We start from the raw sequence: 71,812 nt of genomic DNA, 5'->3' as shown, positions 1-71,812 counted from the left end.
CTGCAGCCCATGGGATGTTATAATTGGCTGAGCTGCAGCCCATGAATGCGCAGGCTCAATAAACTTCAGGTTGGCTCCTGTAATCTGATTGGTTGCAACTGTTAGTATGGGAAGCCAGCACTATAGAGCCAGGGAGGCAAGTCTGTGCCCACAGCACAGCAATTAGCAGTATGATAGTCACAAGTAGGCAACAAAACAGCAACACATATATTTTCTGGGATTTTTCCTTTCTCATGTCAAACTGGAGGTGTCCCAGACAGGTAGCACTGCTGCCCTGGGGTCAGAACACTCAGAATTGCCTGCATTGAGGTGTAGGGAAATTGCCTGCAGCTGTCACTCCATTGTCACATACCTTGCTGCATTTCCCAGTGACAGTCGGCAGATAGTGCCCCATGTATGCAGAGCGCTTCCATGGTAGCAAACTCACTCTCCTGCCCTCACAGCAACTAACTGCGGCAGAAAGAGAGCTTGAAGTAGCCCCATGTATGCCATTTTGCTGTATAATTGGAATTGATATATATCCTGCTATAGCTGCAAGTATATCTAGAGCAGGTCCAGACTGAAATTCAGAATAGGCCTGAATAGAATAGTTCTGCGCGGGTCCAACTTTTTAAAGCCATGACCCAAATTTGCTACCTGACTTGCAACTGCCTTACCAGCACCCTGACCTGCTACCTGCTGACCACCATGTAAAAATAGAAGCGTTATGGCAAACTGGAGGTGACATAACTATAAGCTATATATCAGACCTGCAGCCTGACCTGTTCCCATAGCCACATCCACAATCCCACCCACAACATGTTGGTTACTCTCTTTTTATTTTTTTTTCTTTGTGTCTGACCCACTGCTGGACTCTACACAGGCCCATGCGTCCCCCATAGACAATAGACAATAAATAGTGACAGTCTATGGCATGTTACAGCAGACCCTATGGCTGCAAAATTTCTGCAAATAAACATTTCCACCAAGATCTCTAACTACCCCTACTTGACATTCAGACTGAGCTACAAGGGGTATCATGGAGAACAAATAAACCCCCAAGGGGTGGAAACAATTCAGGGAGCAGTGTGGGGGGTCTTGTGTGTATGTGCATAGTAAATTTCACAATCTGGAGGATTATAATTATTTTTTGTTTTTTAATATCTCCATTAGATGCATTAAATTGGAGAATAAAAAAGGTGTTCAGTTGCTCTTTAGACACTGTGTTCTACTATTCCTTTTATTCCTGTCGCTAAAATAATCCTGTTGGGTTTCCTTGTTGAAATGTGTCCCTTTTATCTCCGCAGGACCATGAGGTATGTACAAGACAGCCGCTGTGACAAACTGATTCCAGATACAGAAGTGCACGCTGCCCTGGAGAAGCTGTTCCGGGCCATCTTCCTACAAGATCTACAGAGTCAGAATGAACTGCTTTGTATGCTGCCAGAAGCAACTAAATCCACTTACAGGCATTTCCATGCCCCTGAGCATCAGTCTAAAACCAGCAGTGAAAGTGACGTGCCACTGGAGGCCAGGGAAATCTTACACAGTACTCTAGGATTCTGCATTGCTCGTGCCCCAAGTTCAATAGATTCTGCTGGAACTGGAGTATTTGTTTCCAAAGGCCACGTGCAGAAAGGAGCAGTCGTATCCATGTACCCTGGTGCTTGCATTTTTCTTCATTAAACTCAAAAGTGGTGATAGATTTGTCGGATTTTCCACAAATCTCTATCTCCACTTTTGTGAATTCTCCCTATTGAGTATGGATAAATTGTAAGAATTTGTGAACAGCGGCCCCATTTGGTGCAGTTTGGGAACAAACAAGTTTTCTAACTTCCCAGTTCAAGTTCTCCCCTTGAAGGTCCATCCTTTGGCCAGGGCCCCTTTTGCATCTCCAACCTCTGGTCAGCCCCCCTAAATGACTTGTGACCTGCACTGTCAGGTGTATGTAGGAGAGCGAATGCCCATTCTCCCCAGTTCGCCATCAAGAGGTGCATACATATATATATATATATATTTATACATATGTATGTGCAGGTCCAGGGTGGGATTCAAAATAGTCCCTGGCATTTCAAGTAAACAGAGACCCAAACACCCACCAGCCCACTAAACAGTGAGTGTCTATGGCATCTTACAGCAGCCCCTCTGGCATTCAGGCATTGTCAGTCTGGACTTGTTTATGTGGGAACAGCCATGGGGGCTTTAATGGGTTAACCTCATCGGAAAGCCTGCAGTGGCCTTATTGGCACAGAGTTTAGTGGAAAGCTTGCTCGTTTTCTTTTTCATTTAAAACATGAACTTCACTTCACACTTCCACATAATGTTGAATCCTTTTTATCCCTTTCCTTCCAACAGGCACAGTCTATCAGCAGTATGAACCCATCTTTTTCCAGTCAATAAGGAACCCATTCATTTTCAGGTGCATTGACGGTATCCTTATTGATGGCAATGATAAAGGAATCTCACAGTATTTGTACAGGTAGGAGCACCAGCTTTAAGGCCTTTAGTTGCCACAGCATTTACTGAGCTTGAACGAGTAAAGGTGGCCATACACGTTAAAATCTACTTGTTTGGCAAGGTTGCTCACCTATGGTGGTCAATAGGGCCAAATGATCGAATTACATTGATGGGTATAAAAGCTGTTGGAGCAAGAACCGCATAAATGAGGGGATGTGGTCCCCAATCTGATGGATAAAATCCAACCTGCCTGATCAACACCTGGCCAATTTTCAGCCAGATAATGGTCAGGGAGGCCAGGGGTACTGCCAAATCAGTCTAAGGCTGATGCCACACGTGGCGTTTTTACGCTGCGTTTTTTCTCAGCCTAAAAATGCAGCACAAGCCACACAGCCCCTGACTATGGCGTTTTTCAGCCTAGAACTGGTGACGTAGCAAATCCCGTTTCCATGGTGCTAATAGTGCAAAATAGTAAAAAACGCAGCGTATTTCAGCTAGGTCTGGCAGCTACCTTTGTGTATACATAGGAATAGCTTGCTTTGCAAATACTGGCGTATTTCAGCCAACGCTTGAAAAATCCGTGCTAAGGTGTTTTCTAGCGTATTTACGCATTGTGTGGTTTGCCTCGAGTCTTTTCAAGTTATTTCTATGGATGATGATATCGGGCGTTTTTCAGCTGCTGAGAGAATTACAAAAAACGCAGCGTAAAAACGCCACGTGTGGCATCAGCCTAAGGGACTCCAATTGGCAGCTTAAATCTGGCCATGTATGGCCACCTTAAAACCACAGATTCAGAAACTCTGGGCTAAGAATCCTACATCCAGGTGAGAATGAGGTTGACTTTAGGCTGCTATGCCATTCAATCTGCAGGCCAAACGGACAGATACTGTATGAGGTGCCATGCACAGTAAGCAGGAGGGTGAGGAGGAGCTGCAGCTTTACTTCCATGCCAATGTGCCCAGCACTGACACACATGATGCATCAGCAAGTTACTTTTTCAAACCTGCTTAATCAGTGTACCAATGTAGCACATGGATATGGGTTGCTATTGTCAGGCCACCGTACACATATGAAACACGTATCAGTAGATGTGTGAATGGCTTGTGTGGATTGGTATCCTGCAGGCCAGTCCCACACTGGGTACTCTTAAAAAGAGGCAGAGTCATTGTTACAATCTTTACCGAATTCTGCACTGCATTATTTTTCTCTTCATTTAGATTGTATTTCTGTTAGATGTGTTGTTCTATATGAGAGCAGTAGGGGTCAAGCAATTCCTGCTGTTCTGCTGCCCTCTAGTGGTCCATATGGAAATCCATAGAAAAGTGCTCTGATATCACTGTAGTGTCTATGTGGTTCACCTTCAGGTTAATTTTTAGTATGTTATAAAAATGGCCTTGGTTCTTAGAAACTTTTCAATTGGTCTTCATTTTTTATAGTTTTTATTTACCTTTTTCTTCTAACTTCAACTTTCAAATGTAAGGCTACATTTTTATTGTTACCATTGCTTTGCATTACTTATTTTATTTGTATTTTACTTATCCAGATATCTGATAAATCCCAACTGACGTTTTTTTCAACCTTGAAAAAGGTCCCAAAAGGGACCGAAACATCGGCTGTACATACAATTATAATACACTAATATTTATTTGAACCACAAGTGCTTGGTGCTGGTTGTGTTTGATTTGGTATATATATATATATATATATATATTAGGTGGGGGTGCAATGAGGTTGTGACCACAAAATACATAGAAACAACAACAAGAGCCCCTCTGCACTCACCCATTATTAATATATATAGGACATAAAGACATTCTGTGCATTAAGCTACTAAGAAATGCCCTTCCCTTTTATATATATAATACTTAGAGTTTCCTATTACCAGTAACTGCATGCTGTTTCCCCTACTAGGTTCTTGTATGAGCATTATAACACATCAGTAGAATATTACAAGTTAAAGGGACACTAAACCCTGCTGCACTGCACTGCTCAACCAAACTTTTCTCAGTTGTTGCTGGACTACAAATCCCAGAATAATGTAACATAGAATGAAGGCTGTGGCATGTGGGAGCTGTAGTCCAGCAACATCAGGGTTGTATTCTTAAAGCAATATTACACAATAAAACTTTTCCTAAACTTCCCTCCAAATCTCCAGGGCCAGCGGCTGCATTAAAATGCAAGAAATCCTCCAGTAAGAATCCCAGCTGATGTGTGTAAATCTGTCTCCCTGTTCTCTGTTCCTGCAATTGGAGTTGGGAGCATTAAGCACAGTTTCCTATCACTGAACAAGTCTCTCCTTTATCCCCAGGTCTGATTCCTGTGTCATATAATGAAGGGAAAATGACATAATTATCTCTATATGTAAGGTACCAGCAAGATGCCTGAAACTGCTGGGAATCAGCGTTCTCATTGGTCACTTCTCTTGCACTTATAAAGAGATTTTTGATCAGTTGAAGTCTCATTGGTGAATTTTCTTGCATCTATAATTACATTTTTCAGCAATTTCTATAGCAAATGCAGGGGGCGCAGTGGGACAGTGTTATGGTTGAGTTGCTATTCAATGGACTCTTCTGTAAATCTGCTAAAAAAATCTTCTACATTTCAGCGATTTCTCCCTACAGTGCAAGAGTTGCAGGTGCCTTGTACTTTTCATGTGGGCAGAGAAATGGGGTTATAGGAGGGCAGAGCCTCTGTAACTGTGTGGAACATGGTATAACCCCTCCCTACCCATCCCTATCTCCATTCCTACTCTTTTCTTTAATACATTCCATGTGTTTCAGGTCTTGCAGTAGAAGAGATCAACTTGGACCTTTGAAACTGTGTGATGCCACATGGCTAAGCGCTTTCCCACAGAACCCATGGGCTGTTGGGCAGTACGTCAATAACTGTTCCAATGGTAATTACAATTGAAAGGAAGTCATAGGTTTGTGACATAAATATGTGCCTGTTGGCACAGACTGCACAGGGTCTGCTTTATAGGGCCTCGCAGTGGGAACTGGGCCACATTTTATTAGTACGTTTAATAGCCAGCAGCAGTACAAAGTCAGTTTAAGCAATGTCCCACACCTCAAAAACAATTTAAAATGACTGAATTCTTACCTTACGGTACTTATCTATAGGCAGTAAGGAACCCCACTGCTTCCAGTGGTTAAGATCACTATAAACCCCTCCCTCCAATTAATTACAACCAATTAGTTTATAACCAGTTAAAGTTATAAGCAACATATTATATAGAAAATCTATTTCACAGAGCTGAAAGTATGCATGTATTCTGCACAGCGTAATATATATCATTTGCCAAAAGGTGTAAATTGCATTACTGTTGGCTAAAATGCCACGTGCAGTTGTATCACTGGTTAAATGTTCCCTATAAATATACATTACAAACATTTATAAGGTTACATCACGATTTAGTAAAATAAGTCACGTAAAATATGAATTTAACTAAGTGGTAGTTATAATAAATATGGCCTATTCAGAACACTTCTCTTTGTAACAAAAGATTGAATAGATCCTCTCATGCCCAACTCCACTTTTTCTGTAGCCAGAACAGAGAAACACCGGATCCCACTCCCTTGTACAATGTACACAGTGTCTTGTTATGATACTTTTCTACTCATTTGGGACTTTTAATTTGACTTAAAGGAGAACTAAAGTTTAACTAAAGAAGTAGGGCAGAAATGCTTTGGGTTTCTGTACCAGCCCAGGCCAACCCCAGCCCTTTAGCAGGGAAGGTCTGTGCCCTCAAAGATGCCCCAGTGGCCCCCCATCTTCTTTTCTGCTGATTCCCTGCCCTGTGCTGCTGTCACTTACCTGAGCTTAGGGGCCCACTCACATTATACTGTATATATAGAATATAAATGTCACATTATACTGTATATATAGAATATAAATGGCACACTATACTGTATATATAGAATATAAATGGCACACTATACTGTATATATAGAATATAAATGGCACATTATACTGTATATATAGAATATAAATGGCACATTATACTGTATATATAGAATATAAATGTCACACTATACTGTATATATAGAATATAAATGTCACATTATACTGTATATATAGAATATAAATGGCGCAATATACTGTATATATAGAATATAAATGGCGCAATATACTGTATATATAGAATATAAATGGCACATTATACTGTATATATAGAATATAAATGGCACATTATACTGTATATATAGAATATAAATGGCACATTATACTGTATATATAGAATATAAATGGCACATTATACTGTATATATAGAATATAAATGGCACAATATACTGTATATATAGAATATAAATGGCACATTATACTGTATATATAGAATATAAATGGCACATTATACTGTATATATAGAATATAAATGGCACAATATACTGTATATATAGAATATAAATGGCACAATATACTGTATATATAGAATATAAATGGCACAATATTAGTAAGTAATACAGATAATTAGAACATGGCAGCTCAAAAACCAGGGCAATTAGCATCAGAATGTAATAATCAGCCTTGTAGCATCAGCTTTTTAGGGTTTATTTCTCTTTTAAATGTTTTCTATTTCTTTCTTTTAGGGACCTTATGGTACAACCTACATATTTTTTACCACATATCAGGCAGGCTGTCAGATATATGACTCATGTAGTATTGCAGTTCACCTCTACATTAACTTTTAGTATGTTATAGAATGGACAATTCCTAGCAACTTTGCAGTTGGTCTTCATTATTTATTTTTTATCATTTTCAAATTATTTGCCTTCCACTTCTACATCTTTATAGTTTTTAAATGACTGACCCTGAATGGCTGACCCTAGCAGCCAAAAACTATTGCTCTGTGATCTTACAATTTTATTATTATTGTTACTTAAAAAAGGTTAAATTAGATGGCGGTGTCATTCTCAACCCCATATACTGTATATCTATATACAAGAGAGTGGGCTGCGGCACTCTTGGGGAGGCGCATGGAGATCCTTCTGTGGTGGCCCCTGCACAGTTGTGCACAGGGCCGCCATCAGGGGGGACAGTTGTCCCGGGCCCGGGCGTTTAAAGGGGGCCCGGACGGGCTCTGTTACTGTTATCGCTGGTGTCCGCAGCTCTCCGCTACATGTGCACTTTTATAATGCAAAACGTGTTGGGCACAAATGTTTTAGGGGGGCCCTGGCTACCAATATTTTAGGGGGCCCTCGCTACCAATGCCTGTGTGTCCCTTGTATTGATGGGAGGGGCCATTGGGGGTGTGGGAGGGTGGGGCCCAGAAAATTTTGTTGTGAGGGGCCCCGTGATTTCTGTTGGCGGCCCAGGTTGTGCATATTGTGCCTATGCGGTTGAAGAGTCGGGGACTATGGAAAACGTTTTTTTTTTATAATTGACTAGAACTTTGCATTATCTGGATTTTTCAGGATTTATTTAATGTAATACACACCGGCTACCTTGTATTTGAAGCCATTCAATTTTCTTTTCTTTTTCCAGAACGGGAAGCTAATGTATGCTATCAGGAATTTGATGTGCCGGAATATTTCCCCATTGAGCTAAGGCAGTATCTTCCAAATATCAATTACTCCCCTGACTCCCAAGGGTGGGTATTGGTTTTATATGCTGTGGTACCTTAGGATATTCCGTTGATCTGCTTTGCTGTAAAACTAAAAAAGGACAAAATGGTACTTCAGGCCATTTATTTGACTTTTTATTTACATTATTCTGAAATTTGTAGTCCACCAAAAGCAGAGTAAGGTTTGACAGTTGAGCAGCAGTAGGGTTAAGTTCCCCAAGACATGTCTCTTCCATCCTAGAACTCCAAGCATTAGATTAGATTTTCCTGGTTCCCTTAGGTTTACCATATGTTTAATATCATGAGCATCCACCCCACCCATCTGGTACCCCCCCCCCCCCCCCCCCCCCCCAATATGATGCTGATGTTGAAGTCTCACTGTTATTTACAGAGCATCTTCCAGCACTAAGTAGGCAGCTGATTCCCTTCATGTTGGTTAAAAAATTCCTATTCTTTGTTACAGGCCGCTACGCTGCGTCGTTCTTGTTGCACTCAGAGACATTGATTGTGGAGAGGAGCTTTTCTCAAACTATTTCACAATTGTTCAGTAGGAAATTTCTGCCCTGGGAGGAGCTGCAGTGAATGAATGAGACGCTGGGCTGTATTTTCATTGCAGTGCAATGTAAGCTATTTCTTTTGGCTGCTTTGTATTAAATATTATTGAATATTTTCATGGGCATTTGATACCTTGTGTAGCCATGAAGCAATATTATAACCAGGTGGTGCTGGTCCTGTTATTAGAGGAGTAACATTTGTTCTTAAAAGTTTATCGTCATGGTTTCAGACAGGAATCCCCAACCTTTTTAACCATGAGCAACATTTAAATATAAAAAAAATTGAGGAGTAACACTCCTGCATGAAAAACATTTCTAGGGGTTGACTGATAAGGGCTGTGATTGGTTATTTGGTAGCCCCTATGTGAAGTGACAGCCTACAGGAGGCTCTGTTTGGCAGTATGTATGTATGTATATCTTTATTTATAAAGCGCTACTTATGTACGCAGTGCTGTACAGTAGAATACATTAATACAAATGGGGTTATTAAGATAATAATAGATAAATACAAAGTATAACAATAAATACAGATAAATACAGCAGCAATAAGTTAAGAGTCGAGGACACAAGAGGAAGGAGGTCCCTGCCCCGTAGAGCTTACAATCTATATGGGAGGGGTAACTAACAGACACAAATAGGCAAATATAAGTGCTAGGCAAATATAAGTGCTAGGCAAATATAAGTACAACTGGTTTTTATGCAACAAAACTTGCCACCAAGTCAGAAACTCAAAAATAAGCAGCTGCTTTGAGGCCCCTGGGAGCAACATCCAAGGGGTTGGGGAGCAATATGTTGCTTGTTGGCCACTAATTACATAATTAATAAAAACTAAATGGTAGAAGAGACCAATAGACACTGTATATGCAAAACATACAGTCGGTGCTTCCCACCCCATAGCACAGTATTTCATTAAAACATAGAATGTAAGTAAAGAATATGGCTAGAAATGCTGTCGTTTATATAGTGTACAAACAGGAGCGTACGCATACAATTCTCATAGCACCGGCTTTGCCCAACAAAACCTGGTACTCAGACCTGGTCAGTATGTCAACCTGCAAACTGTGAACTCTGCCACTTCATCCGGATTAATTCACCCGGGTACCTCTAAAATACCAAATTACTCAGGAACCTGACAGGTATCTTCTTTTTCAACCACCACTGGAACATGATGCCAGCCTTAATGGGTGAGGTGCAGTGTCCAGCACAAGCACAATACAGGGTCAAGCAACCCCAAAGGAACACTCCGTTATGATTCATGTCTTAAAGGAACAGTAACACCAAAAAATGAAAGAGCTTTAAAGTAATAAAAATGTAATGCATTGTTGCCCTGCCCTGGTAAAACTGGTGTGTTTGCTACAGTAACACTACTATAATTTATATGATAAGCTGCTGTGTGGCCCCGGGGCAGCCATTCAAGCTGGAAAAAAGGAGAAAAGGCACAGGTTACATAGCAGATAACAGACAAGTTCTGTAGAATACAATAGTGTTTTATCTGTTATCTGCTATGTGCCTGTGCCTTTTCTCCTTAGAATGGCTGCCTCCATGGCTACATAGCAGCTTATTTATTTAAACTATAGTAGACTTTCTGAAGTAAACACACAACTTTTATCAGTGCAGGGCAGCAGCACATTATGTTTTAGTTACTTTTATACATTTTCATTTTTTGGTGTTACTGTTCCTTTAAAGGTCCGAGCGATATTCAAATCACTTTCTCGCTAGACAGAGATCAGTGGGTAACCCAGTTTAGATACAATCCAAAAAATTGACGACAGCAAAGTGTATCAGCCATCAAGGAGTCATGCACAGGCATGCTGACATCAATGAACCGAGGCTAATCCTGGAACAGACAGAAAAGAACACACTAGCTAATAGAAAGGGTCAAGTCTGTATTGCCAAGTGAGTCTAGTGGACAAATAATGCTGCCCCCAGGTGGATCTCATTGCTTTGAGATACAATCAAAAAGTCCATCAGAGGGATCCTCTTGCCATCCTTCCATACCCTTCTATCCTAATTTATATTTATACTCCTCTCACTTTCCTGCCAAGAATCTTTAAGTGAAGTAATGGAAAGAACAATCTTGCCAGCCTCCATACTGTTTCTGACTTGTTGTGCATGACTGGGACAAGAAAGCCATTCTGGCTAAGGGGTTGCCTACAATGACATCAAGGAAGTCTGACTTCATAAAGATTTATCCATCAGGTCTAGAGGACATTCATTACATGGTGTGAAGGCCATCTCTCAAGGTTTGATGAAGTTAATGTGCAATGTTTTCTCTATGAAGGACAAGAATTCTTGCCCAACATTGATTCCGAATTCCACCTGTGCCCTTTTTGTGCATAATTTTGACCCACGTAAGTTGAATGTAATTAGAATGCTCAGGGGTCCTACACCAAGACCAACTGAAACATCTACAAGACTGACTCATTTGTCCTGTCGTTCCAGATGGCTCCTAGAAGAAGTGTTTAAGGCAATAATTGCCAGGTTGATAAGTATTATCATTCTAAGGGCACTTGTGCAATATTCTTACTTCTGACAAACACATTTTCAAGGTGGCCAAGGTGACCAGCTGAAATATTTTGACCGGACTGTGTGGAGAGTGCCGACTCTCTAGGCTGTGCACCAAGTAATAATTCTCTGGAGGAGGTAAGGGTGTGCTAGTGTAAATATTTTTCGAACTGGTCAAGGATACCTGCTTCAAGCAGCTGTAAGGGGTCCTCACCATCCTTGTGGTCCCCAATCTAGACAAAAAAATGGGAATTTTCTTTTTCATTGGTGTACACAGCTTCCCTCCCAGAATGCTCGAGTCCACTTAACATAATTATTTAATTCTTGTTGCCACTGCAGTGCTTGCAGCCTTCAGAAGTAGTGTTCTTCTTAGGGGCTCTCCATGAGTTATGTACCAGTGCAAGGGATTCTGTATTTCTGGGTTTCTGCTTAACGTGTCACACGTTTACTAGCAACGGCCAATGAGGCTAAATCAGTCAGCATATAGGGGGCTAAGCAAGATTAAGGTGAAGGTGAAAAAGTCTCCAGTGAGTGACTAAAGACATACATTTCTTTTGGAGATGAATTCAGTTTAGTCAGGCCATTTTTTTTTTTTTTTTTTTTTTATTCCCATGGCTCTCGTTCAGTATGGTAGGAATAGGAGGAAACAAAGATTTGCACTCAAGCTCAGAATTATAGGCCTTTGTGTCATCAGTGGTTGTTTGAAGGTCTCTAATAAAGACAATTCATAATAACTTCCAGGAAAATAAGTCTCAATGAGCCTGGTTTTACGAAGGACAGAACATTCCAAACACATTTTCTTGTGTTATATGTGATCTACTGAAGGTTTTGCCAAAGCTTTTGATACAGTGACAGAAATGTTTGCTTCTTGGTGGTACCAATTGTACATGGATAAAGTTGAATAAACTAGACTCTTAAGTGGTTCTTTTTTGGGTCCACTTTATTTCACCCGTTCATTAGTAACTTTGAGAAGAGCGTTCACAGCAATATTCTTGCGTTGGCCATTCAGCAGCACAATTAAATCTATCCAGGACACCAGGGCAGTATACAATAAGACAAGATACTCAGGAGTCTAATTTACTCACAGGAGGAAATGTTTTCCAGACTTTTATTGCTGGAACTGTACACCAGATATTAAAATACAACAAAAATACAAAATAATGTTAAAGAAAAATAATCGGTGCTTATGTACAAATATTAAAACCAATGAACTGTGACATCGAGCCTTTAATCTTAAAGGTCCTAGCGATTGCCACCAATATTCCTCAGGGTCGTAAAGGTTTTATTCTGAATCTGGAAAAAAAGGACTGGTGATATACAAGAGGAATATTCAGACTGTTTATCAAACAATACACAGTAATATTTCCCCCCCCCCCCTCCCCACTTTTAAAAAGTTAACTTTCAATAAATCAAAACCAGTCTAAACGCAGTTTCATTTATAGGTCTTAGAAAAAATAGAATATTCAGATTTCTTGTACATATGCTTGGTCAATATATAGCAGGCCCTCTAGAATTAAAGGGGCAATACATTCCCATGAACTCTAGGCTTACAATGGATTGGTTTACTAGAAACATGAAATGGTTCAGGTTCACTGCCATGTGACACAGAGAGAGACGCGGACAAACACAGAAAAATATTAAGAAGACATTGCACAAGTGTTCACCTAGTTGTACAAACTTTAGCATTTCTTCAGTAACGTTATGTATATCCTTCAAGTAAATTTAGCACTTAAGATCAAATCATACTTAAAGTGGGAGTGGCTTAAAGACGGCTACATCCACTGGGATGTCCAACCAGCATTCTATTAGCTGCTGTACAAAAAATACCCTCCTCTCCCCAAAAGTGTTAATCCAATAGCAGCCTTAAGGTCCCAATATCGGTCCCCTTGGCAGCAAATCGGGCCGTGTATGGGCACTACCGACCGACATCTGGCCTGAAAATCGGCCAGATATCGATCGTGCAGGTTAAAAAAATCTAGTCGGATCGGGGACCGCATCAGCTCGTTGATGTGGTCCCTGGACCGACTTTGCCTATACCCACCATAATAATTTGATCGTTTGGCCCCAGGGCCAAACAACTGAAATAGCCTGGATTCTACCGATATTGCCCACCCGTAGGTGGATATCGGGAGAAGATTCGCTCGCTTGGCGACATCGTATGGTAAGGTGTATGGGCACCTTTAGGCACGTTGGTTGGACACCCAGGCGAAGCGACGGTCTTTGCTTACTAAAGACGACTGCCGGATACTCTCTGAACAAGATGTCACCGTTTTAATTTGGATACGACATATTTGCAACAATGACTTTCCATCTGAAGAGACATGAAAACCAAATGTCGTTTCCTCTTTCACCATTAAAAAGTATAGCGCTTCCCAACATGACATTAACACAGGAAGCGAACACACAGGAATTACACGTTTTAAAACTAATTACGAATAGCGGAATTCCATAATACTAAGACTCTCCAACTAGGAAATGTAGTCGCTTTAACCCATTTACTGTGTCTCCACCATTGCGCCAAGGCCAGAAGTCGTGTCTGTCGTTCTTGGAACTAAGGTACTGACGGTTACATCACAATCATCGTTAAATATTACACTCAAACACAGCAAGCATTCCCATTCAGCCTTAATTATTGGGAACAAGGCTCGTTCTGAATAGATCTCGTTGGCCTATAATCAGTGCTCTTTGACGCACAATATTGCTCTAGGCACAGCACCGAAAGAAACAAGATCCCCGGCAGACTCCTTGGAAACAAACAGCTCTATGGAAAAAATATATTTATATAAAAATCTAGCTTTTTTTTTATTTTTTTGGTTTGTCCGCATGAAAAATACTGAAGAAAAAGAATTGTTTCCCAGAGGAATTGTGCTTTTATATATATATTAAAGAGTTCAAAGGCAAGAGATTCTTCACGTTTGCAGGACTTTTCATGCCGACTCTAAAAAAAAAAAAACCCTATTTTTTTTTTGTTTTTAAACTCCTTTGCTTGCCAAATAGGACCACAATACTGATTAACATAAAAGAAGCGGAATTTACTACGTATTGGCTTAACAGTTAATGCAGTCGCTAGCTGCGCAAGTCCCACGTGACAGCACGGAGGCCAATCCCAAAACCACATCTTTTAAACAGAAAGCCCAGCTTTTTTCGAAGGTTTCAAACAAAAAGAAACCCAGAGAAACAATAAATAGCTATTTTACATGGGTACAGTTAATAGTGGTACACGTTTGTGTCACGGTCGGCATGCACAAAAATGTAACTATACACGGCAGAAAATCTGAAAACAATTTTACAGAAATAGATATCTAAGAGAAAGTAGAATTTACACATATTTACACAATTTCTTGCAAATTATTGCCTCAAAAGTATTGGAGGTAAATATTCTATGCTAGAGCACTCGGAACCTTCACTAAAAACAGTGCTTTGTAAGTAGGCGCTAGACTGTCCAGTAGCAAGATGACTATGATGGATCTAGGCGGGATCTTCGACAGGTTATCTGCTAAAGATCCTAAAATGATCCAACAACTCAAAGTGGTATCAACGCTGACTGCTGTTTGAGTAAGACTACATGAAACGCAACATTGGCAAGGTCTTACCACCTCTCTGGATCAACTTCCACTACGTTCTGGCCTAGAACCCATTCCAAAGCCTTGCTAGACTGGCAGGAGGGATTGATATAGAAATAAAATAAATGACGGGTAACTTGGGACATTATTTTAAAGCACAGCCTGCTAGCGCGACTCCGTTAGCTAACCTGAAGAACCATTTCCTAACATTTGGTTAAAAAGACACAACAAAAACACCACCGCTGCAAATTTTTCTGTACAATGGATGACAGATGGGAAACGTGAGGCAGTTTCTTTGTGTGTTACTGAAAGTCTAGCAATGCATAGATAAACTGATCAGCTGAATATTACTGCGTTAGCCTTAGCAAATGATCACACTGGAATTGGTATACAGGTATGGGACCGTTATCTGGAAACCAGTTATCCAGAAAGCTCCAAATTACGGGAAGGATCTACCAATAGACTCCATTTTAATCAAATGATTCAAGTTTTTAAAAATGATTTCCTTTTTCTCCGTAATAATAAAAATGGTACCTTGTACTTGATCCCAATTAAGACATAATTAAACCCAATAGGATTGTTTTGCCACCAATAAGGATTAACGTTGAAATAATTTTTTTAGTACACTTAAAAAGGTATGGAGTTACAAAGATCACTGGAAACCCCCAAGCCCTGAGCATTCTGGATTACAGGTCCCATACCTGTACAAGCAGTTAGTCATTATCATCTTTATACACAGTCACCCTAAACCCAGAATTCAATAGCGAGTGCAGCAAAGCTAGGAACAAAACCCAACGCATGCTGGATTAGCCAGAAAGAAAAGCAAGTTTGGTTATCTAGGAAAAAAAAAACAACTTGGGGTGAAAGAGAAGTTATCTTGGGAGCTCAATGGGGTGGGAAACTATACAGGCATTCAGTCTTCTCTAGAATCTGCTGCTGTGTAAACGTAAAAAAAAAATTCTTCAATGCTCTAAGAACCCAAAGCAACAGTCACACAGGACTGATGTTAATGCATTTCACAGTAAACTTAATAAATACCCTCCCCTTTCAAATCTACACGTTCTACACAAAGGGGTTATGTGCCGCACGTAGCCCTACAGCTCGCCAAGCGCCGGCCTTCAGGATCCCGCCATGCTGTTGATAGCCAGGGCCACTTGTGTGACATCCCTCTTCTACACACTCCTAGCACAAACCCGACGCACAAACCTTTGCAACAAATGAAACATGGATGTACACTGATGTAGTATCACTTCTACACATCTATATATTCTTTTGTATCAGTGCTGAAGCTTATGTTAACGAAAAGTAAACATAAGCCACTAAAATAAACCTATTCTGAGATGGAAAACCGCTACCAACAGCATCGAAGGGGTTAACCATTTACTGGCAAAAGGGACCGCAAAAAAATGGTTTGAAAGGCAAAGTGACAAGCAATGTGAGACTCTTTGGCAGAGGTAGCACAACAGATATGTGCCTAGTTTTAAGGTCACGTATGCACTAAACCTAAGATGTGCACACACACACGCACCGGCGCTAAAGCCTCATGGAGAGGCCTGCAATGTATTGGAGAGCAATGACCAAGTATAAGATGTTCAAGGTCATACGTTCTTAATCATTATTATATATAATGCTGCATCAGTATGGAATATGTTAGATCGTACTAAAGGGGGAAGGAGCGACGCCAACCTTTCCATGTCTGCAGAAAAACCTGTTTCTGCTCATTCCTGGGAGCTATCTGTCCTGCTACACAACGTAAAACCATTCAAATGATAGGTAATGTATATTTGTTATGTAAACTTAGTGGTAAATCCTTAAAAGGCAGCCGGCTGAGCTCTCGGACGCTGTCGGCCGCCTCAGGGAAAGGTTAAGATACACAGATTAGTGTGTAATTTATTTTACAATCGTCCAAGTTTTACCAAATCTCATAACTGAAAATACAATAAAATATTACAAAAAAAGAAAAACTCTCTGCCCATTTTACTCAAGTGCACAACATATGCATCCCGGCAGCAAGAAAATCCGACAGAGAGCCCTGCCCTGTAAACTGCAAAGCAATCCGAGCTCAGGCTTTCCTTTATATGATGCAGATAGCGCCCACGCTGGCTTTGATATGACCAGCTCCCCCAATGGCTCTGGTTAAGTACCACTACCAAGGCCAAACTGTAAAGAAATCTACATGTATGCACAGTTGAGACTGTAAAATCCTGGCCCTGGATTCAAGGAAAGGGAAATAAAATAAACACACGGTTGAAATTGGAAAATGCCAGTCCCGCATTAAAAAAAAAAAAGAAAAAGAAATGCTACATTTAGCAGAGATCGGAATTGGTACCTGTAAACATTGATTTTTTTTTTTTTCCACAGAACCCATTGCTGTAAAAAGGTAGCTTGGAGCAGAAGAAGCCAATACATTTGATACAGAACCTCTGTGCTGGTTTTTCAAATGGGGACCCAATATCTACAGAATTTAACAAAAATAGAAGCATTAAGCTGCACCCCCTCCCCCCATTCCCCTCAATAGTAATCTATATTCCCGACTCTGCTGAGCATAGTCTGTTGCCACATAAATGGACCGAAAATGAAGTTCTTGACAAAAATCAAGATTATAGTTCTTTACATACAAAGACATCACTGATGTCATAGGAAAAAAAGAAAAAAAAATAAAGTTCAAACTTCCAGTGAAAGACTAGGCAAACCCGAAGTTTTGATCAGATTTACTGCAACTCCATAGTCAGTGTTTATATATATATTTTTTGGAGACGGTCGCTGAAATTATTCCGACTGAAGGGCCGTGTGGTGTAGTGTGTGTGAATTTAGAAAACTATTTGTCTCATTTGTGGATAAACTGCTTAAGTCTGCCATGGATACAGCCATTTTGGCACTGGTGATGTGGTGTGTATGGTTTTCAAAGTCTACACCAAGGTTATTTACAGAAACATCACTGATGTAGGATTCTGGAACAGAGATTCCCATTTTTATTCTTTTCGCTGGCCTCTCTGGTTCCTCGCTGCATAAGCTCAAGGTGTTGACCTCAGAGGGATAAAATCCAGTCTCGAAAATATTAAAACAATCACTTTCCCCGTTGCCGGGCAAGGTGAGCAAGTCTTCTGTTCCAACTGGCACGTGATTGACCGGGACTCGGGGTAAAGCATCCAAAACAGGGAAGCCTTCGTTTAAGCAGTTCACTTCTCCAGAATTGCATACTGTCGCTACGCTGTTGGTCAGTGCTGCAAGACATAAGAAAGCATTAAATGTATAAAGAAGCCACACTGGAAAGATCATACGTTCGTCCCCCCAGCTCACATCTACCATGGAAAATATGGATTGGATATGATAGTTTTGAGATTTAGACAACTGTCGGACGGCTTAGAGCTTTTGAGTATAATTTCAACATTAAATAGAGCAAAATTTAAGGACAATTATGACTAGTTTATAAGTCGACACAATGGAGGTTACGTGAGACTATAAGGGATAATTAAACAAACATGATTTTTGATATTTGTGCCCCTAAATGTATATATAATTCCAAGAAAGCTTTTGTTGGATGGAGTCTGGCTGCCAGAATGCATCCCTCAAGTCAGATTTAGTCATGGTTTGAAAAAATAATGGAACATGATAAACATGACATTTGCCAACTGAGAACACACGGCTGTCATAAGGGAATGCTGCTTCTTCCATCTGACGACATAAAAACTGATGGCATCTGAAAGACATCATTCTCATTGAAATACACTGACTGTCGGAAGGAGATGCAGGAACAAAACCACACAATCTGATCTGGCTTCTACAAAAAAAGTCTTGTGCTGTTGCATAAGATAAGATAAAATCAGACAAAATTTGATCAAAATCTCCTGTGGAATTTAGCAAGGGGTTGTGTATTTCTCATCTCACCTGTCAGGTCATTAGCAGTAATCGAGTTCAGTATATTAAGCTGCGAGTCAGGAAGTGGATCTGTTCGACTGTGGCAGGTTAAGGCTGACGAGTTCCCTACGGCTCCAAGAACCTCTGCTTCATCCACCAAACGATCCATATAATCACTAAAATAATAAAAAAAAAAAAAAAAAATAAAAAAAAAAATGTAGCAGGTCAAAGTTCATAAAAACAAATCTTTTTGGTTACTTGAGTTTTGTTTTATTCCAACCAATAACATTTCTTTTCTTATTTGTGCAGTTTTGAATCAAATGTTGTATGATGCAGTTATGTGTCGTGTTATGCCATTTTTTTGTGGCTCAATAAAGTCCATGCCCTGATACAATAATCAGAACCTCTGGATAATAATTTATAATGGCATTTTGTATATCAAATGGATGGAGCGGGAATAAAACCAGTGGTACTTACGTCACTCCAGGGTGATGATTGTATCTCTTCTTCCCAAATTTAGTTCGCTGAGCAAAATAGTCATATCTTTCTGATTTTTTCCACATGTAATAAAAGGCCACACATTCAGCAACCGTCCGAGACTTAACCTGAAATTCAGAAAACCATAAAAATAAAGTCCATCTGAGCACGGGCAATAATTTAGCTAGTAAGTGGTTGGTTGCAGATGCTAGCTAAATCATTGTCAGTTCTATACCCCTATAACCCTCGGTATAGTACTGCACTTAACAGACTGGCCACACAGGTGGATTCAGCACAATGAATGAGTTAGTATCTTATCAGCCTACATATAGGGGGCCTAAAAAGGGCCTTTGCAAATTACTTCTGAATAGGAATTGTTGGAGATTCTGTCTCTCCACAGAAGCAGCTGTCTGCTGAAGGGACTGTATAAGAACCCTATATAATTCATGGGTGGGTAGAATGGCTCGATCGGCCCAATTTGACCCACCACTTGGGCAACCAATTATGCAGAAAGGAGCAGGAAACAGGATCATTGTTAAACTGGTATTTCAGTACCTGCTATGCTGTTCTATGTAACCGCCCAGGATACAAGTACCGCTTTCTTTAAAAAGTAATGAATGGTGTAAGGACAATAGGGTGCCATGTGCTACCATCCACAAAGCTGGCTGGCAAAGCTGGAAGCCAAAATTTGCAGCACAGAAATCTTGGAATCTGGAAATATTGCAATAATAAGAGGTTTACCTCATTTTTTTGTATCAGGTGAAAGTCCTTTCCATGTGTCATGAGTGCATGCTCGAAATTACTACATTCCTCTTCAGTCCAAAGTGTGGTCTCATCTATAAATTTAAAGACTCGTTATTAAAAGTAAATAACTGTGTTAAGGGGATCGTTTTACTTAAAGGTTGGAAACCACTTCAGCACTTAAACATATTTTCACAGTACCAAGTATACAAAGCTAGATAGACAAAATAAGCTATTGGGGGGACACCGATTTTTACAGCAGGTAATAACACTTAACGTACCTTGTGCTGCTTTTCTACTGCTGTTGTATCGCTCCAACGCCTCCTTTATATTGTACTGACATTTGAAGAGTTCATGCAATGCCTACAAAGAAAAAGGTGAGTGAAGATTCATGTGATACGTTAATATCGACTAAATCTTTACTGCCCAGTAACAATCATTATTGTGACAGGTAACAGGCGGCCTTTGTAGGTATGGCAAGGAATTATGGATAACAGCTATCCCAAGGTGACACATAAGCAACTGCACTTATAATTTGTAATTTATATTTGTAATTGTATTTATAATTATTGTGCCCTTGCACAACTGGGGGGCAATTTAGTGCAATGTGCAAGTTAAGACAAAGCAGTATTATCTACAACGGACTGACTAGCATGAGTACTGTTACCTATATGAATAAAGTTAACGCACCTGTTCATTGTCTCTCAGCAGAACCCCGCCAGCCTCTTTCTCATTAGCAGCTCTTGATATATCACTTAGATACTCCTTCACTTTGTTTTCCGGAAGAACATCTGGCCTCCAGAGCAGATGATCCTCATGTTCATAGTCTAATGTTATCAGAAAAACAAACATTTATACAATACCTGTGTGTGTAGACTTGCCCAATGCCGGGCCAGGTTCTCCAAGAGAAGGTTATATAGGCAAACCCGACATGAGAGAATTCAGTCATAACAAATGCACTAAATACAGTATAAAAAAAAGCCCATGGATATAGTTCCAAGAAGCACATTATTTTTAAATTGGAGATCATGGGCACAGCAGGTCACAGACTTACCAGTGCAGTCCGGCAAGCATTTTCCCTGAAACGGTGGAATTTCTGCTTGATGAAGTGGCCCAAGCATGATCTCCTGAGGACGAAAGAAAAAGAATATTATAGGAAATGCTTATTCATTTAGGATTTGAACATAAAATTAAATAACTATAAACAAGCACACTTGCCTTTCTGAGGTCCTCTGATGAATTCCCAAAGTCTGTTTCCAAATCCTCACTCTCTGATTCTTTATCACCATCATAGGTAGTGTTAGCTTTAATGAGAGAGAAGCATGCTTAGCAGGATAAAAAGCTGCTGCAACAGGAGCGTCTGAGGCAGGGTAATATTCAAATTACTATTACATTAAGGTATGGGATCTATTATATGGAATGCTTTGGGATCTGGGATTTTCCTGATAAAATATTTCTGTATTTTGGATCACCTTACCTTAAGTCTGTTAAAACTATTTAAGCATTAAATAAACCTAATAGGATGGTATTGCCGCCAATATGGGTTCATGCAGCTTAGTTACCAGCAAGTACAAGGTACTGTATTATCATTACTGAGAAAAACTGTCATTTTGGGAACAAACCAAGGAACTACTGGCAAGAAGCTGATGCACTTACCCTACTGGCCACCCAAGCCTGTCACTGCCAACACGAATAAGGATACTATTCAAGTCTGGGCCTAAATCTATAACTAAGCCTTTGTCATTGCGGCTTTTCATTTTATTTATTAAAGAAACTACAAACATTCCATAAACCTAAAGTTTAAACAAAATGCAAAAAATGTAAATATTAAGGTTATATTAGCTCAACCGGACTTTGAGTGGAACTACGCTCTGGGCTTTATTCTTACAGGAGTTAAGTACTTTATTTACAATTATCTGTGAAACAGGACATTGTAACATTGTATTTGTGGGCTACTTACATCTTAAAGGACGTGGAAAGAAGTCTCTTGCTTCGTGTGATGTAACGGATGGTGTTAAGTCATCAGCAGAAGACTGCGTTTCTTCATCATCGCCTGACAAAAGGTCTTTTGCTATTTCCTCCTACACAAAGTGGATTATTGCAATTTTAGAGAGGGAAAAAAAGCAGCAGGGGATTGCCCTTTACTTACAGATAGGCTTCAACAGCAAAGTGTTGGGGGTGTTGCTTATATCATATACACAGTCAGATCTTTATTAGGTATATAATGGCAAGGGATAAAGCATGGCTTAATGGAACACAAAATGGTACATGTAGTTTAGGGTACTTACTTTGTCTAAAGTCATATCTGGCAGATCATCAGCAAGTTCACTTGGGGAACTGCCTGCACTTGAAACAGCAGTTACTGGATCTGGATCTTCATATACATAAATTGCTAGCAAGTCTTCCAGGGGCATGTTTCCTTCCTGTGAAAATACAGTTTCCAATTGTTTTAAAGCACTATTGTGTAAGATGGAAAAGAACAAAGTTAAACCTACAAATACCCATTACTATGTTAAAGGAGCATGACTGTAAACTCTAAGGGGCACATTTACTAAGCAATTTTCTAGATAAGTTAGAGATTTATGAATGGGTTTTTGCCAGAACTCGATTTTTTCATTATTGTTCCCTGAAAAATTTGAAAATAACTCCCATAATTCATTAGTGTTTAGTTAACTTTTTTTTTTTGTAAAAGAAAATTCAGCAGGTTTGATCAGTCGAGTACCATTGAGTCCTATGGAGGCTTAGAATAGTCAGTGACAGCCTGTCCTTGACACATTTTCATGGATAAATTAATGCCCTCATTGTTTTCAGTTTCACCCAGGTTCAAGGGAAACGTAATTCCCTCATTGTTTTCAGTTTCACCCAGTTTCAAGGGGAACATAATCCCCTTATTGTTTTCAGTTTCACACTTTTCAAGGGGAAGTTAAACCAATCACTTTTCAGTTTCACCCAGTTTCAAGTGAAATATAAATCTGCACCAATACCAGAGTTACAATCAATTAAAATAAACCCCATCCATAAGACCTAGCATATGCTAATCAGGATTTGGTTCAGCCAGGACGGCAGAACCCTGTAGAAAACGGCAGAATCCTGGCTGAATACCAAACCGAAGACTAGATTTGTGCATCCCTACTAAACAGACCCTTCTGTTAGAGCAGAAACCTCCTCTTGAACAAGTTTCTAATAATAAATGAGTTGCTAAGACTGTACAGAGCTCCAGACAATATGAATGATGTTTGTTTTTGAGTGCTTTCGTTTGATACACAAAGTAGGAAAGGATAGACAGGCTAACAGGTTAGATATTCTGGACAAGCACCTTTTCTAAGTCTTCAATTTCAGATGCAAAATGTTTGCCACCTTCCTTCATTTCTTCCTCTTCGAGAGTTCTTTCATCATCATAGTCATGTACCAACATTTCAGCAGTAGGGTCAAAGTCATGATCCTCAGAAGACAACGAGCCGACTGCAAAATAAAACAGCAACATCTTACAAAACCCATCATGATCCTTACGATAGAGATTTACTAATGTGCTAGAAATGTACCATGCAAATATCCACCAATGCAATATTTGGCTCCAGAAAGCAGCCGATTCAGGAAAGCAATGAATACACATAAAATGGACAAGTTACTTTAGAATAGAAGGAGGGCTCACAGAGCACAGACATAGGTATCATTTGTAGGTGTTGGGCAAGTAAAGCAGTTGGGTATAATAAGTTTTCATTATGCTCTGGCCAACCCATGAAATTGCCATTGGAACTATGGATTGATCCTGAGGCCAAAATAAAATGAAGTTTGCCTTTCCTTGCAGTGGAGGAGTTAGTTTTGCCTGGCTGAAGTCACACAACTGAAGTATTAAACAAAAACCGTCAGAACATTGCTGAAATCTAATGGAAGCATCACGGCCTTCAGTTCCTTACAGCACCAGCCTCACTTAAGCACTCGTAAAACAAGAGGGAAAAAAAACAAAAAAACAAGTGTGTCACAAATTACCTTTACTTTCTCTTTGTCATTCTGATTGCATATTTCATTGTGAAATGCTTCAGTAGTTATCTATTTCAGAAAAAAATTGAAATAAAACAGTATTTTCGAGACTCAGATGATGTTTCTAACAACTGGATATGACTGCACCCTACTCTGCCTTCCACTGGAAACTCCATTCTTCCATGCACACAAACCCTCATACGACAGGGCAGGGGAGATAAGGGGAAACATCCTATGCTAGCAAGTGCCAGAATGTACAGCATGCAGGGGTTCTCATGTACATGCAAAACCATGTCAGCATTTATTGTATGTCTATTGCAGATTTGGTGTAACTATAAGGACACACATACACTGTGTGTGGGGGGGGTACTGAAATTGGATTCTATACATGCCAAAGCTCAGCCATAATATTTAAAGACAATTACTCAGTTTGGACTCTGTCTTTACAACATTCTGACAAATTTTTAATTCCCATGAAATTATTATTTAAAAAAAATAAAAAAAACAGCCAAAACATATTCCTTGTTCTTATATAAACAGACACCTAGCTGAGTAGGACTGGTGCTATTCAATGCCTACATTGCATTCAAACCTAGATACATTAGCAGCAAGGCACAGAAGTCTAGCCTAGGGTGGCAGAAATCAAAGGACTCTCCTTTTATCGTCAAAGGGTAGTTCACCTTTAATTAACATTTAGTATGACGTAGGCAATGCTTGAGAATTTTCAAAAAACTATTGTATTACTTATAGAACAGCCCTGATTCAATAACATACACAATAGGCTCCCTCCTGTTTCTGATTACATATGGCCAAAAATAACGATCTCCATATCTGACTTTGACCATGATACTGTGCAGCTGATCTAGCTCCATACATATGATAATGAAAGTACACAAGAACATTTTAAAATAAAAAATACCTTCTATTGTTGTATTAAAAGCTGTAGATACACATTTTTTTGCAGAAAATGAACTTTCCATGGTATAGTGGCTTTATAAATTCCTTCTGTATATAGCAGTCTTGTAACTTTTGATAGTGTGAGCCAGAGTTGCACTAACTTGCCCAGCTTTCTGAAAATGACAGCATGAATAATGTATTCCAAGTTGTAATGTAACATGGAGAGGCGTATGAATAAATGTATCTATGTTAGTAATACTAGTTAACAAGAGCTTTGAACCATATTAAGCTATACAAATACTGGTCCAGTACTAGATGGAAATATAGGTAAGGGCTCGGGGGGCTCCTGCGTCACAGCCCCAAATGGCCTACTAAGCCCTTTAAACACATTGCTATACCCTTATAATATATTAAATGGATAGACCTAAGTAGATAAAAGGAGTACACCAATAATTCTAAACCAATCCACAGTACTGATATCTGGACTTGAACAAGTCTAAGGTTGCTTATCTCTGTCTTTACAAAGCCAATAACTATAGCAGATCATTATTCACAAAGCTTGTGCTGAACATTAAGAAACATTAATAACCAGTCTGTCTTATTAATATCTGAATACTAAATAATGTTGCAATGTGCTACTTCTGGTTCCTTATATTGATCATTACAGTATATAAATACTGATGCCTGGCTCTTCAGAATGAATATTTGATGAAATGGGAAGTTCTAGATCTTTATCTTTCTGAATTAAATTCTGGCATGCATCTTAACCATCTTACCATTAAGGCTGGTTACATTGACAAATTAAAAATCTTAGAGAAGACATGTAACTAGCGACTGGCATGATAAGTCTCTCTAATGGCCAAGAATAAAAGGACAAGAAAAGCCTGAGTCACCAGGGGAGGGGTGTGTTGCAGTTTGTTAAGACACCCCACCTAGTGACTGCTTATCTCTTACCCTTCTTTAAAAAGTGTACCAGTCCAAGGTGGCTTAGTGGAGGGTGGGCCACCACCAGCTGCCTAGGCATCCCTTGCACCATAATCAGACCTTGAGGCATGGCACAAGCACAGTATATTACGTAAGAGTTCTGTACTGTCCATACCACAAGTCTGAAAAGGCCTATGAAGCTGAGGAAATGAAGGCCTGACGTGCAGCAAACCTCCATAGGTTGATGCACTGTCAAAAGAAGAGCAGGTTGTCGCAGAGATAAGCAATAATTTCTGGGAAATGCCTAACAAATTGTCAGCCAGTGTGGCTTTCCTTGTCCCATAAAGGTCAACAAGTACTCACCACCTTAAAAAATACTAAGTGCCCAAACCTGTTGCCAATGAGGGCTGGTAAATGCACTTGTATGCTTTTAGGGTTTCAGGACAATGGAAAATTCCCTACCATCAAATTCACCTAGCAGAAAAGTAGCCAAAGACGCACCCTATACAATGAGCCATATAAACAGTGATCAGTATAGGGTACAATTTAGAGTGAGATTTAGCATGATCACCTCTAAAATAAAACAAGCAGGCGTTGCAAATATATTTGGTTAACATAGTATGTTCCCCACCACTATCATTAAATGAACTCCAAAAACAGCTTTGACAATGTAGAGTTCTAATTGGTCGATTTTCCAGGCTGGATCTAAGGTCTCAGAAAGTGTAGCACACAGCAGACGGCAAGAAACAGGACAAACCTGGGCTCGAACTTCCAAAGGACGCCTGGACGAAAGAAAAAACAGAAGAAAAAAAACATTAATGACAGGGCTGAAAAACAAAATCCTAATTAAGCAATCAGTATCAGCAGTTATAGGGGTACCTCACCAGCAGATTTGTTAGGGAAAGGCATCCCACTAGCAACGAGAAGATGCAATGATACACCCATGCTATGTGTACAGCGACTGGCCTTTCTACTCCACTATAGGCAAGGGCCCATCTACAGGCACAACATTTAAATCAAGGTTCATTGATAATTGGCTTTGGAATGTGTAATCCAGGGCAGTCTGACAGGCAACCCACAGGGTGCACCTTCCCAGGCCCTGCCAATCACTTCCCTATTCACCATGTTTACAATACACAAGAACTAAATTTATCCTGGAAAAGATTTCCTTATAAACATTGCTTATGCCATCAGTCACTTAACTTATTGACACTTGGGCTACTAAATAATAACAAACCCCTATTGTAACTATATTAGGTGTCACTTTGGAGTTCCACCACCTGCATAAAAAACACTGCAAGAGTAACATATAAAGCAATCAATAACAGATACAAGAGGTGAAGAGAGCCCTGCCCAAAAGAGAACTTATGACACAGGTACGGGACCCATTATCCAGAATGCTCGGGACATGGTGTTTTCCCGATAAGGGGTCTTTACGTAATTCGGATCTCCTACCTAAAGTCTGCTAAAAACATTATTTAAACAGTAATTAAACCCCATAGGATTGTTTTGCCTCCAATAAGGATTAATTATATCTTAGTTGGGATGAAGTACAGGTACTGTTTTATTATTACAGAGAAAAGGGAATCATTTAACCATTAAATAAACCCAATAGGGCTGTTCTGCCCCCAATAAGGGGTAATTATATCTTAGTTGGGATCAAGTACAGGTACTGTTTTATTATTACAGAGAAAAGGGAATCATTTAACCATTAAATAAACCAAATAGGACTGTTCTGCCCCCAGTAAGGGGTAATTATATCTTAGTTGGGATCAAGTACAGGTACTGTTTTATTATTACAGAGAAAAGGGAATCATTTAACCATTAAATAAACCCAACAGGGCTGTTCTGCCCCCAATAAGGGGTAATTATATCTTAGTTGGGATCAAGTACAGGTACTGTTTAATTATTACAGAGAAAAGGGAAATCAATTTTAAAAATGTGAATTATTTGATTAAAATTGAGTCTATGGGAGATGGGTTTTCCGTAATTTGGAGCTTTCTGGATAATGGGTTTTCAGATAAAGGGTCCGATACCTGTATCCTAGTCTATGTATCTTGCTTCAAGGGATAATAGCACTAGTGTGACCAACATCACTTCACAGGGGTAACATGAACAGAATACCACTACTGAGCATATTTTAAATATATATTTACAGGTTTTCCTCTACTGCTAAACAACAATTGCCAGTCAATATCTGGAGCCCAACAAGAACTGTTTGCAGATTGGACCCATGAAAGGATTTGGCTAATGTAGGTTACACAGCGATCCGGCTGCTTGTCATCGAATGATAACGTATAATGAAGTATTGTCTATAAAGCACCAACGTATTTAGCAGCGCTATACAGTAGAACATGGCTGGTTCTGTACTGATCCCACATATAATGCCTAAGCCAGGAATGTACAAGCTCAGGGGCAGCAGGCTGATGCTGAACTGCACATCCCAGCAGGGGGACAGTGACAGGTTAAAGTAGAAGGGGCCAGGGGGCATCTCAGTGGGACTAGTGTCCTGAGGGGGATGAGTTATGAGAAAGGGAGCTTCGGGATATCCAAAGTGCGACCCTCCAGCTGTTGTTGAAGTGGGCTGCCGGAGGGCTGCTGAGAGCAGCACTTTATATTCAGGCCTCAGTATGGACTTGCCTGAGCAGTACAACTACCATACATAAAAATAACCCAACACCAAACGGGGCCATAAGATGCCCATAAGATGCTGGAGCCCAAGGCAAGTGCTTTCTCTGCCCTGTGCGCTTTGACCAGTCCCCCCTCCCGTCAGTCGCTGCAATTTGAAAGTTATAGTCGGGCGATAAGCGGAGGGCCGCAGGCTGGACACTGCTATTCCAGTATATACGGCACAGTGGAACAGCTGTGGGGGAAGCAGCAGGGCGCTACTAACACCAAGCCGAGCCTCGGACTCCAGCAGCACCGGAAGCCCCCACAGCCAGCCGCCGCCTCTCGCACTTCCCCGCCCCGCTGCCCAGTCTTTGCGCCTACACTCACTCTTCCCGGCCTTCGTTTAGCCATTTCGCCCCCCAGCTATACATATCGGCAAAGTTCCAGACCAAATTCAAAATAAGCTAAGCACTCGAAAGGTTTCGGAGCCGGGATTTCCCGTACAAATCAGCCCATCTCCCAACCCCCCTAGCTCGGCCCGGTTTTACTTCTTACCTCCGCCATATTGGTACCTCTTGACGAGCGAGTTGCAACTGCGCCAAGTCCCCGGATGGAGAAATTCAGCCAATCAGAGAACGCCTAGACAGAGGGGGACCTATGACCAGAAGGAAGAAAGGGGCGGAGTTTACAAGCGAAGAGCAGAATGGGGGGAGGAGAGAGCGGAGCTACGCAGGCGCCTGAGCGATCTAGAAACCTGTACGTCTTGCTTAGCTACAGGTTCCGAATGAACGTAGCGTCCAATTAGTGTTAGTGATGAGGGGATGGGGCAGATTTTAAGGTAGGGGGTAAGGGTATTTGCTGGGGGGCTCCTTGCTCATAAAAGGCAGCCCTCTAGCAGTTAAAATGCAACTTGCTGGGGTAAAAATGCAGTGCCTCACAAGTCATGTATAAAGCGCTGTGCCTATGCTATGCTGTCAGTATGGCGCATTGAGAGCTGTAGGCAGTGTAAAGATTTGTGCTTTGTGTTATGGCTGGAAGTTTGGCTGCAAAGCTCTGTCCTGGTCTGATATTGTAACTTTGTCACAGTGCAAGTGGATCGCTACTGAGCTGCTGGAATAGTTATGAGAAATGGCAAGTAGGGTGATTGCAAGCCTTGCGTCTCAGTGAGTGGGGACTGCACTTTCATAGGCCGATCTGCACACAACCTGAACATGGTCACCCAAATGTTACCCCAAACCCATTCAACCAGGGAAAGCAGCAGGTCCCGCAGGTTTGGGCTCAGCCCACCCATCACTACTAGCCGGCACCACCAAGCATGCCTTATGCCTTGCAGCCAATCCCTAGCCAGTACAAACCACCCCCACCTCCCACTCCCCAATTACAGAGGGGTAAGGCAGGGGCCACAGGTCCGGTGAAGCCTGTTTGCAAACAGAAAGCTGCTGCCTTTTGACAGCCCAACTTTGTGGTTCCCTTTAGGGGAACTGTGGGCCTCACTGACTTTGCTCATTTCTGTATTATTTGGGATATATTTTAGAGAGATGATATCTGTAGGCAGTGTCTGGGTGGTTTACTGTAGCTTCCACTTCCTAATAGTTGAAGCAACAGCACCCAGACTGGGTCATTCAATACTGGGTTGTTTCTTTGTACCATTTCCTTGTGTATATAATTCTATTACTTTATCTTCTTAAGAATGCCCTTTATCCTTCATTTTCACAGCCTCTCTACACCTCCTTTTCATACTAAAAAGACTCTAGAAACCGTTTTCCCCCTGACAAGTGTTTTATGGTAATTCCCAAGCAAGTTAATGCTTTGGTGCCATATTTTGGGGTTCCTTAAAAACAACTTCCTTTACAGCGACCCTGGCACAATCATGAATTTGAATGCATGTTTTTACATATAAACTAATCTGCAACAGTAACATTGGAATTATTTATGTTTGAAATAAAGAATATTGTCCAGGATGAATTCCCAGCACCCCTCTTGTCTACTTAATACCCAGGCACTAGCAGAGGCAAACGTGTTGTCGCCATTGCTGAGCTAAGCTAAATATAGCAGTTAAAGTGATACTGACGTGAAAAAACTACTTTTTAATATATGAATCTACATAAAAAGTTCCATGTAGGTCATGTTGATAATTCTTCACTGATAGGGCTGCTTCTGTAAGTAATTGTTGCTTGAAGTTCCTAAACCTGACTGTTTTGCCAACCTGACTGTCCCTTCTCAGCCTGTCATATATAGTTTCCAATGCTAACGGTCTACTGCTGTACAAATATGGCAGCCCCCTCATAGAGGAACATGGGGGATGTCATAGGTAACGTAAAAGCATCGGACAAATACTTTTATGACAAAATTCTAAAAAGTATGCAAAGACAATGTTATGATAGATTTAAAAAAAGATCTAATTTCTAGGGGCTGATTTACTTACCCACGAACGGGTCGAATGGAGTCCGATTGCGTTTTTTTCGTAATGATCGGTACTTTGTGATTTTTTCGTATGTTTTGCAATTTTTCGGATTCTTTACGAACTTTTCGGATCGAATACGATGTTTGCGTAAAAACGCGAGTTTTCCTATCCATTACGAAAGTTGCGTAAAAAGTTGCGCATTTTGCGTAGCGTTAAAACTTACGCGAAAAGTTGCGCATTTTTCGTAGCGTTAAGTTTTAACGCTACGAAAAATGCGCAACTTTTCGCGTAAGTTTTAACGCTACGCAAAATGCGCAACTTTTTACGCAACTTTCGTAATGGATACGAAAAACTCGCGTTTTTACGCAAAAATCGTATTGGTAACGAAAAATTCGTACAGAATCCGAAAAAATCGCAAAACATACGAAAAAGTCGCAAAATGTTCGTTTTCAAGTCGGAACTTTTCCAATTCGGGTCGGATTCGTGGGTTAGTAAATCAGCCCCCTAGTGTCAGTACCTCTTTAAATCAGGTTATTCAGTAAGTAAGTGTCAGACAAGAAATAGTGGCTTAGCCCTTACAAGCAAGTTGAGATATAAGTAATCTAGATCTTATTCACACTACATATATGGTGTAATTGTGTTACTGATTGATTAATCCAATCTAAATCCCAGAGGTCCAATAAAAGTCAAAACTTAGATCTGTGAGCAGAGTAAAGGTGGCCATACACGCACCGATATTATCGTACGAAACCTCGTTTCGTACGATAATCGGTGCGTGTATGGCATGTCGGCGAGTCGACCGATATCGCAGGAAGCTGCCGATATCGGACGACTCGCCGATCGGACAAGTTTGAAAATTTTGATCGGGCGCCATAGAAGGCGCCTGACCAAAATTCTCCCTTCAGAGCTGAATCGGCAGAAGGAGGTAGAAATCCTATTGTTTCTACCTCGTTACCTGCCGATTCAGCCCTGAATGGTGTGTGGCGGATCTTACGATGTTTCGTGCGACCGATGGTCGTACGAAACATCGTCAGATCGCCACGTGTATGGCCACCTTTAGACTGGCCTGTCAGGCTACTGGGGAACATCGCAGTGGGCCCAGCCCCAGTGGGCCAATTATCCATCCAACCATTTCACTCCTTAGGTTGCAAATTGGTACCACACTAAGCTCAGTCTGCAGGTTATATGCTGCTGAGTGCTAAGGATGGCGCAGTACTGTGTCTACCTGCTCCCTGATCTGAGGCTCAGCCATATTTAGAAGGAACAGGAAAGAACCTGCCTTGACGTCCAGAACCTACTGGAGATTTCCATGCTTACCCATCCAGCTGTAAGGTATTATAGTCAGCAGGTAGAAGTGGCTGGTGCAAAACTTTGCATCGTGTTTCAAAGATGGATGCAGTCAACTGATTTTATACATGTGCACCGTACATTGTACAGGTGGAACCTGTTATCCAGAATGATCGGGGTCTTTCTGTAATAATTTAAACATTATATAAAACCAATAGGATTGTATGTATATCTTTTTTTATAAAGCACTATACACTGGCTGTACAGTGGAACAATTAATGAATACATCACAATATTAGATAAATACAAAAGTATGACAATAAATAAAAATAGATACAAGGTATGGTTGTGATAGGATTCACATCTATTAAAAGGATATAAGGATTATATCTTAGTTAGAATTAACTACAAGTTACTGTTTTATTTTTAAAACTTTGAATTATTTGTTTAAAATAATTCAAAGGCAGGTTATATATAGGCATTATGGTTGAACGTGATGGACGTACGTCTTTTTTCAAAATAACTTACTGTATTACTATGTTACTATGACAGTAAAAGATCAGTTGAGGTGTTTTTTATGATTGTAATATGTTCCATATAAATGCTTTGTTGCTACTGCTTTTATCAGTTTCAGTTACGTTGAGATTTCCTGACCAACCAAACTATTTCTCTGGCATACAGATACAGAGAGGGAAGCAGAACATTAGAAACCACTAATTAAGGGAGTGAGGAAAACTTTGATGAGTAGAAAGCCATGCTGTGATATTTTTATTTTAATTGGGAGTGGTATTAACCTAAAATTAAACTGGTGCAACAGGTTATGCTCTTTCTATTCTTTCCTTGATATTCCTCCTCCCTTAAATACTGTCCCTAAAATAGGGCCACATTATGAACCCAATTTAGGGTCAGTATTTAAAGGAATACAGTCATGAGAAAACTGTATTAATTTATTCTACTGTTCAGCACTGCGTACATAAGTAGCGCTTTATAAATAAAGATATACATACATACATACATACATGTGTTTTTTTTTAAATGCATCAGTTAATAGAGCTTCTCCAGCAGAATCCTGCATTGAAATCTGTTTTTCAAAAAACAGATTTTTTATATTTAATTTTGAAATTTCACATATAGCCATATTCTTCATTTCCCAGGGTGCCACAGCCATGTGACTTGTGCGCTGATAAACTTCAGTCACACTTTACTGCTGAGCTGCAAGTTGGAGTGATCGTACGATTTTCGGTGGGATAACGATAAAATCTGTGCATGTATTGTGTAATTGACGATATCCTTGGGAGACCTACAATGCATTTCCAGGAAGTCACTTTTGTACAATTGGTGTCTGCCAACTTTCATGTTTAGAACATTCTCCTATTTGCTTTATCCTACAATTTCAGTCTGAATGTTAGTTTTAGATCATTTAAACATACCAATAATATCTGAACATTAGTTGGAAGAAGACTAAAATCTAAATCCCTATGGCCACCATAAGAGAGGAAGAATACAGTGGTTAAATGAAAATTATTAAATAAAATATTGTTAAATATAGGATTGGTTATCTGTAAACCGAGTGTCGGACTGGCCAGATTACCAGATTACTCCCAGTGGGCCCTCCTGCTTCTGACCATTTGGCCTTGCTCATGGCCATTCCCTATTTCTGAATGGAAAATAAACAGGAGAAATAGATGAATAAATGCTAACATGTAAAGAAAAGAGACTAGAAGAATAAAGAGGTTGAGTGAGGAAAGGAATAAAAATAGTTTGGAGAGTGGGCCCATGGTCTAAGGTTTTCTGGTGGGCCCCTGGGGTCCCAGTCCAACACTGTGTAAACCCTTTATCCAGAAAGCCCTTAATTTCCAGAAGACCATCTCCCCCAGACTACATTTTAATCAAATAATTAAGATTTTTAAACATAATTTTTCTTTGTAGTAATAAAACAGTACATTGTACTTGATCCCAACTAAGATATAATTACCCCTTATTGGGGGCAGAACAGCCCTATTGGGTTTATTTCATGGTTAAATGATTCCCTTTTCTCTGTAATAATAAAACAGTACCTGTACTTGATCCCAACTAAGATATAATTACCCCTTATTGGGGGCAGAACAGCCCTATTGGGTTTATTTAATGGTTAAATGATTCCCTTTTCTCTGTAATAATAAAACAGTACCTGTACTTGATCCCAACTAAGATATAATTACCCCTTATTGGGGGCAGAACAGCCCTATTGGGTTTATTTAATGGTTAAATGATTCCCTTTTCTCTGTAATAATAAAACAGTTCCTGTACTTGATCCCAACTAAGATATAATTACCCCTTATTGGGGGCAGAACAGCCCTATTGGGTTTATTTCATGGTTAAATGATTCCCTTTTCTCTGTAATAATAAAACAGTACCTTGTACTTGATCCCAACTAAGATATAATTACCCCTTATTGGGGGCAGAACAGTCCTATTGGGTTTATTTAATGGTTAAATGATTCCCTTTTCTCTGTAATAATAAAACAGTACCTGTACTTGATCCCAACTAAGATATAATTACCCCTTATTGGGGGCAGAACAGCCCTATTGGGTTTATTTAATGGTTAAATGATTCCCTTTTCTCTGTAATAATAAAACAGTACATTGTACTTGATCCCAACTAAGATACATCTAATCCTTATTGGAAGCAAATCCAATTGGGTTTATTTAATGTTTAAATTATTTTTTATAGACTTAAAGTATAGAGAACCAAATTACACATTATACACTACAAAATACTCCCATTAGAGAACTGCTGTATCCAGCTGGTTTACATCCTGTCTGCGTGCAGGCGCATGCATGGGTGTCCTGCTCGCCGCAGTGCACTATGGGTGTGTGAAAACTTGTGTGTACGCTGCGCCGGTTTTGATGTAAGCCACACTGGTCCTGGTGCATGCCTGGAATACATGTGCAAAGGCTTTTTAAGGACACCAGGGGCAGCAGTTCCTTGCTAAGTGATCTTTCAGCCAAGCTGATTACTGAGCCTGTATTCTTCATGTGATTCTGGTTCTGGACCCTGCCTGTTTGACTGAGAGTCAAGCACATCCTGTCTGTTGCCAACCTTCTGCCCACTCTGACCCTGCCTCTGCCTCCTGGTTTTGCTTGTATAAATACGGCATGTTGTTGCTGACCAATTGCTTGTTCGGCTCCTTACTGCCTGCCTGACCTCTGCCTGTTTGACCATGATGTTGCCTGACATTTTGGCCTTCCTGCCTTTTATACTGCTTTACCTCTCTTTCCACTTTCAGGGGCTTAAGTAGTGAAAGCTGTAGGGAAGAGTCCCTTGCCTCCTGTGGCCTCTGCTTTGCATCCGCAATAACTCCTTATTTGGAAAATCGTAGGTCCTGAGCATTCTGGATAATAGGTCCCATACCACATTCCACTAACAGGCAATAAAGGCACATAATGAAAGTATAGGACATTCTATAACAGGGGTCCCCAACCTTTCTTACTCATGAGCCACAGTCAAATGTAAAAAGACTTGAAGAGCAACAAAAGCATAATAAAAATTCATGGAGTTCCCAAATAAGTGCTAAGATTGGTTGGGGATTACTGTTCTATAACATTCTAAAAGGTAATTGAAACTACTCTTTTAACCACTGCGTGTAAATCACAAGGTATATAGGATTTACAGTTAAAATCTAACTTGGGATCTGTATAGGAATTTTTGGGCAATATGCATTATGACAAATAAAGGGTTAAATGTTAAAACAAAAATGTCAATTCATAAATCCTACAGAAATATGTTCAAAAGTATCTGTTTATGTCTCTGTCCAACATTTCATTCTGAGACCAAGAGTATTAATATGAAGTTGGCTCCATTACTGCTTAAACTGCCTCTAATCTTCTAGGAAGGCTTTACACTAGATATTGGGACATTCTTGGTGGCATTTAGCAAGAGTATTTGGATACTGAAGTTTGGGCCTGGATTGCATTTGGCTGAATCCCACAGGGGTTCAGTTGGATTGAGATTAGTGTTCTGTGCAGGTTAACAAAGTTCTTCCACTTCCATCTCAGCAAATCCGTTCTTTACTTTGTTCATAGGAGCATTATTGTGCTGAAACAAGAAGGGCTATTATGCATTCAGGCAGATAGTGTAATTCTGGCATTTGCATTTGCCAAACCCAGACCTTCCTGGCAGACTTTCAGATGAGGAAATCCATTCTGGTTTACTGGTTTAATGGTGGAGACCATTGCAGTGGTGGAGACCTTCACACCAGTTCAGTCTATGGTTGGCGTTGCACATGGTAATGTTAAGTTTGTTTGATTCCAATCCCCCCTAGCTCTAGTGCTGACATTACTTTTGTAGTCAGCTTGGAACTCAGCAGTAAGGAGGTGTCATTTTAGATTGAGTGTATGGTCGTTTCCCTTTAACACAAGACTAAGTAGAATCCATTTGTTAACAGTGAGGCCCCAGCATGCTTGTGTACAACTTGTAGGTTTCTATGTTAGGGCTCTGGCACCTGGGGAGATTAGTTGCCTGCGCAGCGTGTACCATCCCACCGGCGACTTTCATTTTCGCGGGTGACTAATCTCCCCGTGTGCCAGAGCCCTTAGAGACTGGTTTAGTAGTGCCTGCCATTAATCAGTAGACTTGAATTTTGTAGATTATCACAAGGATTATCCATTGTCTGAGCCTGACCATTTAACCCACTAAACCACTAAACAGATGTCCACTTAATGGGAGCATATGGAAGCAGGATGGATAAGGCTTATTGCATTATATCAACCAGCCTGTAGTTAAAAGGGTTGTTCACCTTTAAATTAACATTTAGTATGATGTGGACATTAAAATTCCTGATTGTGTGTAAAAGTATGATTCTGGCAGTTCCATAACTGGCCAGGAGGGGTCATTTTTCTTTTGTAAAAAAGGTAGAAACTGATCTGTATCTGTATTATAGCTCAGTCTAGGAGTGTCAGGGTATTTAGTGAGCAGCCTGATACTCCTACAAGAAAAACAGAAGAATTAAAGTCCTTTGTGTACTGCCCTCAGAATAGGCACACAAATATACAGACCTAGAGACTACTGCAGCACACCTAGGTTCCACCTAGAGGTGCTGAATCTGTGTAACCTACTATCACATACAGTTTTCACTTTCTGAGTGGAAAGCTGGAAAGTCCCTTTGGACTCCTGGATTTAGAACAGCTCTAACCATATTATCTTTCTATTGGCCTGTATATGGGGCTATACTTATGGCCTGTCTGACTGAGACAGATGCCTATTGTGCACACTTGATAATCCCATCAGACTAGGACCGTGTGGGGTTGTTGGTGCTTCCTTTCCTGATGGTTCGGCATAGGCCCCTGTTGTGATTTAGTCATTGGCCTGGGTGCCAGACAGCGCCACCATCAGACTGGGTACAAGAAGTAAGGCAGTTAGGGGCTCTGTGACAGATGGCGGCCCTGAGTTAGAAAAGTGTAATTTACCAGCCCCCTAACTTGGCAGGGTTTGTGGATAGTGATGAGCGAATGTTGCAAAAGATTTGTGAAACGGCAAAAATGTTGGGAGTATGTGCGGCAGATCAGAGGCTCCCTACTTAACTTGCTGGCAGGGCCACCATTTAGGGAGCCCAGGTAGCCAGTAGGTCAGGTTGAGAAACGTATATAGGTACAGCTGGTACTGGTGATTTAAATCTAGCATTTTTACTTTAGAAAGAGACATCTTAAATACATTTCAAGTAGGGTTACCATATTTTCTAAAAAAAAATACCAGCCTTACTATATTTTTGTCTTTTTTTCCTAATTACATTGACATGAAGCATCATTCTACTGGCCAGGTGGCAACCATAATCTCAAGTGATGATACTGAAATATAAGAAGTGCCCAGTAGGGTTATTGCCAAGCACTGCTAGTCGCAGGTTAGCTTCTTACCATTTATTTTGGAAAAATGGCCGGTAAAATAATGGTCAGGTGGCAACTGTGTCTTTATTCCTGACAAAAAATAGTAGCCAAGTTACACTTTTACTTGCCAGGCGGTGGCACAAACCCCAGCAACGACATCACATTTGACAATGCCTTCATCATACCAAGACGCAAACCCCAAAACAAACTGTTGTCTGAGGAAATAAAATTCTAAATAAGAACGTACAGTGTTTTATTTGCAAATATAATTGCCATAGAAACGGTATCTGTGGCTTCTCAATCTTTATTCGAAGGCTATGTATTAATACATTGTTTCATTAAGCAGAATGATATATTTGGGTTTATATGGTCTTTACTGTTTCAGTATAAATTAACCTTAGCTTTGCTGACTGAAAACTCGTTACAAAAACAGGGAAACACTGCGAATAAACCGGCTAAAGATTGTGTAGGCCTCGTAGGCCCGCCCCCTCATAGCTGTCATACCTTCAGCTCGGAGAGATAATGGCCGCACATAGCAATGACCTCATACTTGGGGATGTCCCGGGAACCCCCAGGAACAGCGCTTGAGCGCGTCGTAGGTTTAACCCCTTCGGCACCGCCCAATGACGCCAGCTAGTTCCGCCTACTCTAGCGATTAAGCAGTTGCCCTAAGTTTTGTTTTTTTTTCTTTTTAAATTCCTATTTCGGAAGCGGTTACTACTTAATGGCTTGATTTTTCAAGTATTATACTTCTGTGCGAGTAAAACCTAGACAGGCGTAATTTAGACGTCTAAGTTTCGTGGTCCTGCAGTAGGATACTGCCGGCAGTGGCAATACTGTGAGGCAAGCCAAAGGATCGATATATAGCTGCCCGCCAAGGTGCCGGTTTTGCTGTTCTTGTATGGGGCTTGCGAAGCGTCTGGCTCGGTGAAACACTTCGGCTGCTTGTCCAGCCAAGAATGAGTTTGTCTGCGCTTGCTGTGTGCGCTGGAACTGCAGTCTCCTCTGCCGACACTTTCTCCTCATCTGTAAAAAGTCTCTAACAACCTCCATTTAGGAGCAAAGTGTGAGTAACACACGCCGGGCTAGCAGCTCTGCCTGCTCACTCCTCTCCAGGCACTGGGGCAATAAACTCAACTTTACACGGAGAGCAATAAGAACTTTAGCTGGAGGGATTTTGTCAGCCTGAGCCTCTCTTATTTAGAAGGGAGATGCAGCACATTTATAAGCAGAATTTGTTTCTATTTTCTATTAATAATATTATGATCAAAACAGGCACTCTGCTTTGCTGGTAGCTATTTAATGATATGATATAATAATATATCAGTTGTAGTTGGCAGTTATTATGTATATAGCATCGCTGCTTCTCACAGTGCCTTGCAGAGTAAGGGGATACAAACACCAGATATATCTGTATCTGTGTATAGGCAAACATTTAATGGAAATCAAGTCACAATTACAACTGGATATTGTTAGGAGTCTGTAGGGGGAGAGCCCTGCTCACAAGAGCTTACAATCTAATAGGGAGAGGAAGTGAGATGTACAGTGAGGGGAGCCAGTGGGGCGCTAGGGTTCCTGTTGGTTAGGGTAGTAATGGGGAGATGGGAAAACCAGGAATCGGCGTGTAGGGGGTTCCGTGGGTGATCACGTTGCTGAGGGTTTAGGTTATGGGCTTGAATGAAAGGTATTATGTGACTGTTTGAAAGCATGGAGGCTCTGAGAGGGGAGGCTCTGAGAGTGTCTAATGGGATGGGCCACATAGTTCCAGAAAATCAGTGCAGCGTGTGGAAAGTTTTAGCAGTTAAAGTATTGCAAAAAAGGGGAATCTGTGCTCAACACTAGATTTTAAACCATTAGGCGGGGATACAATGAGGCTGTGACCACAAAAACGAGAGCCCCTCTGCACTCACCCATTATAAATATATATAGGACATTAAGACATTTTGTGCATTAAGATACCAAGCAATGCCCTCCCCTTTAACTAAAACAGGGATTGTTTGTCCGTATATTGCATTATATTCAATCGGGCCAACTACTTCACAAGTATATTCAATCTGGCCAACTTTCCCTTTTTGCTATAGTTTATACAGGAGCAGTGCCCCATGTTGTAGCTCCTACACTTCCCAGCTACAGTCAGGTGATTCCAATGGGCCAATAAAAAGGGCAACCATTTGGGGCTTTTAACCTTGAAAGCAAGCAAGTTGCAGGTAAAACTCAGTCCCTGTGTAAAATGTATAATGTAGCTATAGAATTCTTATGAATTAGATAAAAGTGAGTGTAGGACTGGCCAGACCGGGGGTGACGTAGTTGGCCAGCTTGAATATATTGCAATATATGGACAAACAATCCCTGTTTTGTCTAAAAGGAAAGACATTTCTTGGTAGCTTAATGCACAGAATGGCTTAATGTCCTATATATATATATATATATATATATTGATAATGGGTAAGTGCAGAGGGGGGCTACTTAAATATGGAGGTAATGTATGACAGTGGATCATTGTGGAGGGCTTTGTGCAAGTATCTTAAAGTGCATCCTGTATATAATAGGTAACATATACAAGGGCTGGCAGGGAGGGGTGGCACTTGAGCAGGAGGAGAGTGTATGAGCCTGGCAGCCATATTTGTGATATTTATTGATATATATTGTTTAGATGGGGCAGTCAGCAGAGCAGTCAGTTACAATATTCTATATTGGATATGATGGCATGGATGGAAATTTTGGCTGAATTGTTTCCTTTCAATCTGTGAGCATATATATATATATATATATATATATATATATATATATATATATATATACCGACATAGCACTCTCTTTGTTAAATGCAAATCTCGGATGTATTAAAGTCCGTTATTGTCCCATCAAACAACATTTCGAAGTGCTCTGACTCCTTTCTCAAGCCCACAGGCACAATGCACCCAATCTCTCATGTAACCATACAGGCTTCCAAAAGTTCAATACAGGAATTGACCTATCTGTGTTCCCTCTTATTGTTCCTTACTCAGCTAAGATAAGGGAAACATAGGTAGGTAACTGAGATTAAAGGGGTTGTTCACCTTGGAGTTAACTTTTATTATGATGTAGAGACCACCATTCTGAGACAAATTGCAACGGGTTTTTATTTTTTGTCGTTCTTTACTTATCCCACTTTTTGTTTAGCAACTCTCCCTCCAGTTTGAAATTTCAGCAGCTATCCGGTTGCTAGGGGCCAAATTACCCAGGAGTGGTGATAATGAGAGAATGAAATATGAATAGGAGAGAACCGGAAAACAAAAAGAAGTAACAATAACAATAAAATTGTAGCCTCACAGAGCAACAGTTTTTGGCTGCTGGGGTCAGTGACCCCCATTTGAAAGCTCGAAAAAGGCAGAAGAGGAAGGCAAATAATTTAAAGACTATAAACAATTATAAAAAATAAATAATGAAGACCAAATCGAAAGTTGCTTAGAATTGGCTATTATATAACATACTAAAAGTTAACCCCTATAAGTAACCCTATCAGAGATAGTGTTGTCATGTACTATGGGTAACTTCCTGTATAGTAGGGTTGTGTTCATTGTGCCTGTGTGACAAAGTAGTCAGAGTCCTCTGAAATGTTGCTTGATGGGACACGATTCCACAGATCGAAAGGCAGCAATGATCCAGGGACCACTTCCCCACCCCCCTTAGGCTCACAGTGTAATGCAACCCTCTTTCCATTGTAGAGTAATGGATTCTGGCAATTTTTCTGAGGCTTTTTATTCCCTTAAATCAGGGATCCACAACCTTTTATACCTGTGGGCCACATTTAAATGGAAAAAGTGTTGGGGAGCAACACAAGCCAATAAGGGCGTGCCAATAAGAGCTATAATTGGCTACTTAATTGCCCCTATGTGGACTGGCAGCCTATAGAAGGCTTTGTTTGGCTGAACACTGGGTTTTTATGCAATCAACACTTGCCCCCAGGCCAGAAAAAAAAAATGGGCACCTGCTTTGAGGCCATCCAACATGTTGCTCACCGGGGAGTTCACTGCCTTACACCCAAGGCATCCTATGGTTTCAGCTGCACATAACTCAGAGGGAGCATTGCTTCTTAAAACTTTGTTTCTCTTTTATACAGGAAGCTGCGATGGAGTGTTGAACTTTTGTTTCCCAAGTGACTTCCATTAAATGGCGCAGCATGACTTTGCTCCAGCCTGGCTCAACTTTCCTACACCTCCATCCTCCACTAAGGTAAAGCACCTTTTTACATGTAACCCAAATGTAATATTCTTTCAACAGATCACCTGGATTGGGTGCCTTAAGGTGGCACTAAAACATTATTTTGCCCAGTCCTGCGCTTAAGGGCAAATGCCCATACCTGGTGCACTCTTACCTTCCAGTTTGTGCCTGTATGTTACCCAACCACTCAGATTGTAAGCTCTATGGGGCAGGGACCTCCTTCCTACTGTGTCTCATACCACATAGCACAGGCAGATCCCTTTGCATTTTTCGGCAATAAAGCCAGATCGCAGCAGAAATATTATTGTAATAATATGAAAAGTCATTTTCAGGAGATTTTTAGCCTACGGCAGCACATATTTGCCTGCAGCCGACAAGTCTTATCGTGTGCCATGGCCCTTATGGAAGACATGAGAATCCACAGATAACTTTTGTCTTTCTTGAGCCGAGCAACAAGATGTTCTCCAGACTGTATCGCAGTCCACAGCATTGGCCAGCAGGTGGCGCTGTTATACAATTAACTAAAAAACTAATTACTAAACTAACTAATGAAATGATATTAGCAGTTTACGTTTTTATGATATCTTAGAATATTCTAAGCAAATTCATGTAAATGAATATATTTTTACATCTATGTGTTTTACAGGCTCACATGGCCTTTAATGTAATGTATCCTTTAAATATTCGGATAAATGCAGAAAGGATGTCTGTGCATCACAGCACTGATTTTTTTTTTTTTATCAAAATCCACAAGTAAACATGAATTTTCATACAGTAAGAGTGTTTTAATTCCTGTAGGTTTCAATGGACTATACCAAGCAAATTACAGTTCTATTCAGCTATTACAGCTATTCTAAAATGCCAGGCCTATGATCTTATGTGATCCTGATGTTAGGGTTCTGAGGCCTTCATGTTCCTTCCCGCCTTCTCTCATAGAAGTCTCTTCTCTCCCACTTCCTCTCCATACTAATGCAAATTAGGCTTCACGTTATACCAGGCATCCTCAAACTACGGCCCTCCAAGGTAATTAACGTGGTCCCCACTATGATCTGACGCAGCGGGGGAGCAGGTGAAAGCAGTGGTGAGCAGGCCATAGTACATGGGGGACATGGGGGGGAAGACTTTAGTTCGGCCCCCCAACAGTCTAAGGGACCATGAACTGGCCCCCTGCTTAAAGAAGTTTGAGGACCCCTGCTTTATACAATTTTAGCATAGATCATATTTCACTTGAATCCACCCATTTGCCAGTAATAGGTATAATATTCTTATGAAGTACCATAACTTTATATGCAGTAGGCATTACTGCACTCACAGAGATCTTAAAGAACTGTCATGTAGTGAAGTCTAACAGTAGCCTACAGGGATGCGCACCCTTGTCTATTTCTGTTACAGGAGGCAAACGCCTATGATGGGCAAATGTACTGAACTAAAAGGTCCAATGTTTTATATAAAATGACATATAAAACATAATATTAAACTGGACATATATAATGTTCATATATAAATCCATAAAAAAAGTTTATTCCAAACTCTGTCCTGCAACAATACCAAAATCATCAGTTTTCCCCAAATGCCACCCATCACTCCACATTCATCCATTGTTATATTAAAACCTTAACCTTTCTGTTATACTGTTAATCATGGCCAATGGTATATAAAGTTAAGCAGCGCTGTATGATTTCTAACAGAGTTTTGTAGAAAGGGAACATATGTAGCCTGTTCTTTCTCCTGCAGCCATTTCTGTACAGCGATAAGCATTCTGAAGGTTTAGGACGGTCAGACTGTGCTTTCAATGTAAACAGACAACGTCATTCTTCTTCAGACGCCTTTGACTCTGCCATTGGTCGCCCTCATGGTGGTAATGTCATTATTTCTTTGATTTGATGTATTGAGACATGTGGAGACCCATTTATCAAAATTCCAATTTGTGTAATTGTAGAGGTGCTAAACTCGCTTTTTAAAAAGTCACGAATGTCTGCTCATTCATTAAAAACTGCGACAAAAATAAACGCAGATTCAGAATGCATAAAAAAAGCAGAAGCTTCAAATTGTGAATTTGACTTAAATAGCCTGAATAGCTCCCGAAAAAGTCAAACACCTTGAAGTAAAAGGATCACAAAAATATAGCCTTGGACAGCTCCCATTAACTTCTACATGACCTCGACGGCTTATAGATGGCATTTCTTTACTTGCGGTTTTGATGCATAATAAATGGCGAAAAGTTAGTGTTTTTTAAGAAGATATTGCAAAAAACACAAATCGCAGAAAAAAAACATGAACATTATTAAATGGGCACCTACTTATAATATTTAAGAATAAGTTTTCCATATATACATTGTTTTTCTCATTTTGTTTACCCCTTGTTTAACTATTTGCAGAATCTTCCTTGCATGTTATCCCTACTATTTTCATCTTTACCTTAATGTCCTTTCTTTCCTACATTTCGCAGTAAATGCTATTGGGCAATCAGTCCTCTCTAATAATAACTGTTTGGTTTTTGTATGAACAAAGGGAACCTTGCAAAAAGAGAAAAAATTGCCTGGCGCCCCCAGAGCAGGGCCGGAGCTGAACCGACATGGCAGCGTGATACCAGCCCCCATCCTTATAGTATGAAGAGCCAGTTGCACAGTGAGAACAACACTTCTGAAATAGACCTGCCCAGGAAAGTGGATCGAGAAGAACGCAAGATGTTTGAAGTTGAAGACTTTGTAAGTCTTGAAAAGCTTTGTGAAATGTATATAAATTGTAATTTCTCAGGGACCTTATCCTGGTCCTGGACCGTCTCTTTATGGTCTCTGGGGTATAGTGGAAACACACAGTGATGGATTTTGTCCAAACAAAAGAGCCTATTGTTCATACAACATTCGTTCCTCTCCTCAAAAACAAGTGGCAGTGTGTGCCAGTTTCCATATAGCCTGCTCAATTTCTACCTAAAACTGAACCATAGAGTGGGCTCTGCTAACAAAGGTTATAAGGAAACATAGTGGTGGCCAACTTGAAGCCCTGCTGATGTGGTAGTCACAGATAATGTAACGGTAATATAGAGAAAATGAATGTAAACTAAAGAGCAGCCTGGAAAGGAGTAGTTGGTGCCCAGATATAGTATATTATCACCTGAACACCTAGGGGCATAATTATCATAGTGTGTAAGCCAACATAACCAGTGGTGTTGCCCATAGCAACCAATCAGCAGTTAGATTTGAATGGTCTCCTACAAGTTAGAAAACAAAAGCAAAGATATGATTGGTTGCTAAGGGCATCGCCACGGTGATGTTGCCTTACACACTATAATAAATATGCCCCTTAATATTACATTCTGTCTAACAACTGTGTAACTGTGTTAAATGGCCCCTGCACCTGCTTTTTGGTAATCACAGCAGAATTGCCTTCAGCCATCTTGTGCAGTTATTTTCAGTCCCCACAATTAAAAAGCAGCCATGTGCCCAAATTTTCTCGGGTGTATCATGGTAAACCCTTTGCAGTGACTGCTCAGATGGGTGCATGTCAACAGGGATCCTTATTGGGAGGCAATGTAGACAGCATTTTCTGAAAAACATACTAATTTGCACCCAAACACAACTTAAGCTTTTTGAAATGTAGACATAATTTCAGGCAACTTTGCAATATACATGAAAAATATGCAGCCTTTTCATGATTTTGAATGTAATAATATGGTTTGGACAGTTCCCTAAGCCCCGCCCCCCGTTCTCCTGCTGACCTGGCTGACTCAAAAAACTCTAACTCTAAAACAAAAAAAATGTAAAAGTAGTCGACTGTCCTCATTCTGCCTTTAGCTTGCCTTCTTCAAACCCCACAAGGATGTTAACAAGAAAAGCAAAATCACAGTGCAATGCATTGTGGTTTATATTTCTGCATGCTGTCTGTAAGTTGTGTAGAAGTTGTAACAATTTGTAACATCAATGTTTTAGTCCCTCCTCCCCTGTCAGGATTTCAAATGATGCAGAAAGAGAAGAGATGTTTTGGAAGAACAGAGTGCAGTGATAGGTATATTAGAGGTTTCTCTGTTCGGTGGGGCTCGGAAGCCAGAGTTCCCCTTTAATTAGCTTTTTGTAAATCTATTTATGAGGGATTTCTTTATGTTTAGAGATACCAAGGTAAACTGAGCCTGACTCTCTTTGTAATCATTTTAGTCTTCCCTATATCCTGAACACGAGAGAGGAAAGAATTCATTTGCTGCGGGACTATGGGGTAAGTCTTTCTCTACCATGAATTCCCCTTATATTATTGCTTCTTAGCCACTTCTGACACAATTGCTAGAGGCAATAGGTTTTGTTAGATTACTTTCAATTATATGCTGTTGTTTGCCTGTTGTTTTAATCACATATAACAGGGCAACCAGGGAACTGAAAGCAAATCCATGTTTTTTTCCTTGAAATATATAATTGCATTCCCAGTGCACAGAAGTCTTTGCTACTGTGGGCAAAAAACGTGCAAATTGTCGGTGGGGAAATAAACATGGTGGGAAGTTGGCTGAAAGCTTTGGGCTACTTCAGAAGGCCAAAGTGCTGTGTATGTTTCCTCACCAGAGATTCGCATATTAGCCAGTGGGAGATAAACAAGGGACTTTATGTTGCCCACTGTAAAAAAGATTTATCGCAGGCAACAATACATTCTGTGTGCCATTACCCTTAATGTAAGAAACTAGGTTGCTGAATATTATTATAAAGTTCAGTACTGTACAATAAATTAGTGCACACATTTAACATACAGAGCAACCAGTAACTGAGCCTTTATTCTAAATATCTCACAGTTACATGTTGTGTAATGTATGCTGACTGTAGTGAGCTCTTTTGACGTTTAGAGAAATGACACACAGGCTTTAACAAAACAATGTACCTCCATGCCATTACACTTGTGCCAGGTATATAATTCAAATCACATAAACAAACAAAAAACACCACATGTGTATCATTGTCTTAAAACTGACTTGTAGAGGGAGTAAAGGGAAAGTTCGTTTTTTTTTTTTTGTTTGTTTTTTTTATATCTTCAATTTTCACAGAGTATCCAGTGAGTGATAGATCCAGATCCTCTCAAATGCTGGGAATTAAGAAGGGTGTGAAGGACGATTTCTCTCTATCTGGTTACTCTATAGCAGCTGGTAACCAAAGCCTACCAGGGAAGCACTGGGCAGGGATCAAAAAGGTAAGGTTTTTTCAAATTCTACTGGTGTATATTTTTCATTAATAAACATATTTTTAGTAATAATTTAATAGAATGTAATAATAATGTATTTGTAGCATTAATTTACATAATTGGCAATGTAGCATTTTCCTCTCACTTCTAAATAAAATAATAACATTTACAGCGCTTTGAGCTGATGCAAACCCTGATTTCAGGCAGGGTAGTGTCTTCTGCCGTAAGTAAAGCCTGCCCTTTTTATATGTTGTCCATTTTGACCTGCCCTTTGCTGATACAAAATGGCCCACAACTGTGGACCTGGTCTGGTCTCGCTCATTACTTATTTGCAGTCGTAGCTTAGTAGCCAATTGTTATGGCAGGTAAGTGTATTAGATCTTATTGATTCTCTGGCTATTTCTGAAGCCCCTACATTTTTTGGCTTGGCCCACAGAACAACTTTCAGAGTTTTTTCTTTATATTATTGAGACATAGATTCTGAATATATATTTGGTGGGACTGTCTGTAGAACTTTTTTCCAAAATGGAAATATGACTTCTTGGCAAGAAAATCTAGGAGTTTCAGAAGCCTTTAATTCCTGCTACTAACGGAGATTGCTGTGCAAATGCTGAAGATTTGTAGCTAGAAACTAGAGTCCCTAAAATGTGATGTCTAATAAGATTCATATACAGCTGTGTGTCTGTGTTGGAGTTTTGACTAAAACACTAAAACAGATGCTGGTTTCATTTGTCGAGTCCAGTGTAATGTGATTGAGATGGTTCATATTTGGTTCTACTAAACAACAAGATTTTGACTGAATCCAAATCATAATCTGCATTCAGGGCAGACCTAATAACTGGCTGGTACAGCCCCTATCATTGGGCTTCTGCTTTGGAGATGAAACTGCACAGCTTGGTATGCTGCCATGTTTAGTCCTGTAGTTCTGCTTTTTAGGGCCTACTAAGCTAGGCTATAGGTTTATGTGCATCTGTGTTTGTTGTAATGACTTGTGGGTAATTGGAGCCATTTTTCTGGCACACTCTGAGATCACAGTACCGTCTATATGGCCACAAAATAATGTTGGTAGCACATAAAAGCCTTTCCAAGAAAAAAACATGAATTACCCAAAAATGTATAGCACAAGTGCATGATGGTGTCAGACTGCTAGAATAAGCTATGCCAGAATTCTTTGGAAGCTCTGTGTTCAGTGTGTTTTTACCTTTCCTTCATTTTATACAAATGGTGTACACAAATATATTTTTATATAGAGGATACTTTAATCCAGTGGCTCTCAAACTGGATACATCAGAAGCCAAGCTTGAAGACAAGTGATAGTAAAAATTGGGTGAACACTGCTCTAGATGTTGATGAAACTGTGTCTGAAACAGCAGTGAGCCAAAGGGGAGGGGGTCCTGACCAAATGTTGAAAGTGAGAGTGGGGGCTTTAACAGAGAATCATTGCTGTCTTATCAGTTACTCTTCCACCTAATGAGCCCTGAAAGTATTTAAAGGGGTGGTTCACCTTAACATTAACTTTTAGTATGTTTATAGAATGTTCTATCCCTTGAAACTTTGCAATTGGTTTACATTATTTTGTAGTTTATGAATGATGTGCCTTCCTATTTTACCTCTTTCCAGCTTTCATATTGGGGTCATTGCTCTGTGAGCTTCCAATTCTATTATGTTTTTATTTATTTATCTTTATTTCTTATCGTTCTGTTCAGCCCCTCTCCTATTCCTATTCCAGTTTTTTACTGAAGCCACTGTCTGGTTGCTAAGGTACACAAGACCATAGCTGGTGGAGAGCTAAATATCTGAAAAACCACAAAAAATAAAAAAATGAAAACCTGTTTCAAATTGTGTCAGAATATTAATGCCCATGTCCTATGAAAAGTTAATTTAAAGGTGAACAACCCCTTTAACAAAGCAAACGGGGGTGAAAGCTAAACATTAGCCATAAATAAGGGGGTTCCAGTGAAGATATTGCTACTTTCTGTCTACATTGGCACAGATTCATACATTTCTCATTGTTTTCTACAGGAAGAGTGTAAATCTCTAACAAAAGAAAGCAGCATCGGAAGCAGTTTTTATCAAGACTGTCCTCATGAAAAGTATAGACCAAATACATCTCTACACGCAGAGCTGCTGGCAGTGACTCCATGCTCACTGGAAGGGGTATCAGAACTTTTTCAATGTAAATCATGATTAGAAGGAGCCTAATGTAGTATGTGTTTTTATATACCAGATCTGTAACCTGTATCCCTATATGTTCCAATGGGACTCTGCACGTGCTCAGTGGGCTCTGGGCTGCTAACATAAGCTTACTTTATATCATCTGAATTATTGAAACAGTTTGTAGTTTTATTCCCAGATATATCAGCAATATAATCTCTCCTGTTTCATATTAACTTTGCTCTCAGGAGGAAGATACCAACTTGAACAACCGAAATGGCTCTTGTCCTGAAAGGGACATAAACCTTAATTTCGACGAGAATAAGATCTCCGAGGATAATGGGAACACCCTGATGTCAGGACAGATCTCTTCTGCTTACCCACCAGATGGTGTTCTTTCTAGCTCACTTGAAGCAGAGTTTAGGTACGTGTGCCAAAGTGGATTTCCCTAATCTTGTATTTCCTTAACTGTTTTATCATATTCTCCCTCCGCCTCTAATAACATTTTAAACATACTGGAACCTACCAGTTAATGCAATCACAATCGAGTTTACAGTAAAGGTCCCCATACACGGGCCGATAGTAGCTGCCGATATCGGTCCCTTGGACTGATTCGGCAGCTAATTGGCCCGTGTATGGGCACTCCCGACGGGCCTGCCCGACCGATATCTGGCCAGATCTCAATCGGCCAGGTTAGAAAATCGATCAAATTACTCTGGATTCTCCCGATATCGCCCACCCGTAGGTGGGGATATCGGGAGGAGACCGCTCACTTGGCAACATCGCCAAGCGAGTGGATCTGCCAGTGTTTGGGCACCTTAATACTCTTCTCCTTATTGCTGTGGGTATAAAAGGGTAAGAAAAGAATGTTTCCTTCACTTCACCCCCAGTAAATGGAGAAAACTAGGTTGGTTCCACAATGAATAGTTACATTATTATCCCATTAGATTTGCTTGTGATGCCCTGGGTTTGAATAAACAGTATGGTCCAAGTGGGAAATAAATAAAGAAGTAAAAAGAGGAGCAGTTCTGCTGCTTTAAAGGTATGGTTTACCTTTAAATTAACTTTTAGTAATGAATGGCCAGTTCTTAGCAACTTTTCAGTTGATCTCAAGTTTTTATTTTTTTATCATTTTTGAGCTGCTTTATTTTTCTGACTCTTCTCAGGTTTCAAAAGGGGTTTACTGACCCCGGCAGCCAAAAACCTATTGCTCTTTGAGGCTCCAATTCAATTGTTATTGTTACTTTTTTATTACTTATTTTTCTGTTTAGACCCCCTCCTACTCATATTCCAGTTTCTCATTTAGCTACTTCCTGGTTGCAAGGGTAATTGGGACCCCAGGTAGGCGCTAAAATTCCAAACTGAAGAGTTGCTGAATATAAAGTGAAATCATCCAAAAACCACAACAAAATGAAAATCAATTGCAGATTGTCCCAGAATAGCACTCTCTACAATATACTATAAGTAGTTAATTTAAAGGTAACGGACCCCTGATTTCATATTTGGGACTTTTAAACTCTCAGAACATTTATATTCTGATGAAACAATGTTTTCTCTCAGTTCACTGACAAACTGGGGGTTATGAGGTAAGGGGAAAAGGGAATGTGTCAGACGATTTCCCCCCCTTTGGGTTTATTTCTTGTGCCCTGCGAGGGTCGATGAGGCCTATCCAATGTTTGTTATTCCCTGAAGTATCCTGGCTCTGCTTTGGTGCCCTCTGTAAAACTTTGTGCTTTGTGTTTTTGCTAAAGGCTGTTGAGAGAAATGGGTTGGCAAGAGGACAGTGAGAATGATGAGACCTGTGCGCCACTAACAGAAGATGAAATGAAGGAATTCCAGGCTATCAGTGAGCAGGTAATGAATGAACATTTCCCAAAGATAAGGGACAGGAAGCAGCTGATGCAGGTGAGGGCAAGTTGCCAGAGCAGCAATATGGAACCTTGTCCTAGCTATTGAGTAACTAAACTGTCTCCTTGTGCAAGTGGGACAGTCAGTATGCAGCCTTTTGAACAGCAGCTCCTAGGGCGATCTGGGTATGCTACAGGCTGTTATTCACATCAGCTATAGAATAACTGGAGCTAGTGGAGCCTTTCACCTGTCACTAAATTACTGTTGTCCTCTGTCTGAGAAACTGACTAAATACTTGAGTACATTTCTTGGGCAATATTTTAAAATTAAAAAACTAATGGGACATCTGTAAAAGATCAGTCTCCAGTTTGTGCAGTATCTGTTGTCCCTTAACAACTGTGGAATTGAAGCTGTAAAACTGCAGGCCTTAATGTATGTTTTGCATACTGGTACTAAACTGTTGTGTAAGTTCACTGTGGCTCATAATGCAGACTAAACATGAAGGAGTGCCTGCTAATAGCATGTATGTGTAGCCAAAGGCTTGTAGGGGACAGACAGAACAGCAAAAGCTTATATTGCTGAAGCAGGAAGCATCTTTTGTTGCTTCCTTGCTCAGGTCTATTGCTCAATGAGACTGGAGGAGTATTTTGAGTTGAGCAGGGAAGCATCAGAAAACTTGCTATTCTGAATGTTACACACAATAGGGGGTTGCTCATGTGAAAACTGCTAATATGAAATCTAAAAATAATAACTCTAAATGGTAACACTGCTTACAGGAAGATTCACTGGATAACAGATTTCCAGATAACAGATCCCATACCTGTATAAATAAGCCCATGTAAGTTGCTTGTTTTGAATTGTGCATAACAAGTACAATGACCTTCTTTTTCAGCTGCAAAAAAATGGCTTACGGAAACACGTATTCCTGAGAAATGCGCTTGCTCTCGATCTGTTCCACGATTCGGTGCAGAAAGAAGACTCCGAGACCAGCAGCAGCAGTGACACCTCTGATGATGAGTGAATTACTTGTAATTGTAGTGCAAAACATCTCACAGCATTTTCTACCCTTGGGAAACGGTCACTGGGAGTCGCTAAACATTCCCACGAGCAGAAATGCCATACTGCCCTCTGAACTTGCCCGGCCGGGCACACACTCTCTGAGGAGCAGTCGGGCTGCCAGGTGAAAGGAGCTTTCGTTCTGTATAGCACAGTTTCTGTTTCAAACAAAATGGCACTTTAATTTTGTTCTTTTCTCTCGTTTTATTTTCCAGCAAGCGCTGTAGCGTGTGTATTAGGCATCGTTTTTTGTCTTTTGCTTTGTGTGTTTGGAAGCGTCACTGATTTAAAAGTTACACATTGTTTTGCTGTTTTCACATAGATTTTCACAGTTAAGGTTTGACTTGTGTTGCAGAAAGAAGCCAGGTTTGTGGATATGGACAATGACTTGATTCAAAATAAACATATTTTGATATTTAAATACACCAAGTGATTTTTATAAATAACGCTTAGTGCTGCTTCCTTGCAGCTTGGCCCTTTTACCTTCTGTATCAGTGAGTGTTTAAATGTCATTTGTATGTGTGATTTATACTCCTTGCACATAAGTATTCATTATAATGAAACTCGTACATCAGTTACAGCTTGTTTTACATTATGGGGAAGATTTATCAAAATGTTAGATTTTAGAGCTTAATGCATAACTCACGGTACTCGCCCACATTTTATTCAATCCTTTGGGCTATTTAGATTTGTACTTATCAGTGGGTGAAACTTAGAATTTGCTATTTTATAAATATGCTTCTAAAAATCCCACAGGAATGAATAGAATGTGGGTGAGTTTTTATGTATAAAGTTCTAAACTCACATTTTGATAAATTTGCCCCTATGGCTCCAACCCCTTCAACTCCATTAGGATCACTTCGGTATTCCAGAGTCACACGGTTTCCACCTGCAGGCAACTTCACATGACTTCAAATGAAATGTTGCAGAGGGCTTTCCAGCTCCTATTGTTGCCGGTGGAAAGCCAATTCGGAGCAGTTAGTTGCCCACGATTGCAGAGATCTATTGCGGGCAACTGAACTGCTCCACGGGTTCTCTTACCCTTAGGAGACAGTAGAGGTTTTAACACCCATGTATTATGGGATACAGGACAAAAAGGAAAACATTTGTATTTTTATTTCAATATCAATTTTGCAGTCATATGATTTTAATCACTTAGAATGACAAAATTATCAGTACAAGTCTGCTCATATTAGGTTTAGCCTGCAGGACAGCTCTCCAATCTAAACAAGTATATGTCCCTAGTGCAAAACAATCAAAATAAGAATTTGCCTCACATCTGAGTTGCAGTAATGTCTGAGTATTTCCTTCATCCTCCAGCATTTAGTGTGTTAGTTCTGCAATTGCATAGTTCATAAAATATCTGATAAACTGAAAATACATGACAAAACAATTGCACTGACAAAGCAGTAGGGGGCACCAGAACACCTAATAAACCTACATAGTAATGAACCAGCCAAGCAGAATCAGGGCTTCTATTGGAATGCATGCTGAAATACCCACATTGCAAAAAAAAAATAAAAAAATAAAATAACCATGCAAAATAAAAGAAAATTAGTTTTTCTGAGTGTTTGAGAGGTGCTCTCACTTAACAGGTTCAAATGATTAGTAAGGGTGCTGTTTAAAGGAATATTGTCATTGGAAACGTGTTTTTTTTTTTTTTTTTTTTTTTTTTTTTTTTTTTTCAAAACACATCAGTTAATAGAGTTTCTCCAGAAGAATCCTGCATTGATATCCATTTAAAAAAAAAAAAAAAATAGACCAGGCCAAAGCCAGTGTTAGAAGCAAATACTGCATTTAACTCTTGTTTGACCAGACAATTGTTTTATCAACAGGTCTGTTCTTAATAGCTCCTACTTAGCTTTGTAGGTAATGTAGTTAAGGGAAGGATTAGGAAAGCTGCGTAAAGGCAAGAGAAAGTAGATTTGTGCTGAATTCATAGTGTTTCCTTGGGGTACTAGGAGGGTTGGAGCCCTGCTGCTAACAGGAACCTCCTACAATATAGAAGGTAGGGAAAGAATGACCATCTTACCTTGGAATCCTGCAATGAAGGAGGGATGGGACATAGTCCAAAGTGTGGGGTGAAAGGCCCCAGTGAGGTGGAAGCCCTGGGGTGAGAGGTGTTAGAGTGCCCAAGATGGGACAAAGGATTTAAAGGAGAAATAGCTTGTGGCGGGAATTCAAGTGCATTTGGACCACAGCAGGGCTATTTAGCAAGCCTTCCCCAAGGACTGGTGCATCGGGATAGTACCCTGGGTACTATTCCTGGGTACTACACCGTTGTAGGGCCACAAAGCGAACGTTATTGATAGGTCATCACCACACAACAAATCAATATACAGGTATCCTTGGAGGGCGAATGTAAATTTTGTTACAGGGATTCTGTGCAGGAAGGATATGTTCTTGGCTACTGGATACTTATGTTGAGACTTATGTACATTATATTGTCAGCAGCAACTGACACACCCCTGGGCCTGGAACACTATAGTTACAACTGAGCCCTTGGAGCTCGGTATCTGGCTAATGATCCTCCAGTAGGAAAGCCCTGGACAACATAAAAAAAATTCACCCCAAAAATAACCCTTTGCGCTCTAAAATTCCTGTGTATTAATTTGAGGGTTGCCTTGTGCTTTACTTACCAGAAGATGGCGCTGCTGAGCTGTAGTTAATATGTTCATTCCACTGAAGGCAAGATCTATTATTCTGAGCTGGCTTCCATCCCAGGAAAGATTTCAGTTCCATATCTGGGCAGCAGAAATAAACTTCATTACTGTTTAATGTATATTTTTTATTTAAACTCAAACATACAATGTAGATGATGAGATGATGTATAGGTGATTCCAACTTAAGCTGCAGGCTGACCAGTTGCATTGTGCGCAATAAGGCAACACAAGCAGATGGGCAATTAGTCAGATGGGCAAATGATCAGGACTGTGAGGAGGGCATTAAAGAAGCACCATCCATGTAATTTTCTGCTTTTATTAGGCACTTCTCCAGCTGGGCATTTCTGTTTCCTTACTAACACAACTGGCCTCTGTAACCAGATGAACATCATATTCACTATAATCATCATCATCATCAAAACCTAGCCTCTGTTCTGCTGATTTCTTGCTTTTGATGAACATACCCTAATATCCAGATTTTCACAGAAAAGCAGTATAGAAAAGTAAATGAGTAACTAGTTACTGTAACATGGCACATTCTATGGTGTGAAGTCCGGTGCTTGCCCCCATGGCAACTTCTAGCTGTGCCAGCTGAGTTCTTATTGATGTTAATGGAGTGAAGAGATGGAGTGAGACTCCTAATACTAGGGATGCACCAAATCCACTATTTTGGCATCCGGCTGAACCCCAAATCCTTTGTTAAAGATTCAGCCGAATACAGAACCAAAACCACAGAGGGGTTGCACAGTGAAAAACTTCCGTGTTTATATGACAAAAAGTCACATAATTTTTAAGGATTTGGATTCGCCTGGATCTGAATACTCCTGAAAAAGGTCAAATCCTGGGTTCAGTGCATCCCTACCCCAATGCTGTGTGCTGCCCTGTATGTACAAGATATTTGGGCACATTTAACTTATTAATGCTGTGCCATGCACATGGGATGACTGGTCAGCCGCAGAACTCATTGTAGAAATAATCAAGCGTCTCAGCCTCGCAAGGCTGCCAAATGTGATTGTGAAAATGAAAGGGACTTGATGAGATGTCCCTAAATATCACTGATTCCGGATGATTTAATGAGTGACTCACAGAAGTCTCATCCACGTGAAAAGGGGAATTATTTAATGTTGCGCAGATCCACCTACGTCAGACTCTTCTGGAAGAAGGAAAATGTTGCAGCAAAGTGACATCAACTCGGGGTCTGTAAGTTAAACACTCGCCATCCCCTCTGATTCCATTTCCCTCTCTCATGGGCTGTGTCAGGGGGATGTTACTAGCAGAGAGCCACAACCGGATGCTCTTATTTATACAAGTCCTTCTTTGGCTTAGCAGCCAGTCCAATTTCTGCCATTACATTTTCCAGAGTTTCGTAAATCTTATCCTTGTAGTGGTGGATTTCTAAATCAGAAGTCTCTAAAAATAAATGCTTCTATTAGAGAGAGAGTGCAGTCATCGTGATTCAGCAATAACCCTTTAAAGGAAAACCATTTCCCCTAGCAATGTAGGTCTCTATAAAAATGTATCCCATAAAGCAGCTCATATGTAAAGCCCTGCTTCATGTAAAAAACATTTTCATAAACACATACTTTTCAGTACAGGTATGGGACCTATTATCCAGAATGCTCGGGACCTGGAGTTTTCTGGATAAGGGCTGTTTCCGTAATTTGGTCTCCATACGCTAAGTCTGCTAAAAATCATTTAAACATTAAATAAACCCAATAGGCTTGTTTTACCTCCAGTAAGCAGTAATTATATCTTAGTTGGGATCAAGTACAGGTACTGTTTTATTATTACAGAGAAAAGGGAACCATTTAACCATTAAATAAACCCAATAGGGCTGTTCTGCCCCCAATAAGGGGTAATTATACCTTAGTTGGGATCAAGTACAGGTACTGTTTTATTATTACAGAGAAAAGGGAATCATTTAACCATGAAATAAACCCAATAGGGCTGTTCTGCCCCCAATAAGGGGTAATTATATCTTAGTTGGGATCAAGTACAGGTACTGTTTTATTATTACAGAGAAAAGGGAATAATTGTATATAATATTGTATATTATTTTTTAAAGTTAATAGTTTATATGTATTCTCATTGTTACACTGCCACCTAATGACCAAGGTCGCATTACAACTTGTTTACTTCTAAGTCTGTATACCCTCCCATCCCCTTCCTTATGTGTGACGTCAGTTCCTCCCATCACGCCATTCATCTTCCTGCTTTCTATGTGTGAGGAGATACTCCAGGGGTTGGGAAAGCAATATTCCTTTGTCCATCCACCCCAACGTTTGTTAACCCACAACAAATAAAGAACCCTTGTGGATCCCAAGTGCCTGGTGAGTTCTGCTATCTGGCAAAGATTGCCCACAGTGACTGTGCCCAGCTCCATACAGGCCCAGGGAGAGGGGTCTCAGGGGAAACTCAGCCATTATCACAGCAATTGGAGTCAGAATAGCTGTATTTGTTGTCATGTACAGACCAAGGCATCCGTTTTCTGCACAGAACCCGCTTACACAGTGAATGAATCCGGGCAATCTAATATCAGTCGACGTGAATGAGGTCAGATGTACGCCAACAGGGCCTAGATTATTAATATTACGTGCATTTTTGTTGTGCCAAGATTTAAAGTGAGTCACGGGCACCGAGCCATTAATAAAATAATCAGTGGTGATTATTACAATAAATAGTTAATGGTTTGGTTGTTTCAGCCAATAGGAATCGATAGCAATGCAAGACAATGACATAGGGAGGTGTGATCGCTTACTCCGATGCATTTCCTAATGGTCCGTAGCACAGTCTTAAAGGGGAACATTGGCTACCTATCACTGTAATGCATACCTCCCAACATTTGAAAAATGAAAAGAGGGACAAAAAGATTGGCGCGCGCAGCGCGGCAAAATTTTTTGACCACACCCACTTTTGTGGCCACGCCCCAATTACCACACCCCATTTAAAAACAAAAATACTCCTTTTATATAGATGAAATGGCGGGATCAGACGCAAATGTGCTATTCCCTCATACTGTATACAATATAGCAACTCCTACATTAAAATACAAATATAGAGAGAAGGCAGTCAGTTATAAGTGAGTTCTAACTATGTACCAGTTTTGCCCCCCATACACAGTAGCCCCTCATACACAGTACCCCCTCATACACAGTACCCCCATACACACTAGCCCCCCCATACACACTAGCCCCCCATACACAGTAGCCCCCCCATACACAGTAGCCCCCCATACACAGTACCCCCATATACAGTAGCCCCCCTATACACAGTAGCCCCCTCATACACAGTAGTCCCCCATAAACAGTGCCCCCTATACACAGTAGCCCCCCTATACACAGTAGCCCCCCCATACACACTAGCCCCCCATACACAGTAGCCCCCATACACAGGTGCCCCCCATACACAGTAGCCCCCCCATACACAGTAGCCCCATATACAGTAGCCCCCCATAAACTGCCCCCTATACACAGTAGCCCCCCATACACAGTACCCCCATACACAGTAGTCCCCCATAAACAGTGCCCCCTATACACAGTAGCCCCCCCATACACAGTACCCACCATACACAGTACCCCCCCATAAACAGTGTCCCCCATACACAGTACCCCCATACACAGTAGCCCAACCATAAACAGTGCCCCCTATACATAGTAGCCCCCCCATACACAGTACCCCACAAGCGGTCTGCCTTCTTCTACGACTTCTCTCCTTATGTGGCGGTGCCAGGCCCTTTTATAAGGTTGCGCCCCGTGCGTAATGACGTCACGTGTACGCACGGTGCGCAACCTTATAAAAGGGCCTGCGCGCTGTACAAGGAGCCGCATAACAGCAACGCCGCAGTAGAAGCTGGAACGTCCGGCTCCAGCCAGCGCATCCTGCTGTGCTGGCTAGTACCATGAATGTCCTGCAGTGCGGGACATTCATTGAACTATCCGGGACAGCGGGACGCGCCATAAAAAGCGGGACTGTCCCGCGAAAAGCGGGACAGTTGGGGGGTATGCTGTAATCTGTTCCTTTAAAAAGTATGAATAAATACTATTTTTATATGCTTAAATCCAGCTGCAACAGTTCCTTTTCTGCATTATTTGAAATCCTGGCAGGGGAGGAGGGCCTAAAACATTGATATCACAAATTGTAGCAACTTCTCTACAGCTTACAGACAGCATGCAGGAACTACATAACCCACAATGCATTGCACTGTGATATTCCTTTCCTTATTTTTTCATTGAAATAAATCACATGGCAAAATTCTAGCACAGATTCACGAAAATCTTTACTAAAACTCCACTTATGACTATTTAGCAGATGTGGTGTCACCACAAATGTCCTGTAGATGGCACTGTGTACGTCATGTTTCTATACCGCTGGGAGTGTTAGAGGAGAAGTTCCTGTTGGGGTTGAAGTGGCTGAGAGAAGCCTTTTTAAAGGGGGACTGTCATCTTGAGATATCATTCCATAAAATTATAAAAATCTTCTTTACTTCAGTCTTGGAATTCACAGTCACAGCAAGCAGGCAGGCGCCATATTGTGGGCTCTGTTATTAAGGCAAGCTTTGTATCATCCCAAAATCTTGTGTATGTGCAAGAATAGGAGACCAAGGCCCATGCCCAGGCTACACAATTATAGACCGTGAGTAGAGAGGGGAAGAGCTAGGAGTGCAGTGACACCTAGGAAGTACTGAATGGAAAGTAAAAGTAGTTTGACTGCCCCGCCTCTATGCTTAAGAAAAAATGTGTTCTGTTTCTGTACACCGCCCCCCCCCCCCCCCATCAAATTCAGCTATAAAAGTTTTAAAGAAAAAAATGTATAAAGGTATATGTAAAATGCATGAGTATGAATTTCCATCTGCATAGGCATATAAAGCATAAACATCAGATGGTATTTTGGCATGATGAATGCATACAAGTGTCTCTGGGCCCCAAGCAACATTGGTGAAATCTCTGAGGGGAAAAAAAAGACTCCTAAATTATTTGGAATTATCTTTTTATAGACACGTTCTGGTGCTACAGATGTAGAGCGAAAGCCTCTCATTAAAGAGAGATATCTAATATTGGTATTTTAATTTAAATACCATTGAAGGAAAAGCCTGAAGACACTTGTGTTTTCTTTGTAATGCTTTATCTATAAGTGAAACAGTGACTTTTCCAGAGAGTGAAGATGCGTGTATTTTATATTTATTTATGGGCCTCTGTGTGAAAATCTGGTCCTATTAGCGAGTGCAGCTTTAGGCTTCTAACATAATACAAATTGATCCTCCCTGCCTGCAGCTCTCTAGTGCCACCTAGTGCTTTAGCCAGTGGTGCAAAAAGAGTGCAGCCGCTGCACACCGGCTCATGTTGCATAGAATTCTAGGTAAACTGCCTAGCATGATAGAAAAAACCCAAAATGGCTTATAAAGCTGCAGTGCTTTTACATAGAGTTGCATACACAGTAAGGATTCCAAAGTAACCTTAATATTTATGTGTAGCACACCCGTGATTGTTGGCTATAAGTGTCTTTGAGCGTGTGTGCTATTAGCTGTAATAGGTTGTGTAGGCCGTAACTGACAAACTCCCTGCAACTCCCGGGACCTTGCTGCCCCTCGGGTGAGTGCTTACCAGATTGTTGTTGATCCGCCTGGAGAGGAATCGACTAGGAGACTGGAGGTTGCTGCTTAAACAAATGAACTTCTTCTTCTTTATTCCAAACAGTATTAAGTAATATGATATACAGATTCAGGTATCTCTCCCCTTTATCCAAACCAGGAGATTCTCTTACTCCAGATAATCCCCCCTCTTTGGGAATATGCTGTGACCTAAGCTAGCCTCTGATTGTACCTGAACTACGGCCAGTAATGCTGGGAGGTAATAACCTCACTGATCTCCTCGGAGGGGCTTCAGACTGCCCAACTAAATACACTATCTATCCGTTCACTCCTAGAGTGACGATAACATATCTGACTAAATTATCTAACTGGATCCTGTAGCTAACCTACAGGATCATCCCGTCTTTTATATTGCAGAACACCACCACCTAGTGGTTACTGCTGAATTACAGAGGAAACCCTCCTTTAACCTGGAAAGAATAATTATAGTACACACAGTTAGAACCACCTATAGGTGTCCATATCCCACAAGGCCACCCACTGGTTTGCCTATCTAAAGGGGAAACCCAGTCTAAAGGGCCCAAATATGGGGTCCCTACATATAGATTAAAATGATTGCACAATAGGCTTTGACAGGGCCGGACTAGAATTCAAATAGGCCCTGGTATTTTCAGTACACAGAGGCCCAAACAGCCCCCCCACCAGCCCACTTAATAGTGACTGTCTATGGCACCTTACAGCAGCCCCTCTGGCATTTGCCAGAACTCACAGATTGCCAGTCTGTCCTTGGGCTTTGATCACCACCACCAGTAGCAGCCATGAATATGCTCTGGATGGATGTAGATCAATTCCCATTGGGAACACTATTAAATAACTAGAGGTCATAGATTGTTGCTTGGATGTTAGGTCTTATGGCTAGCTACCTCGTTTTTATTGAAAAACTTACCCTTAAGGACAGATGTCCTAGAAGTGACAGATGTTGACCAAGTCATATAAATATATATAAATACTTAGCAGGCAAAAACCCAAACTTCCTCTATGCATATAATAAGCCCTACAAAATGCTTGCATTGGAAATGTACTTATATACTATACCTACATGGCCACACACAGAATGGCAGACTGGATCTACAGGGCTGACCAATAGAATTGCTAATAATAAATGCAGCTCTTTGCAGTACAGGGTTGCCCATTACCCCACAGCATACCCAATGGAGCAGCCCAGTTTTACCTTTGGCAAAATTGCAGTTCAGTCACTGTTCAGTCAAAAATATGTCAAGGCCAGGGTCAGACTGACGTAGCAGAATACTGGAGCATCATATAGTGGGTTATCCCTAGTTCCACTGTAGGTCCTTTATCATTTGGCTCTATCTGTTATTCAATAGCTCTGATACTGGGCCAACAGCATTAGGTTTTTGGACTGGCCCAGGAATACCCAGTCCAATGTACCATATGGATTGGTCACATATCCCTTATCAGGAATCCTGTTATCCAGAAAGCAAGACTTAATTTTAATCAAATAATTTACATTTTCCCTTTTCCTCTGTAATAATAAAACAGTACCTGTACTTGATCCCAACTAAGATATAATTAATCCTTATTGGGAGCAGAACAGCCCTATTGGGTTTATTTAATGGTTAAATGATTCCCTTTTCTCTGTAATAATAAAACAGTACCTGTACTTGATCCCAACTAAGATATAATTACCCCTTATTGGGGGCAGAACAGCCCTATTGGTTTTATTTAATGGTTAAATGATTCCCTTTTCTCTGTAATAATAAAACAGTACCTGTACTTGATCCCAACTAAGATATAATTACCCCTTATTGGGGGCAGAACAGCCCTATTGGGTTTATTTCATGGTTAAATGATTCCCTTTTCTCTGTAATAATAAAACAGTACCTGTACTTGATCCCAACTAAGATATAATTACCCCTTATTGGGGGCAGAACAGCCCTATTGGTTTTATTTAATGGTTAAATGATTCCCTTTTCTCTGTAATAATAAAACAGTACCTTGTACTTGATCCCAACTAAGATATAATTACCCCTTATTGGGGGCAGAACAGCCCTATTGGTTTTATTTAATGGTTAAATGATTCCCTTTTCTCTGTAATAATAAAACAGTACCTTGTACTTGATCCTAGTTTAGATATAACATCTTTATTTGAAGCAAAACAATCCTATTGAAGTGTTCAAGACAAAGTACAACAAAGAACATCCATAGGAAGTCCATCAGGCTCGTAAACCAATTGTAGTTAAGGAAAGTATCACATGATGGCACTATATACCAAGTTATGTTGTACCGTAAAGGTGTAGTTTACCTTTCAATTAACTTTCAGGATGATGCAGATACTGATATTTTAAGCCAATATGCAATAGGCTTTAGTTTTTTGTTGTTGTTGTTGTTATATAGCTTTTTGGTTTGTAGCACTTAATTGTAGTATTTTAGCACTTATCTGGTTGCTAGGGTCCAAATTATCCAAGCAGTCAGGCACTAGTTTGAATGAGTAACTGGAATATGAATAGAAAAGATCCTGAACAGAAAGATAAATAATAAAAAGTAAAAATAACAATAAAATTGTAGCCTGACAGTGTAATACTGTTTTGGCTGCCGGGGTCAGCAACTCTGATTTGAAAGAGGGAAAGAGGAGGAAAAAAATTTAAGAACTGTAAATAATGAAGGCCAGTTTCAAAGCTGCTAGGAATAGGATATTGTGTAACATACAAACAGTAGAATTAATAATGAATTACCCCTTTAGATACTTTTATAATATGTAAATAATATTAACCAGCAATAAATATGACTCTTTATATATGCCCTGTGGAACGTCACTGCCAGTATTAACACTGATCGCTTAGTTACAGTAACTCAACTACAGAATTATTGGTTTTGACCCAATGAAGAAAATCCCTGAATCTGAACTTTTTGGCTGCATCTGAGAGTTGGAAAGAGACAGAAGAGGAAGGCAAATAATTCAAAATAGGACATTTTAGAACAAACTAAAAGTCATCCTAAGGGTGGTGCCACACTGGGCTGTTTCTTGGCCTGGGTATAAGCCAAGGTGGGATACAGCCCCTCACTTGCATCCATTCTCTCCTAGGGAGCCACCTGGCTGGAATTTTACCTGCCAAAATACCAATTTATTTGCCAGTATATGTGTAATAACTAATCATTTCAGCCCCAGCCTGCCCCTTTCTTTCTTCCTTCCATACTCACCATATCCCCTTATTTCCATGCTTGATGATGCGGCTTGGTCCCCCTTTGTGCTTAGACTCTGCCCTATGATGTCATGGCCAAACCTATTTACATAATGATCTGCCCACTTGTGCCAGTATAAAAAGGTGGCAACCCTATGTCTGCCCCCAAAGGCACTGCGTCAGCCTGGGCGCAGATGGAGCAGATTTCTGTCGACGCTGCCTGTCTTGTGTGACATTAGCCTAAAGGTGAACTTCCCCTTTAATTCTGTTAGCTAAGTTTGTAATGCTGCATTCATAAACAACTTTACAACTGGAAAAAGCTGCTCATTAAAAACAAATGTTAGTGAAAATTCCCTTATTTTATAAACAGGAAACTAATAAGCGAGTAAATGCCTATGTGGAAAAAAAAAAGGCTGTAGTGCGAACGTGGGTGTTGTGAATTTTTTTTTTTTTTGCCTGAAACACACTCATTATTTCTATATTTTAGTGTGGGTTGCTAGGAGGCTGAGGGATTAAGGAATGTGCTCATCACAGTAGCCGTTCCATGTGTATAATTGAGAGAGAGGCGCTTGTGCAGGCTTTGGAGCCAAACTAGAGACATCACAAATGCAAGGGAATGTGGGGAGAATGGGACGGTACTGTTAGATCTCTGGTTCCTTGGGGTTGGTAGTTACGCCAGTTTAGCTTGCACACAGAATCCTTCAATCAGAATGCTTTATTCCTCTGTGCTTTCTCCTGCGTTACAGGCTGTCAGGGGCCCATTTTTGTTTGCACTGATCGGCACTGCTGAAGGGGTAGTTCACCTTAAAGTTAACCTTTAGGGGCAGATTTACTAAAACTCCATGATTTCAACTAAATTTGTTTTCCCGAATGTCTAATATTGACTAAAAAAAAGCAGTGAGAAATGTTGTAAAATACTCGACTTTTTCAAATTGTCAGCTCGAAAATCCCGACTGCAAGAATTCGAAAAAGTTGAGTTTTCAGACAAAACCCAGTGAAATATTTAAAGTTTCGAAACAAAAGAAAGAACTTCAAGGAAAGGAACTTTTTCCATTGACTTCTATATGAACTGGGTGAATTCGGATTTTTAGCCATTTAGACGCATAGTAAATATATGAAGTGAGACTAGTGAGAGATTACATTTTGTGCATGTGTTCTAGTGTAGCAAGCAGAATTTTGTAGTATCTGGGTGAAAAGGTATACTGTTGGTAAAAAACACGGCTAATTATGAAACGGCAAAATATACTTTTTATGCAACAACTGTCTTAAAAGAGGGTCTACATGAGGGCCTCCAGCTGTTGCTACAGTTCCGAGTCCTCCCCTTGAGCTCTACCCCATGAAAATGCTAAACTTCTTAGTGGTAAAAGGTAAAATCACTAGAAGGGCCAAAATGTTAGTTACCCCAAGTGATTCTATCCCAGCCTGCTGTTCATCTTCTTCATTAGCCCTTACTATTGTTTGCTGAGCCCACTCCACCGTATTTTCCTGGTGTTCCAGGTTTCCCCTGATAGGCATGGGTGAGCACATGTGCAATACAGAACGTTATCTGAGATTTCTGCACTGCTTATGTGCACTGCTAGATCTGGGAAAGGGGACAGAGGGAAAGAAGATGGCGCTGCTCAGTAAACAGCATCCCGAGGTGGTATGTTTTTTGAAGATCGGAAGTAGGGTTGCCACCTGCCTGGTTTTGACCCAGTCTGCCCTGTTTTCCAAGAGGCTGTCCGGGTCAAAACCTTCTGCCCAGTTTTCAACATTCAGAAAACTGGGCAAAAGCCTTCTGAATTGCGTCCCATGGACGAAATAACCCCGTCCTCAACGTTATCATGTTGCCAGAAATGCCATCACATGATAATGTTGATGGTTTGCATGATGACAGTGCTGGACACCATTGCTGGCCAGGGATAGACTTGGCACCCACCAGTGATTTTACCTTCTCTTCTACTTTAAAATATCTGACTGCAGGGTCAGGCTGGGGGGGGTGAAGGGCCCACCGGGGCCCTGCAGATGCCTGCGCCCATAGCCCCCACGGAGGGACCCCCCTAATCCCCCTTGCAGGGCCCCCCACCCGACGTCCTCCCCCGAGCGTGTAAAATTAACGCATCGGGCAGGAGCAGTCGGGCAGGGGGGAACGCCAGAAGGGTCGGGTCTGGGCCACCGGGGCCCCGGTCCGACCCTGTCTGACTGTATTATAGCTGTACAATCATCAGCATGACTATTTCATGGTGTCCTCACAGGTGGTCACAAATTATTTATATTTATTCTCTTTTGTATTTTGTAGAGAAACAGGTCTAACTAATCCGGCTCGGCATGGACTCAAGGCCCTGTATCTGGTGATTTCTGGCAGCTGTTGCAGGATCACATCAGATACACAGATATCTAGGGAAAGATGCGGATGTGCTATACTTTACCCCATGCTGCAATTCACAGGGCTGCCACTTTTGACAAATGTTAAATTGTAATTTACAGGTGTCTGCTGTTTCCATACCCTGCTATTATTTTAAGACAAATCTGATAATGAAAGGAATGGATAATTCCTTTGTGTTTCCGTTTGCTCTTCTTTTAAGGAGTCTAAAGCTGCACCTGCAGCTGTCACAGTGCCTCTGAATGTAAATGGGCCATAATTACAGGCTTGTATTCCTTCAAGTGAATGTTAATGTTGATTATAGAGAAAAAGGAAAGTGCCATTTTGGGAAAAAAAAGAAATAAATTAAAAGGGATAATATGACTAAAAAAAAATCCCCTGGTCTGCTAAATGTATGTTGTATCTGTCACACGTTATTAGACTGCATAGAGACAGCCCAGAATCAGGCAGAATTGAAGCAAATTTCATATAATCTTCTGCAGCTCAAACTGTAAGTGTCTATATATGAAATGAAAGCCTCAGAGCCTTATAGACTTAAGGTGGCCACACACGTGGCAATTTGCAATCTTTCATGCGACCATCGGCCACTAACGTTCAGGGCTGAAACAGCAGATAAGGAGGTAGAAACAATAGGATTTCTACCTCCTTCTGCCGATTCAGCCCCGACGTCAGATTTTGCTCAGGCGCCTTCTATGGCGGCCGATCAAAATCTTTTAACCTAGCCGATCGGCGAGTCGTCCGATATCAGCAGCTTCCTGCGATACCGGTCGACTCGCTGACTTGCCATACACGCACCGAATATTGTACGAAACGAGGTATGTGTGAGTTGGCACTCAGTACCTGAGCTGTATGTGTGAGTGGGCACTCAGTACCTGAGCTGTATGTGTAAGTGGGCACTAAGTACCTGGGCTGTATGTGTGAGTGGGCACTCAGTACCTGGGCTGTATGTGTGAGTTGGCACTCAGTACCTGGGCTGTATGTATGTGTGAGTGGGCACTCAGTACCTGGGCTGTGTGTGTGTGGGCACTCAGTACCTGGGCTGTATGTGTGAGTGGACACTCAGTACCTGGGCTGTATGTGTGTGAGTGGACACTCAGTACCTGGGCTGTATGTGTGTGAGTGGACACTCAGTACCTGGGCTGTATGTGTGTGAGTGGGCACTCAGTACCTGGGCTGTGTGTGAGTGGGCACTCAGTACCTGGGCTGTATGTGTGAGTGGGCACTCAGTACCTGGGCTGTATGTGTGAGTGGGCACTCAGTACCTGGGCTGTATGTGTGAGTGGGCACTCAGTACCTGGGCTGTATGTGTGAGTGGGCACTCAGTACCTGGGCTGTATGTGTGAGTGGGCACTCAGTACCTGGGCTGTATGTGTGTGAGTGGACACTCAGTACCTGGGCTGTATGTGTGTGAGTGGGCACTCAGTACCTGGGCTGTGTGTGTGTGGGCACTCAGTACCTGGGCTGTATGTGTGAGTGGGCACTCAGTACCTGGGCTGTATGTGTGAGTGGGCACTCAGTACCTGGGCTGTGTGTGTGTGGGCACTCAGTACCTAGGCTGTATGTGTGAGTGGGCACTCAGTACCTGGGCTGTATGTGTGTGTGGGCACTCAGTACCTGGGCTGTATGTGTGAGTGGGCACTCAGTACCTGGGTGCTGTGTGTGTGAGTGGGCACTCAGTATCTGGGCTCTATGTGTGGGAGTGGGCACTCAGTACCTGGGCTGTATGTGTGGGAGTGGGCACTCAGTACCTGGGCTGTGTGAGTGAGTGGGCACTCAGTACCTGGGCTGTGTGTGTGTGAGTGGGCACTCAGTACCTGGGCTGTGTGAGTGGGCACTCAGTACCTGGGCTGTGTGTGAGTGGGCACTCAGTACCTGGGCTGTGTGAGTGGACACTCAGTACCTGGGCTGTGTGTGTGAGTGGGCACTCAGTACCTGGGCTGTGTGTGTGAGTGGGCACTCAGTACCTGGGCTGTGTGTGAGTGGGCACTCAGTACCTGGGCTGTGTGTGTGTGAGTGGGCACTCAGTACTTGGGCTGTATGTGTGAGTGGGCACTCAGTACCTGGGCTGTGTGTGAGTGAGTGGGCACTCAGTACCTGGGCTGTGTGTGTGTGAGTGGGCACTCAGTACCTGGGCTGTGTGTGAGTGAGTGGGCACTCAGAACCTGGGCTGTATGTGAGTGGGCACTCAGTACCTGAGCTGTATGTGTGAGTGGGCACTCAGTACCTGAGCTGTATGTGTGAGTGGGCATTCAGTACCTGGGCTGTATGTGTGAGTGGGCACTCAGTACCTGAGCTGTATGTGTGAGTGGGCACTCAGTACCTGAGCTGTATGTGTGAGTGAGCACTCAGTACCTGGGCTGTATGTGTGAGTGGGCACTCAGTACCTGGGCTGTATGTGTGAGTGGGCACTCAGTACCTGGGCACGACGGGCAAGCAGGCGGCAGAGGGGGCAACATATCTGCATTGGGAGCTTCAGGTTCGGGACTGAATGAGACACAGGTGATTTCCTTGCTGCACTTCCTGGTGAGAAGGGGGCGGTGCCTCAGGGAGGGTGGGGCGGTGCCTCAGGGAGGGTGGGGCGGTGCCTCAGGGAGGGTGGGGCGGTGCCAACTTCTGGTAACTGCTCGTTTTACTTACTCTTTTAGTGCCTTCACTCTGCAACTGTGTTTTTGGTACAAGGTAATGTTCCCAGGTCCTGCAAATAGTCAGGGGCACATGTAATGCCCACAGGCTGCTGTACTGACTGCTCTCTCATCCCACTGAGTGGGAACCCACTGTATCATCCCTTTGCCTGTTACAAGTGTCTCTCTCTGTACCCCCAGTACAGCTCTTTGTATACTGTCTCTCTGTACCCCCAGTACAGCTCTTTGTATACTGTCTCTCTGTACCCCCAGTACAGCTCTTTGTATACTGTCTCTCTGTACCCCCAGTACAGCTCTTTGTATACTGTCTCTCTGTACCCCCAGTACAGCTCTGCGTATACTGTCACTCTGTACCCCCAGTACAGCTCTGCGTATACTGTCTCTCTGTACCCCCAGTACAGCTCTTTGTATACTGTCTCTCTGTACCCCCAGTACAGCTCTTTGTATACTGTCTCTCTGTACCCCCAGTACAGCTCTTTGTATACTGTCTCTCTGTACCCCCAGTACAGCTCTTTGTATACTGTCTCTCTGTACCCCCAGTACAGCTCTGCGTATACTGTCTCTCTGTACCCCCAGTACAGCTCTTTGTATACTGTCTCTCTGTACCCCCAGTACAGCTCTGCGTATACTGTCTCTCTGTACCCCCAGTACAGCTCTGCGTATACTGTCTCTCTGTACCCCCAGTACAGCTCTGCGTATACTGTCTCTCTGTACCCCCAGTACAGCTCTTTGTATACTGTCGCTCTGTACCCCCAGTACAGCTCTTTGTATACTGTCGCTCTGTACCCCCAGTACAGCTCTGCGTATACTGTCTCTCTGTACCCCCAGTACAGCTCTGCGTATACTGTCTCTCTGTACCCCCAGTACAGCTCTGCGTATACTGTCTCTCTGTACCCCCAGTACAGCTCTTTGTATACTGTCTCTCTGTACCCCCAGTACAGCTCTGCGTATACTGTCTCTCTGTACCCCCAGTACAGCTCTTTGTATACTGTCGCTCTGTACCCCCAGTACAGCTCTTTGTATACTGTCTCTCTGTACCCCCAGTACAGCTCTTTGTATACTGTCTCTCTGTACCCCCAGTACAGCTCTTTGTATACTGTCTCTCTGTACCCCCAGTACAGCTCTTTGTATACTGTCTCTCTGTACCCCCAGTACAGCTCTTAGTATACTGTCTCTCTGTACCCCCATTACAGCTCTGCGTATACTGTCTCTCTGTACCCCCAGTACAGCTCTGCGTATACTGTCTCTCTGTTCCCCCAGTACAGCTCTGCGTATACTGTCTCTCTGTACCCCCAGTACAGCTCTTTGTATACTGTCTCTCTGAACCCCCAGTACAGCTCTTTGTATACTGTCTCTCTGTACCCCCAGTACAGCTCTGCGTATACTGTCTCTCTGTACCCCCAGTACAACTCTGCGTATACTGTCTCTTTGTACCCCCAGTACAGCTCTGCGTATACTGTCTCTCTGTACCCCCAGTACAGCTCTGCGTATACTGTCTCTTTGTACCCCCAGTACAGCTCTGCGTCTATTGTCTCTCTGTTCCCCCAGTACAGCTCTGTGTATACTGTCTTTTTGTACCACCAGTTCAGCTCTGTGTATACTGTCTTTTTCTACCACCAGTACAGCTCTGCGTATACTGTCTCTCTGTACCCCCAGTACAGCGCTGCGTATACTGTCTCTCTGTACCCCCAGTACAGCTCTGCGTATACTGTCTCTCTGTACCCCCAGTACAGCTCTGCGTATACTGTCTCCCTGTACCCCCAGTACAGCTCTGTGTATACTGTCTCTCTGTACCCCCAGTACAGCTCTGCGTATACTGTCTCTCTGTACCCCCAGTACAGCGCTGCGTATACTGTCTCTCTGTACCCCCAGTACAGCTCTGCGTCTACTGTCTCTCTGTACCTGTGACCAAAAAACCCTTATACTGGCCCCATGTTTAGCCAGTGCATGATCTAGCCAAGATGGTGGCAGCCCATTGTTCTGTTTTCCCGCCGAAAGGGTTTTAAACAAAGAAGCTCCCAGAAGTCCCCTCCAGAGGAGCTGGGCATGTCCTTCCTAGGTTAAACCCCTCCCCTAATGATGCTGCAGGGGACCCTGCCAATTGGAGCTGCTAGGGTTGGGTTAAGCAGAAGCAGGGTCAGCCTCCTAACCAATCAATCCTAGGGGGTGTGGAAAAGAGGGGAGGTACCAGCAGCAGGGTAGAAAACCCAGAGGTTGTGGGTGGAGAGGGAGCTTTTTGTTGATCTGGGTGTAACCTCGCTACGGCAGGACACCCTCCCCTGCGGTTCCTTGGGATCCATCCTAGCTCAGGCAGGAAGATTCCCTCCAACTGGATTACCCTAACCCCTGTGGAAGGACTGTTTGCCCCTGGAACCAAGGTAGTGTGTTTCTGTGGAACTACCCAAAAAGGAACTTTGTTTATTCCCATTGGAACTGCCTGGGGAGGCTACCCAGGTAATTGTGACTGTCTGGGTGGGACACCTTTGTGTATTGGGGGTTGGGCTGGGAGACTCTGCCTTTGTTCCCTGGAGACTGTGCAGAGGGGGGTTGCCCTGAAGACTCCCTGTAGGAGGATTGATGTGATTGGGACTTGTGGACCTTCCATGCGTATTGCCCTTTCCCTGTTTATCTACGTTTGGTTGTAATAAACCCCTGTGAAACAACCCCTGTGGAACGTGTGGTATTTCCCTGATTGTGCTAGCGGCTCATACGTCATACGTTGTGTGACATTTCTGGTGGCAGTGGTGCGGATATGGATGCTAGCACATCAGGGAACTACTTGGACCTTACAGCTCATGAGCTCTCCGAGCTCCGGCTACCCACGCTGCAACGGCTCTGCCACCGGTGGGGTATTGACCCAGAGGGGAAGCGGAGACACGAGCTGATGGAGCTACTCACCCATGCTCAGCCTACCCAAGAAGGCGACACCCAGGGGGACCCGGAGACTCCTGAGGGGGGAGAAGAGATGTGTAACTTGCATCAAGATGCAGCGGGGGGAGGTGAGGACAGCACTCTCACTATGTTCCATAAACACTTAGCTGCCATTGGCCCAGGCCTGTCCCCAGCAGAACGGCTAGAGGTATGGCGCCTTACTTTGCAGGCCAATCAGCCTGGGCCCTTGAGCTCTGGGCCTGCTGTGGGGTCACCCAATGCTCAGCGGCGAGTGGTGAAATTGACTCATGCTGCTTTCCCCACATTTGATGAATGTAAGCAGAGCATAGACGGTTTCCTTCGCTCCTTTGAAGGTTTGTGTGAGGACCACCGAGTCCCTCAGGAGGAGTGGGT

At 41.5% G+C, this 71,812-nt stretch overlaps 4 protein-coding genes across 11 annotated transcripts in view; 3 read left to right on the top strand and 1 right to left on the bottom strand.

Moving 5' to 3' along the window:
• Nucleotides 1-8,667, top strand: part of setd9 (SET domain containing 9) — a 9,656-nt gene extending 989 nt beyond the window's left edge. For all 3 annotated transcript variants that reach the window (XM_012966881.3, XM_012966873.3, XM_002940234.5), the window contains exons 2-6: nt 1,287-1,642; nt 2,335-2,458; nt 5,217-5,332; nt 7,918-8,023; nt 8,460-8,667. In XM_012966881.3, coding sequence (XP_012822335.1) covers nt 1,291-1,642; nt 2,335-2,458; nt 5,217-5,332; nt 7,918-8,023; nt 8,460-8,547 — 786 coding nt within the window. In that variant the 5' untranslated portion in view covers nt 1,287-1,290 and the 3' untranslated portion in view covers nt 8,548-8,667. The remainder of the gene's footprint in view (nt 1-1,286; nt 1,643-2,334; nt 2,459-5,216; nt 5,333-7,917; nt 8,024-8,459) is intronic.
• A 3,461-nt stretch (nt 8,668-12,128) lies between these two features.
• Nucleotides 12,129-28,770, bottom strand: mier3 (mesoderm induction early response 1, family member 3). 6 transcript variants are annotated; one of them, XM_012960384.3, is made up of 15 exons: nt 28,662-28,766; nt 26,128-26,278; nt 24,595-24,745; nt 23,685-23,744; nt 23,011-23,156; nt 21,983-22,117; nt 21,655-21,775; nt 20,913-20,998; nt 20,749-20,821; nt 20,385-20,521; nt 19,976-20,057; nt 19,695-19,789; nt 18,954-19,081; nt 18,507-18,652; nt 12,129-17,842 (listed from the first exon to the last, which is right to left on the bottom strand). In XM_012960384.3, exons 5-15 carry the CDS (start codon nt 23,107-23,109, stop codon nt 17,388-17,390), a joined length of 1,557 nt encoding a protein of 518 aa, XP_012815838.1. In that variant the 5' UTR covers nt 23,110-23,156; nt 23,685-23,744; nt 24,595-24,745; nt 26,128-26,278; nt 28,662-28,766; the 3' UTR covers nt 12,129-17,387. The 6 variants fall into 6 exon arrangements, with proteins under 6 accessions (XP_012815838.1, XP_012815849.1, XP_012815843.1 ...); XM_012960395.3 differs by having other exon boundaries at nt 26,254-26,278; XM_012960389.3 differs by lacking the exon at nt 24,595-24,745.
• A 9,801-nt stretch (nt 28,771-38,571) lies between these two features.
• On the top strand, nt 38,572-52,494 carry gpbp1 (GC-rich promoter binding protein 1). Its single transcript, NM_001044520.1, has 10 exons — nt 38,572-38,724; nt 41,761-41,873; nt 43,596-43,719; nt 44,373-44,569; nt 46,013-46,070; nt 46,882-47,024; nt 49,038-49,172; nt 49,418-49,593; nt 50,921-51,023; nt 51,910-52,494. The coding sequence occupies exons 2-10, from the start codon at nt 41,811-41,813 to the stop codon at nt 52,036-52,038; spliced, it is 1,128 nt and encodes a 375-aa protein (NP_001037985.1). The 5' UTR covers nt 38,572-38,724; nt 41,761-41,810; the 3' UTR covers nt 52,039-52,494.
• Nucleotides 52,495-71,185: 18,691 nt separating this feature from the next.
• The window catches only part of LOC101734517, a 4,723-nt gene continuing 4,096 nt past the window's right edge, over nt 71,186-71,812 (top strand). Inside the window, exon 1 of the mRNA XM_004910341.4 lies at nt 71,186-71,812. This exon is cut by the window's right edge and continues 4,096 nt beyond it. Within this exon, the coding sequence (XP_004910398.2) occupies nt 71,280-71,812 (533 nt within the window). The 5' untranslated portion in view covers nt 71,186-71,279.

This window comes from Xenopus tropicalis, chromosome 1, assembly GCF_000004195.4.
Source record: "Xenopus tropicalis strain Nigerian chromosome 1, UCB_Xtro_10.0, whole genome shotgun sequence".
NCBI lineage: Eukaryota > Metazoa > Chordata > Amphibia > Anura > Pipidae > Xenopus > Xenopus tropicalis.
Note: the sequence above shows the minus strand (reverse complement) of the source record. Positions and strands in the feature narration are given on the sequence as shown.

What these genes read in the sequence shown, in the direction of transcription:
- mier3 (XM_012960382.3), bottom strand. An exon ending in AAATTGAAGACTTAGAAAAG is followed by an intron (nt 22,118 to 23,010) that starts GTGCTTGTCCAG and finishes GTATTTTCACAG; the next exon opens with GAAGGAAACATGCCCCTGGA. An exon ending in CAGATATGACTTTAGACAAA is followed by an intron (nt 21,776 to 21,982) that starts GTAAGTACCCTA and finishes CACTTTGTGTAG; the next exon opens with GAGGAAATAGCAAAAGACCT.
- gpbp1 (NM_001044520.1), top strand. Translation starts at nt 41,811, where the DNA reads ATGGCGCAGCATGACTTTGCTCCAGCCTGGCTCAACTTTCCTACACCT. An exon ending in CTCCATGCTCACTGGAAGGG is followed by an intron (nt 49,173 to 49,417) that starts GTATCAGAACTT and finishes CTTTGCTCTCAG; the next exon opens with GAGGAAGATACCAACTTGAA. An exon ending in TCCAGGCTATCAGTGAGCAG is followed by an intron (nt 51,024 to 51,909) that starts GTAATGAATGAA and finishes CTTCTTTTTCAG; the next exon opens with CTGCAAAAAAATGGCTTACG.